General features: G+C 44.8%; 2 protein-coding genes across 2 annotated transcripts; both read right to left on the bottom strand.

Annotated features, from left to right (window-relative positions):
- Window positions 1–22,527: 22,527 nt before the first annotated feature.
- Window positions 22,528–25,232, bottom strand: LOC119172506 (uncharacterized). Its single transcript, XM_037423647.2, has 3 exons — window positions 25,123–25,232; window positions 22,741–23,980; window positions 22,528–22,652 (listed from the first exon to the last, which is right to left on the bottom strand). Coding segments are annotated over exons 1-3 (1,245 nt in total). The 5' UTR covers window positions 25,126–25,232; the 3' UTR covers window positions 22,528–22,650.
- A 13,905-nt stretch (window positions 25,233–39,137) lies between these two features.
- LOC119172515 (uncharacterized) lies at window positions 39,138–60,897 on the bottom strand. The gene is made up of 6 exons (XM_037423658.2): window positions 60,692–60,897; window positions 57,792–59,172; window positions 56,911–56,921; window positions 42,127–42,351; window positions 39,352–40,615; window positions 39,138–39,263 (listed from the first exon to the last, which is right to left on the bottom strand). Coding segments are annotated over exons 1-6 (3,072 nt in total). The 5' UTR covers window positions 60,881–60,897; the 3' UTR covers window positions 39,138–39,261.
- Window positions 60,898–61,212: the final 315 nt, after the last annotated feature.

Genomic DNA, 61,212 nt, shown 5'->3' with positions numbered 1-61,212 from the left:
TGTGGGACGCAGTACACTAATGGTTTAGAGTAAAAGTGAGGGAGAAAAAAAGAGTAAGAAATAACTTTTGAGAAAGAAACCGAAGAGAATTAGAAAGCCAGAAAAAAATTAGACAGAGAGAATATGTGCGACTTCAGAACGGGCCCCTGGTGGACGTCATGCTTATTGGGCTTACCTTAAGAGAAGTGACTAGAAGGTATCTGACTTTTACCGGTTTGGACAGAATTTTTCTGGCCATCAATACAACGAAAGTTTCAATTATGAACGCAGAATTTTTTTTACTACACATGTTGAGAATAATTTAGAGGAAGTGAGTAAGATTCTCCTTTAACATAATTACCATGCAGGGGCAGAAGCTTGGGATTGATCGAACGTTTTGGAGCTCATGTGATGAAGACATGCGGAAGCCATATGTTGAAGCCATAGAATATACTTTTACAGCGCAAACATAAAACGATCCACAAAGAAAGCGACGACACACACCAGCGCTGTGTGTGTGACAGCGCTGGTGTGTGTCGTCGCTTTCTTTGTGGATCGTTTTATGTTTGCGCTGTAAAAGTATATTCTATGGCTATGAACCAACTAGGCCCAAAAGAAGTTTTACATATGTTGAAGAGTTGATATATAGGGCTAGTCGGCATTTCTTTATTATGACAACTTGGCAGCGCAAAAAAAAAGGGTGGGGGGTGACAAAGTAAGAAGGCACACAAAAAGCGCATACCCATTTGATGAGGTGATATTCGCTCTGATATCTTTCGCTGTTTACTTGTACACTCTAAGAGGAAAAAAAGAAAAATTGGAATTACCACTGCAAATTAAGCCCTATAAATCCCGAAAATTCTAAATATTCTATCCACAGGTTGAACATTACAAGACGAACTATTAACGTCAGTAAAACTGCACCCTTAAGTGAAGTAGCATGGACCAGAGAACTTGGATTCTCCGTTTGAGGAGCGTCCAAGTGGATGATGCCACACGTAATGGGTGAAACTTCGCACGAGTCACATTCAGCGGTGCTTTTCACCGATCACATTCTATTGCCCTCAAGCTATGCAGATTTTGTCCCAGGCTGCTGCATACAACCATGGCCCAATAACATCTTTGGCGCACAGTCAAGGTTCCTTGCACCAAAAAGCTCAGCGGGCCTCTCGAAAAGCAAGGCGCATTCCGTGTGCTAAAATTGGAGCTTCACTTTGTACGAGAATTGGCGTTGCGCACAACGCACTGAACACTTATACACTCCGGGCGGATACTCTGAGTAACAAGACAGGTGATACGAAAACATAACTTGCCATTAAGTATGAACGCCCTAATACACGTTGTTCAATGTTTTGAGATCCTTCGTCTTTTTGGGCGCAAGCCAAGTGCTTCACTTTACGGACGTGCAACGCTTTGGTGAGTGGTATAACTGTCGTTCAAGCAAAAAAAAAAAAAAACAAACAAACACGAAATTGCGTCAGCCAGCCTTCGGTATTGCTGCACGATAAAGAGTTTGTTTTTCTAGATGATGTTTCTGGATAATCTTTCTGCTTATTCTCTGTGTTCTCGAGCTGTCACGTTGTACTTTTTGCCTACACACGCATGCGTTGTTTGTGATTCCCTGGTTGTATATTCTTCTTTTTCGAAGAAATCGTTTATTTGTGAGCACAACATCATGGGTGAAGGAAAGTGCTTGTCCCCTGTTTTGTGTTTATTCGTGCGCTTGAATGACAGTTATACCATGCATATTTAACTAGCCCAACTTTCGATTTTGTTGCGATTCTTTCGTGAGATTGCATTGTTATTTGGTCACCGCTGGTAAACAGTAAACATTCCCGCATTGGGTCCTGTTTTAGTTTATTTACACTTCTCGTGAGGCAGACAAATGTCACATAAATTGTCATTGTAAGGTACGGAGTTGACAAGAAATACAAGCCGCATAACTTGCATCGTTGTCGTCTGCTGCCACGTAGTTGACGATGGGGGCGCACTGAGATTGTATCCCCAAGTTCCATGGTGTAAAGTAGCTGCAAGTTAAGTATAGTCGTGCTGGGGATCAATACGAGGTAACCATTCAAAGGCCACAGCACCTAAGTGCAGTTGACAAGGAGTGTTCCTGTCATTGAATGTTCAAGTGGAGAGCTATCTCAAGCAATTCCTTGCGTCTCGTTCACATCCGCACTTTAGAAGTCATTGCTGAGTAAACGTGAATTATGCATTGCAGCTTCAATTTTAGAAGATCTTAACGGTGTCGGCACGCGGTAATGCCTATGCTCATGCTGCTTTAAACACTTACATGTGAGGAATGTCCTCCCGGTAATACCTACACTGTACTGCGTTAATATTTCTAATATGCGTAGAGATGCATGTAGATGTGTCTTGGTGTGAGCATTATCTAGGATGTAAGAATAACCAAACAAGCGGCAACGTGTTTTTTTCGTTTTGGCGTGCCATTAATACCATGACATAAACGCGCAGCCTGCAGCGACCGCAGAGCTGGCTCGCTTGAAGTACATACTTTGTCACAATGATCTGAGCACCCCTGCGGGGCTCTGAGGTTGCTTGAAGAAAACTTATTGGTAAATTTGGCAGTTCTTAATAATGTAAAGAAGAGGAAGTACTCCGGCCCAGAGGCAGCAGACTGGAGCACGCAGCAGAGGCTCGAGCTTGTGAACTGCTGCTGGTGCATCGCCTTACTAGCAACAACCTTTCCGCTCGATATATCTCCTTCATATTTGGCCGAGGTGCTGGGTATCAATCCCAGTACCTCCGGCCCAGAGGCAGCAGCATCGAGCAAGCAGCAGAGGCTCGAGCCTCTGCTGCATGCTCGATGCTGCTGCCTCTGGGCCGGAGTACTTCCTCATGTTTACAGCATACGTAGCAGCCATGATCTTCATTTAACCACTTCGCTTATGGCCGCCCAGTACAGCATGCGGATTACCATGAATACAGGAAGGCGGTGGTGTAGAGGTTAGCGGGTACACAGTGCCCTTATCTCAACCTGAGTTGCAGCATATCCATAACGCCACATTGTTATCGCTACAGTGCAATAATCCGGCCAGTGGGACTGTGGGCGTGTTTAAACATAAAAAATTTGTAGGGCTGCGGCAGTACATTGGATTAACAGTCGGGGTGATGTGCGACAACATCCCATTTTCTTCTTCTGTTGTCTTTTGCTACCCCTTTTGCACCACAGAGGTGTGTGGTGTTAAATGGGGCTCCAAGTGAGACCAAGAGGCCCAATTAATACGCGATTTTGCAGATTGTCTCATGTAACCATGAATGTACAGACAAGTGACAAAATACTCGGCAAGATGTAATAAATTTTGGAGGCTTCTTGGTTACCTAAACATGACAAATGCAACGCGATGAGAAAACCGTACGTTCGGTTCACTAGCTTCTTCTCACATCTGAAGTGAGCTGCACCTAATTGGTCCTACCACGTGAAACTGCGCGAGCGTTACGCCTTGTATGCCAGCCGAGTCCGCCTATATGTTACAGGCGCTTCTTAATTCAAGTGCATGCAATTACTTCGTGTAAAAATGACTTTAAAATACTGTTTGGAAATGCAATAAACAAAATGAATCATTTTTCTTGTGTATGGTAACCCCACAAGGAGCGAAGACCATGCTGTGCTGCGCTTTCAGCAATGTACTCAGGCTGGCACCGAAAGCGGCTGACCGCACTTGCCCAGACCTTATCTGACTCATATGTAAGTACACATATTGTGATTTTTGTTATTTCGTATACCTTAGTGAACAAACAGATGGGACCAGCGCTTTGTATTTGTGCTTTCCTGGGTGTTTTTTTAGATGTAGGATGAATATAACTGAAAATCAGTATACACCGGTACACCCACTGTACTGGCGTATTGTCGTGTGCACGATGACACTTCGCAGTATTGAATATTGTGCGCACGTACTTACCAATCTAATCATTATAAAAAATCTGTACATGTTGATAGAAAGCAAGAGCGAGGTACGACAATTAAAAAATCACTAGTCATAGTCGGCAAACTGTGCCTGCTAGAGGTACACTTGACATTTTTTTAGAGTTAAGTTGAGAATTTTCAAAAAAAAATCAATGCTCTTGCAAATATAGGCATGTCATTCGGTGCCGGCTGATGTTAAATTGTGTCTAATAAAGAGGAAATTGCTATTTGGAAAGGAATATTGCGTCAATCTTGACTGTGCTACAAAAAAATTCGAAGGTGTCCACTTATGTTCCGTGCGACGTCGAAGCATTTTCATCCAGAGCCATGAAAGTTCTCTATTTCGGAGATTTTTTCTCAAAAACGTGGACAAAATTCCCAGCGATATTCCCTCCACAACAATACTAATTTTCATCCCTGTCCACGCACACGCATACTGTAATTACACGTGTTTCACGTACTGGTGACATTTGAAATCATGACTAGCCCCTCTACTGCCACACAACAAAATCAACAATTTATTACTTTATATGCTGTTAGTACACTGCTCATTGTTGGCTTCAAGTCTAACACCACTAGTGAACTAGAAATGACTGCGCACGAATATCAGAAACAAATCTCAAAGGCGAAGCTGCTTGCGTGGTGAATGCGTGAGAATCAATCACAGCAGATAAAGGATTACTGTGACCGCTTTATTATTATCGGTCTTCATAGGAGAATTTAAGCAGTTATGAAATTCCCTGAAATAGCAAAAAGATTCCTTTTTTTCCTTTTTGCTGAAAATGACAGACGAAAATTCCCAAAAAAGGGTAAAATTTCCTTCACGGAACATCACTGACTTAGGTGCCTTCGTATTTGAAATACTCATTTTACAAACAATTCTGTGTCTTCCGGCACGCCGTAGAAAATGCGATAGTCGGTTGATTGATTGATTTGTGGGGTTTAATGTCCCAAAACCACCATTGAATTATGAGAGACGCCGTAGTGGAGGGCTCCGGAAATTTCGACCACCTAGGGTTTTTTAACGTGCACCCAAATCTGAGTACACGGGCCTCCAACATTTCCGCCTCCATCGGAAATGCAGCCGCCGCAGCCGGGATTCGAACCCGCGACCTGCGGGTCAGCAGCCGAGTACCTTAGCCACTAGACCACCGCGGCGGGGCAGATAGTCGGTTTGCAACTAGAGGTTGCGAGTGGCAATCCTCCTTGCTGTCGTTAATGTTTTCCAAATGTTTTTTATTATAGTCTTCATAAATCTACAGGGTGTCCCAAATGTCTTTGGCCAGGGTTTAAAAATATTCCGATGCGCCCGATGACAATGTGAGCAAATGCATGTTTTTTACTATCTTATAGAGTACGTCAGACTATGTTTTGTGTTCCAGTAATTGGTTATTAGGTGAAGAATAAGTAAATAAATTAGCAAGCACCAAATTTAGGTAAGTGCATTTTATGGAAAAGACGTAGATTTATCTGTCAAACAGCCAAATAAATAGTTTCTAACTATTTACGTATTCATAATTGATATATTTAAAATTACTGCGCAGGCTCACTAAGTACCGAAAAAAATTGGCCCCGTATCGGCTTGTTACACTGCAAATTTCATCAAAAGACGATAGTCTTGCGTCTGGAGAAAGTGAACAAAACGATATTTTGATGTTGTGTGCCAGAAAATCCCTGAATGGTATTCCGGAGGCACTGCCTTAGAGTGGCTCGAGCATGCAGCGGAGGCGAACGAGCGCATCAAGTCACGCCACACGTGAGACATGAGCGCTATCTGGCAGTTAGCCTGGAATATGAAGCGTGCGGTGTGCGCGCCCATCTCGGAGGTGATAAGCTGTAGAACACAAGGCGACTTGTAGGTGCCACCACCGTGTCCTCTTAGCAAAGCGTTGGAAACACTTGCCTTTTCTTGCAAGCGTTGCATGGTCAGCGCAGTGTGATAAACAATGCGGTTCTTAGAATTACCTATGTATGTCTTTTCTAGCGAAAAAAAATACAGACACATAATATAGGCATGTTGTTGTGGTGCCTCAGATATGGACAATAATTGCTTTGTAATTGACAATTGTACAAATATGAAAGCTGAATCTTGAGCAATATTGGTTGGCGCTGCGGATGGGGTCGGGCGTTAGGAGTATCATTTGGCCACTTTGGTGCCATTTGGGATGCCGTTAAGGGCAGACAAACAGACATTTGTACAGACAGACCAAAATTTTCGCGTCAGCAGAAGAGCTATTGTTTTTAAAAACACGTGACATACGCGCTTGCACACCGGTATTTGCAGTGCCCTCAAACTTCGCGCGTTTTTTGCTCGTGTCACGGCTAGAGAAGCTTGGTAAGCGGAGACAGCAAGGTCCCGACGCTGGTCCGGGCTCGGCCGCACCGCTTTTTACGGCAGCGAGCCTCGCCCAGGTCTCCAAGGTGAACAGCCTCTAGTCGATAGACCAATGTAGGTAAGGGAAGTCGGCAAAACGGAACCAGCCACAGCTAGAAAGTAAACGGCGTAGTTCGCGGCTGGTCCATTTGAGAGGCGGTGGCCAACACCAAAGCTGGCGAGGCCGGAGTAGCCAATTCCACGGCTGAGTCCATAGCTGGCGAGGCCTACACCCCCACGAGACTCTGGGCCTCGTTGAGGAATCCCGCAAGAGCGCTGGAGACCAGGGCTACGACAACGCAGACGCGAAACTGGAAGAGATATTTTACCTCGGTATCAATGATAACATTGTCGGCGGTGACATACGAACTCCTTTTTCGACAACCTGTTTCGCTGAATGTTACTCACGCAGTCGACATATCGAGTCAGCATATCGTCTTTCAGTTTCTTGCCTGATGTGCTCTGCAATAATTTCTCGCAAAAATGATTCGCCCGAATCTATTGGAGAAGACTGAATTCCAGAAAATGATGAAATATTGCAATTCACAGCGAGTACATGATGGAGCACATCCGATCACTATGCGTTTTTAATAATCATGGATAATTTAGAGTTTGATTTTTTATTGTGAGAATGAAATTTACCTGGGTTTTATTTTAATAAAACACAAAACAACAAATTAGAGAATAATCAGAAAGATTATCTGGATTTAGGGTTGCGAATAGAGGTTCAATGTAACACACGAATCGCGTTATGTAATGAGCATCTCCTTTAAGGCATAAACGTATGACGACTGGATTCTAAGAATGTTCCCTCGTTTTGGAATTTGTATTAGTGATCTGAATTCTTTCATCTGATCCAGGATTCACAGTTTATATTGTGACGAGGCACTGTGCATAAAACCACTGTTGCGGATGAATAGACGAAGAGCAAGCTGACATGCCACTCGAGAAGCTGGCAGGTTTTCGGAGGCACAGCTGCTTGTAAATATTCTAGATATACTCGCATATGTCTCCCGTGTATTCGTGATCCCCCTTCGATTTGGTGGAGGTATGATACCACACAGGGTAAATATCAATGGCAGGTCTTACCCTTATTGGTATATTGCTGCTTTGAACTACGAATTCGCACGTTAGTGCTCTGATCAGACGTGCTGTAAGTGAGCACTTAAATGGATTCGTTTAAATAATTTACGCCAACTGAAGAATAAACTACCGGGATGGCTTGGGCATACCTTAGTTTTTGCCGATGTACCAATAATGAACTGAATAACTACTGAATTTGCCCCGACTCAAACTTATTTGCATATGAAAAGAGTATAGCAGTAAAAGCGAGAAAAAGAAGGATTAGGGGTACTGGGAGAAGCAACGCTAACGTATTACTCACTTAACCAGAATGACAGTCTAAGCTTGGCCTGATTTGGAGCAGGAGATCCGGTTGTTAACCCGCATGACGTTTTACGCAGCAAGAATAATGCAGACCGGTCTGTTTGCTTCTCATTTTCGCTAAGCGTTTTATTTTTTAAGTTTACAGCGGCCTTCGTCGGAGGTCACAGAGCTGCGCAGCTCGCCCTAAGCTGAGAAATGTGTTACTTTAGTCCCCATTCATCCTCGTTACCATAGGTAAGAGCGTTTAGGCTAGAAAATCGAGCAATAGTGAGGGTTAGCATGCAAATGAAGAGATGTGAGAGAGTTCGTACGTGGATGGTGCCATTGTATAAGTGATTTCGACGAGGACATATAATAAAACAATGACGCGTCATCTCCCTTGAGGAAAAGCCCCGCCGCGGTGGTCTAGTGGCTGAGGTGCTTGGCTTCAGGCACGCAGGTCGGGGGATCGAATCCCGGCTGCGGCGGCTGCATTTTCGATGGAGGCGGGAATGTAGTACGCTCGTGTGCTCAGATTTGGGTGCACGTTAAAGAACCACAGGTGGTCGAAATTTCCGGAACCCTTCACTACGGCGTCTCTCACAATCATATCGTCATTTTGGCACGTTAAACCCCACATATCAATCAATCAATCTCTCAGGGAAAAGAGAAGTGAATCTACAGACTTTCATTCTGAAAAAAAAAAACGGCGCCTAATTTTCATAACTTTTCTGCTCTGGAATTTACACACATGGGTACCTGTGCCAACGCGCCTACAAAGGAACAGTACCGACAACTTTTTTATAATAAACTTTTTTCATAACATTGAGTGGTTCGCCCACTCAATACAAGGTGTTACGAAACTGTAGAACACGCAATTTATACTGTAAGCACGTGCTTGGAGTGACAGCAAACTACTGTATACAAGGAATTCAGCGCTTCTTATTTTGTGAATGCATGGATGGAAAAGGGTTTTTGAGTTTTGGATTAGCACGTGCCGATTTTACAGAGTGTCTTAATGACGTTTTACGTAGCAAGAATAATGCAGACCGGTCTGTGTTTGCTTCTCATTTTCTCTAAGTGAAAACGAGAAGCAAACTTTCTTTTTAAAAAGTAAAAGTTGGGGATAGTTTTAGATGCATACTTGGCATGCATCGCGGTCGCCTGCGTATTTGACCATGCGAGACCGGCCACTATGTAGAATGCGCTCGTGTGCTTCGCATTCCCATCGCACTTTTTTGCATGCATTTCCCTAGTGTTATGCCATCACGAGGGTCTTTTAAACGCACGACACTGTCCCTTTGTTGCTGAATACTGAGTTTCTCGTGCTTACGTACGTCTTGTACGCTGCAGCGATGCTTCCCAATGACTATTTGTAGTTGTTAGAAGGACTTGCCTCGTGTGTACCTCGCTTCAATTAATCGCCTACCTTTACCAAATACGCGTGTTTGCTAAAGTCTGTTGCGATGGTCTTTGCTAAAATGTATCGTCATATCACGGATATGACATTGACCATAGCGTTTCACGTTCAGTGACGTTTTAGGAGCTTCCCAGAGTTGTGTACAGGAACTACCTTGGCCAGTTTTAATATAGGTGGATATATACCACAGGCAAATGCATCGTTTAAAATGTGACATAGCGGTGTAAAAAGAAGGCTTGTTATCTTTAATAAGTTCAGCTGGTATTGCGTACACTCGTGTCGCTTTGTTTGCTGGCATACTAGCCACGGCAGATTCGATCTCATCTGTGGTGATTTCCGCAAGGTTGAAATCATTGCCAGTGAGCCTGGAAAAAGAGGGAGCAGATATTGACGAGTGGTACTAACCAGAAAGGTTAGCTCTGATTTTAGTGTAATCTGTATGGAAATCGTCAGCAACTTTTGAAGAGCGGCAATTTAGAAGAACGTGTTTTTGTTTTTTGGCCATGCCTACAACATCTGTGATTACTTTTCATATCCTTTTTTTATTGCTCCCTTCTTGACAAACGATGTTGGTATATTACTCCTTTTTGAATGTCCGTTTTGTTGCAACCAACTTATTTCCATGGAACTTTAAGCTGTCACAGTGATACGCGTTGCTGCTGTTGCTTTTCTACTTATTGTAGTATGAGTACTTTAATTTCGATATTTCTAACTGGCTGCTAGTCATTCACGGACAGACAGCGTAGTCATATTTCGAACACGTACATTCCGGCATTAAGTCTTTAATCAATTTTTTAGCGATTCCAGAAAGCTCTCACACTCAATTCCTAACTAATTATAAAACACTCTCTCCAAGCCCACCTCCTGGAGCAATTGACTCAGCAGAACATGATGCACAAATGTCGCGCGCTGCAATTAGGACGCGCTCATAATTGTTCGGTATTTAAAAGGAATAAACATAAATGTTGGGTTATGATCAGTAATGCTCACATCTTAAACCCCAGCCCTTAATTCCCATTGGGTGGGACATGACGCATGGTGAATAACGGAGTCTGATTAGTTCGTCACAGCAATTGCAGCGAAAATTACATTTTAAAGCTAAGTGACCAGAATAAAAATGAATAATCAGACCTATCTTTCCAGAAATAATACTTAAATCTCCGCATGCCACCGATGGGACTTCAGAGGCTATCAGAGGTGCCATCAGATTTTGCACTGTGCCGATTGAATTATTGACCCCTGAAGAGGGTGGGTGGTAGACGACGCCAAGTGTAATCCCAAGCTCAGTTTAAAAAAATAGAGTCTAGATTGTGGCGATTGAAATGGGGCTTTAAGGAAGAATATTTCAATAAATTTCGTTTACCTCCAGTTAGATGGGTAATAGTGCTCAGATGTACGTGGTTAGATAGAGATACAGATAGAAAGATGCTACAAGTGATTGTAGTTTGCAAAAAAATTTTGCATTTAGAAAGACTACATGTCTCACTTAATTCTGTTATGACTATAAAAGTGCATTGCAGAATTCAATCGCTACTTATCAGTTAATCCTCTTCGTGGTCGTGGGGATATCATTCCGCTATCATTGTTTCAAAAAGACTTATATAACGTATTTTCAACATTTTGAGCTTCAAACTTTCCCATATAGGTCCGAACATTTATATTATCAGTTCATTTTCACGCATATATGGGAAGACTTACACATGTAAGTATTCAGATTTTACAAGAGCTATTGGTCCTTTAGACGACCTGCATAACACCGATGACTTAGAGAGTAACCAAGAAAACTTGAAGTAACCAATACACACACATTCGTTACAAAAATAATAGCGGTAACATACTTGTTATCATGGCATTTAGTGTTATATCTGTGCAATTTTACTTCACACGTTTTTTTTGTATTAGACAAGTAATATTCTGTTTATTCTTTAATTACAATGCTCGTATTTTTATGCAAAATTTTAATGTGTAAGTGAAATACCGCGATTTAAACTGTACTTTTTCTTGCTCTCCTTGTTGCATATCGCATAAGGTAATGTATTATAGATTCCCACTGATGTTAACGCGAGATTTTTCATGTTGTTCTTATTTCTTCATGTATTTAAATTTGTTCCTATTGTACACTGCACACGTTTCAAACACTTCCTTGTATCACACCCTTTGAGAAATACCGCTACACCAAAGAAATTGAGAATTAGGGGAGTGTTCCTGCTACACAACAACAATCGTCAACTACTTCGAGGGCTGTCCTTGTGCTGTACCATAATTCCGATAGTTTGCGGTCGCGAACGGTGCACACATTGTCAGTGTGTTATAGGATTCCTGACAGGAAGGCGGCCAACGCCACGTTTTCAAGAAAAAAAAATTCAGCAAGTCAGATGACGATTAATTACATGTAGCAAAAGAACTACCCGAATAGTTAATTTTTTTTAGAATAGGATCCGTTGAAAAAAGTAAATAAATATAAAGAACTTCAGGCGCTAACAAAAGTGAACAGTGAAACCAATTTACCTCTGAAAAAGTAACAAACTATCTCATTGTTCTACTGCCTAAGGGGACTTGAATACAAAAGCCTTCTGGCGTGACTGTTTCTTGATTATCATTATTGGAGCTTGACAAGTCACATGAATAGTCGAACACTTTTTTATGCTTTGGCTGGTAGAATTACGAGGCTGAATTACGCCTTAATTCTTAGCGTTGAGTCGGCAGCATTGAACCACACATTCGTGTAGATTTCACACGTTCTGACACCTCGTAAGACATTAATACTTGTGTTAACATGACTCTGACTGTAGTGGCAGCTGTAGAGGGTAATTTCGTACATACCGTCACAACTTTGGCTTCGCTCAATGGTAAAACATTTGAATAGAACATCATATTTTCGAGGTGAAACACTAGCATAGAAGCCTAGTTCTAATGGGTGTTTGATATGATCCAGCAAATTTTTTATCACGTATTGCGTATTTCAAGGTGAGTCTCATGGAAGAATTAGGACTTTTGCTTTTATAATGAAAAAAAAAATGGGCAGATACCACGTACAGTGGGAATCGATGATACGCGAAGCCAGAGTCTTGAAGGAAGAACTGTCGCACTGAAGTCATCACAACGTTACGAGGTGAACGTGGATTATGTTGTACATGACCTCCATGTCATGGTTATTATGTTGGCGCCTGCAATTTGTGTTCTGTGGTCATGCACGTCACGTAATACCAAATTTGGTATATGTGAAGCTGAAGAAACTGCCACGAGCACGTTATGAGCGTGGTATGTAGTCACGTTTCACAAGACATGCATGTCATGATTGTGAATTTGCACCAGTCATATACCTTCGTCATCCACTCACGTCACGTAATATTAAAATTGGTATAGGGGAAGCCAGTGAAATGGCCGCGAGTGCAGTATGAGCGTCACATATAGTAATGTCTTACATGACACGCATGCCATGATTATCATGTTTGGACGTTTCATTTACCTTCGTCAGCCTTTCACGTAACGTAATGGCGAATTTGGTATACGTGAAGCTAGAGATACGACCGCCAGCGCATCAGGAGCGTGGCATGTAGTCATGTTCTTACATGACACGCATATCATGATCATCATGTTCGCACCAGTCATATATGTTCGTCATCAATTCACGTCACGTAATACAGAACTTGGTATATGTGAAACTTGCGAAATGACTGCGAGTGCATCATGAGTGGGTCATGTAGTCATGTTCTTACGTGACACGCATGTTATGATTATCATGTTCGCACCAGTCATATACCTTCGGAATCAATTCATGTCACGTAATACCAAACTTGGTATTTGTGAAGCTAGCGAAATGACCGCGAGTGCACCATGAGTGGGTCATGTAGTCATGTTCTTACGTGACACGCATGTTATGATTATCATGTTCGCACCAGTCATATATGTTCGTCATCAATTCACGTCACGTAATACAGAACTTGGTATATGTGAAACTTGCGAAATGACTGCGAGTGCATCATGAGTGGGTCATGTAGTCATGTTCTTACGTGACACGCATGTTATGATTATCATGTTCGCACCAGTCATATACCTTCGGAATCAATTCATGTCACGTAATACCAAACTTGGTATATGTGAAACTTGCGAAATGACTGCGAGTGCATCATGAGTGGGTCATGTAGTCATGTTCTTACGTGACACGCATGTTATGATTATCATGTTCGCACCAGTCATATACCTTCGGAATCAATTCATGTCACGTAATACCAAACTTGGTATTTGTGAAGCTAGCGAAATGACCGCGAGTGCACCATGAGCGTGGCATGTAATCATGTTCTTACATGACACGCTTATCATTATTGTCATGTTTGCACCAGTCATATACCTTCGTCATCCATTCACGTAACGTAATACTAAACATGGTATATGTGAAGATAGCAAAACGATCACGAGCGCATCAGGAGCGTGGTATGTAGTCATGTTTTTACATGGCACGCATGTCATGATTTTAAAGTTTACAGCAGCCATATATCTTCGTCATCAATTCAGGTCCCGTAATACTAAACTTGATACATGTGAAGCTAGCAAAATGACCGCGAGTGCATCATGAGCGTGGCATGTAATCATGTTTTAACACGACACGCATGTCATGATTATCATGTTTGCACCAGCCATATGCTTTCGGAATCCATTCACGTCACGTAATACCAAACTTGGTATATGGGCAGCTAGCGAAACGACCACTAGCACATCAGGAGCGTGGCATGTAGTCATGTTCTTACATGATACGCATGTCATGATTATCATGTTTGCACCAGTCATATACTTTTGGCATCAATTCGCGTCACGTATACCAAACTTGGTATATGTGAATGTAGCGAAACGACAATGAGCGCACCATGAGCGAGGCATGTAGTCATGTTCATACATGAGACGCATGTCATATTTTTTACGTGAGAGCCTGTCACTCATGTTCATTCACCATACAGTCATGTCATTTCATAGCAGTTTTCGAATATGTCATGTGACCAAAGCCACCACAGTAGCAGCAAGACCATGATATATATATATATATATATATATATATATATATATATACATATATATATATATATATATATATATATATATATATATATATATATATATATATATATATATATATATCATGTTTGTGTGTGTGTGTGTGTGTGATAGAGTGCATGAGCAAGTCAGTTTGTAAATAAATAAGTCTAACTGGCTTCTGAAGCCAAGAGAAGTACACGAAATATCAAACACATACACCCTTCACAATTATATCAGGTAGAAAGCAGTATATTAAAATAAGGAGAAATCGTGTATTCACATAATTGTTATTCTACGGGCAGATAGATAAGGTTGTGTAAAAAAGTAAGAGAAAAGCACTGACTTTTCTGTTCACATACGTAGCATCTATTTGTTTTCTCGGAAAGCTCGTGTCCTTCAACCAAGAGTCGCTGCAATGTGTCTATAAGTTATCTTTTATATCGATTCACACTACCCACCGAGACTATGTCCATTGATGGCCTAAGAGAGCCCATGCTCAGTCCCGAACACACATTGATACAAGTGTACAAGGACTCTCAGGCAAACCACACCCGCAGGCTGCATACACTGGCGGGCATTAAAATGCACACACACACTCAGTCATGCATTCCAACACGCACACGCATCCGAGGTCTGAGTCAGGCCAACCCCGTTTCTTTGAGCTGCTGAGCTATAGTACTGATGCTGGTGATTCACGATGGCCCAGAAGTAAGGCCATAAGTTAGGCCAGGCCGCAATTCTACGAATATGAACGTGTCTGTAGTTTCTTGAGACAAGATTAGTCTGAGTGCTTTTTTTTTGGTATTATATAGCTTGTCGTGCTTGACCCTGCTGGATGAACGAGCATTTCATTGGGCCTACATAAAATAGGTGGAGCTCAATCGGTTCTGTGTCACAGTGTGTTTAAAAAAAGCCGTTAGCGATTTAGTTTACTTAACACTCTACTATGGGGAGAGCAAAAAGCCGTTCCTTGTTAAACGACGCAAAGTTGCGAAGGGTGGCCAAGTGAAAGGCAGTACAAATTGTTTAACTTGATTCTTTAAGGGCATATCTTCACAGTTGCTCAAACCCTTTGGCGTGAACATACCCTTATCTGTTGTGATTATCTAAATTTAATCAAGCTGAACTTTTTGATATCTGCTTTAATATGTTTGTTAGCACTCAGGTTTACATACAAATCAATCTAAGCCACTTTTGATTATTCTCAGCACGTTTGCTAGTCAGCCTACGATTTGAAACCCCAATTTTTGCGTTTGATGGTGCTAGACATATTCCTACAACGTACGTATAGTTAGTTTGCATTTTTGTCTTCCAAGTATTATGCTAAAAGTTTGAGTTAGTGTGAAAATTGAGGTTGTATTTTATCTGTCTTTCTGTCATGTGTAAAGAGTTGCCGAATCACCTGACAATGATAAAACATACTTCGCACTGATGAAAGGCAAGTTTATGGATGACTAAATTACACACATGCAGCACAACCAAACGAATATCATGGACGTTTTCAGCGAAAAAAAAAAGCTTAGGAGGCAATATTTGTTGTTTTCAGCTGTATCTGAAAATAAATAGTATAGTAACTACTGCTACGTTTAAAAAGAACAAATACCGCTCTATATGACTTCCTTGCTAAGTGTTTGTTGCATTAAATTGGCTATGTGAAGCAAACCAGCTGCTTAAGCACTTACGTTACTACATATAAATTTGGTGTTGCGAAAAGATATAGGCGTGTTACTGTTACCTTTATACTCTATGTCAACCTCAAGAGTAAGCTACTCAAATGAATTTCATCGCAGTCTACTCTAAAGGCAGGAGGGATGGAAGACTAATGTGCGCAGTTTGCGCCGGGATGACCAACTACCGATCATGCGCAGGTCTGTAGTGGCTGCTAGATCTCCACCACTCTTGGCCAGCTAGAGTGATCTGAGAGTTCACCATATTCCTCATGCATTAACCTTTATGTAACCAGCTGCACAAGTGTTTGGCGTCAACGAAGCCATATGTATTTTTTATTTACCTCAGAACGTTGTGGGTGCTGTTGTACTTGTTGGATTTTTGAAATAAAGTGGAATTATTAGTGGTCACAAAAATATTTATCAGGTTCTTAGGTTCTGCAATGAGCCGTCTCAGACATAGACTACTATGTAAAGTACACTCGGAAAAGATTATGCTGACTGCTTGGATTGAAAACAGTGAATAAGTAAGATGTTTTGCTGTGCAAACTTTTTCGGTCACATGGCAGCCTTTAGAAATTAGCATATTAGCTGAATAGTACTTGCTAACCATATGGTTTACGCAGCCCCACCACTTAAAAGGCCAACAAAAAATGTTCAACCGAAAATCATCGGGTCACTTGTACTTTCAGCCGAGACGAGTCGAAGAGAACACGTATCTTATTTTTCTTCTCAGTTAATGTATAAAGAAGCGGGGGAACACGACCTGTGACTTCACGCGCCACTGCCAAGCGTTGTCATTATTTAATTCACTGGAGGATATGAGCTCTCCGGTTTCGTTCGCCGCCCAAAAGGAGGGCGCTATACAACGACATCCTGAGGGGTACGTAATATCAGGTCCCCTCAAAAAAATCTTATGTTTTAATGCCATCGCAACCTTTTTCCTATTGTTACGTGTGATGTCATATGGTGATGCCATGAAGTGAAGGTGACTTCTATCCTTCGCTCATTCCCAACACTACGGGACGGTCGCCGTGATGGTCAGATTTCCCATTTGATGAGACATCCAAGATTTTCGCCTTGAAAGAGCAGTTATAGAAGATATCTGAAAGACATGGAAAACAGAAAGGCTTTAGCCTGATTACTGGAAGGCCACCGGCTTCACTGTTTCTACGGGGTCAGCGAAACGGAGCTGCTTGAATTTTCGTAGGAGGGGTTTTGTCAAGGTGCGCGTGTCTTGTGATGATAGGATACTCATAGGTACAGTTGTGGCTTGAAGAATTTGTATATTTCAATATACTGCTTGCGTCCAAATTAGAGGCATCATATTTTATGGAGTGTTACATGAGTAAATTAAAATTTTTTGGCTGGCACCACGTATAGTGGGAATCTATTTCATGTGAAGCATGAGAGTATGGGCGTGGCCAGAAACTTCTTTTGGGGGGATACCTATCTAATTACAGAGGGAACCCTGTTGATATGCTCATTTATCACTGTATGCCATGGCCGAAAAAAATCTGGGGGGGGGGGGGGAGTGCACGGGCATGGTGTGCGACCTCCTGGTGGTGAGCAAGTAGATGCCCACGTGACATGTTCCTTGATTTTTGTATAGGTCTCAAGTGGTCGACTGTAATTTTCATTTTTTGGCCATGCTGGTGAATTGACCTCGAGAACATTATCTGAGTTAGTGAGCTGGGGCATAAGGGGGTCGACAACACAGCGCGCAAACTTTCAACATATTCTAGTCGAGAATCATTTAGACTCTGATAATGTGCTTGGAACGGCATCAGAGTCCTAAACATTTTGAGAAGTGAGTGACAGAGGTCAGCTCGGCTATTGAACGATTCACTTTGGATTTTTTAGGAAAATTCAGAAAGGTTATAAAACGCCTAAAGGGAATGGAGATGCTTCTTACCAATCATCTGCGGTGGCTCGGAATTCCTGTGGCAAAAGACTCGGCCAGATTTACGTTCCAGCATCCCTAGGTGGACATGAACAGCGACGTGCGGCGTCAGAAACACCGGTTAGGTCAATCGATCAGACTACGTTGAAAGTCAGCGCATTCTGTCGTCGCCTTCCTTAAGTCGCTGTTCGCTAGGGCTCAATATGTTTGAGAGTCGTTAATTGTCATTTGCGTGAAAATTCAATAGCTGGTAGGTTATTGCTGACATACTAGGCACCTCGACTACACTAGCGAATAAGGGGTGGCTTATTGTTCAAGTAACCTCGCCAATCAAGTTACACCACAGGCATCACTTTTATAAAAATGTTGAGTAAGCAGTGACTATTTGGGCATTTATAGGAAGACGAGCAACTCTGAGTAACAAAATAGTAATCTTAGAAAGGGGCACTGCCAGAACAAACCAGTGGAAGAGGCAAAAAAACGCTGAGGACTTGAAGACGCTGCTCACTAAAAAAAGGCTGCTTTAGTCGAAGAAACCTAATAAATATTTCTACCTAAGTAGTAGTATTAGCAGTAAAAAAGCTTTATTCTGTACACAGATCATACCATTTGGAATCTCATTGCCCCTTAGGTAATAGAAAGGTGAAACCTTTGTCTGTCCAGTTGGGTGGTGCTCCCAGTCTAAGGCCCCACTGGCACCAGCTATCCGTTCAGCTTTTCCGATGAGTCATCGCTGATCTTCTAAGGTCGAGCTAAACAGCGGCGCCTCCCATTCCTCCCATATGCCATCTGTGTATTCGTGCTCAGCACACTTCCACGTTATCTAAAAGAGTGTCAATTTGGATCCACACCTCGGACAGATGTCTTTGTACGCCGTGTTGTCGATCAGGTGGAGAGCGTGCAGATTTATCTAAGCTTTTATCTGTAACCTTCGTAAGAAGATAGATCTGTCTATTCTCCTTATATTATTTAAGGATCGTTGCGTAGCAAGTGTAGAGGGAACAGGGTCTTCTACTGCAGTATCCGGGGTGACTTGGTTGTTAGTAAATCCTTGAGCCGCCTCTTCCCCACGCCAGTTCCCAGTCAGGCCTTCGGGCCCGATGCCCATCTCGCCGTCTGGACGTATTTCACTTTGATGTTCCATCTAGTGACGACCAATACCCGGGGTGCTTGTGCTCCGATTTCGCCCTTTAAATAATTTTTACAAGCTTTTTGTGAACCTGTAACAACTGTTGATGAAGCATTTCAAATCTATCTTTTATTGCAAGTGCTATAGGAACCTCTTCTGCTTCTCATGTCCAGGCTTGATTTATTGAATCGCAGGCTGTAATTTTCGTTTTACGGTCTGTGACTACACACAGAGCATTTTTTGCATTGGTCTGCTAAGGCGCGGCGTCAGCCAAACGCCCCGTGTTCATATAATTTGTCCCTTTATCAGTGGGGTCGGCCCTTGCCTTTCTTTTTCCAGCATGCAGAGCAGAATTCGCTTTTTTTAGGGTTGGCAATACGGTGTACTATTCTCTAAGTTCACTTGGTACCTCTTTCGTTTTTGTTGTTTTGTATCAGGCTGCGGCGGCTGCATTTCCGATGGAGGCAGAAATGTTGTAGGCCCGTGTGCTCAGATTTGTGTGCACGTTAAAGAACCCCAGGTGGTCGAAATTTCCGGAGCCCTCCACTACGGCGTCTCTCATAATCATATGGTGGTTTTGGGACGTTAAACCCCACATATCTATCTTGTTTTGTATCAATTTTTTACCACCCCGATTTTGTTAGGACTCATCTGCCGGATGGATTCTGGAGAAGTCAATTTTCTTTGCTAGTAGCTGGGCCTCACATAAAATTTCAGTGATGTTGTGAATATGAAGAGGGTTTTTTCAATACATCTTTTGTTTAAATGAGAAACTATAGTGACACATTCGGGTTCTTCCGGCAGCGGTGCTAGCATTGCAAAAGTTACGCAGTAGTCTCGAACAAGTTATGCTTTTTATTAATAATTAGGTTCGAGCATTGGAGGTATCGTTCCACTGCAATGAATTCCTTTAATTTATCTGCGGGAAGGCTGCCCACAGCATACCTCTCTTGTAGCGGCTGCTTTGCTTTTTATCTGCTACAATTGAAACCTATTCAGCCACAATGTTTTGGTATGAAGCGCTGGCATCAAGGAACGCTGCTCGCGTTTGCTCTTTCTCGCCTGTTGCCTTTGGAGCCGCAATGATCCTGGTACCACCGACCTTAAAATAGCGAAACGCAGGAAGTCTTTTCTGACATAACTTTAAATAACACGAAACCTCCCATTACCATGAAGCTGGACCTTTCGGAGTACTTTTTAAGGATGAAATGTGGCTTTTGTATGCAGAAAAATACGTTGGCAAACCTCGTTGTTTTACGGGAAGTATTCCGCCAAATGACGACGAGCGATCCCAGAGCTTCCAGAATTTACCAGTAGCATACCTTCTGTGAGACCCAAGAAGGTCATCGGGACCCAGGTCACGTTCATAGGGATATTCTTACAAGAGATAGTTATGACGAACCAATAGGCGGATACGTAGCATGACTGCAATAAAAAATGTGTACTTAAGAAGTTTATACTCTTCTCGGTGAGCGTCTGCAATAAAAACAATTGGGATATAACGTTTTACATTGCCTGCACATTCCTTTTTTTATGCCCTTTACGCATCGTATTGACACCTTTAGATATACGCGCATATAAAAAATAGGCTGTGGCACTCAGTAAGATGGTAATTCACATTGAAAATCTATAGGAATCACAATGATTTGTTACTTTATTACTTCTGTCGTGTTACCTTGAAAAAACTTTTTAACTGATATAGTGACGTAAAGCTGTCTATGAACAACGCCTTTGCACTTTTCACTCGAGGTATACGCATTTTCACTTTTAAAATGAGTGGACTGCGATAGAGGAAAACGACGAGTGCTTCATTGGTAACGGGTTGTAACTTTGGCGCCACCAAACCAATCTGACAGCCAGATGGAAAACCGGGTGCATCAGGCTCTCCCTTAGTGAATCGGGCAATCTGACTACCACTGAGAAACGTGAGCATACTTTAACGGTTACAGATGCTACTGTATTCCATGGGAGTGCACATATTTTGTAATTTTTATTACTAGGCGTGCGACATAAATTCATTGTGGCGACTTTTCAGACGTAACTTGAAGAAGAATGGCGAATTTCGTCTTCTGTCTGCTAGTCATTTGGCGACACTGACTCGAAAGCCAGCGGCAACCCTACCCTGAAAAAAATCTAAAACAGTCCTTGCAGCAGTTTTTTTCACATTGTCTGGTCGGACAGTGCTGACAAAATGAAACTTTCACTAACTCTTTCTACTCCGATGCCCGGTAGCGTTGAAGCTGGCGTCTTTCGTTGTGTTACGTAAACTGGGCAGTCGTGAAACAGATGAGCTATTGTTTCGTGCACTTGGCAGCATTCACATTTCAGGCAGTTTGAACGGCAGCTTATGGGTGCGTAATGCTGAGTGTGGACAACCCCTAGGTGAGTCGGCTGAAGGAGATCGCACAGGAGTACATTCGGTTGATTTTAGCTGGGAAACGAAAAGTTATATCAAGGTATGTTTTTCGCACACGCTTGTTCCGGTGACTTTGTTAAAACCATCACGTTGCTGTGCACTTGGCGCATCAGTGATCGGAACGATGAGTTTGTGGTTCCTTGAATACCGCAATTTAATGTTAACGTGTTTTAAGCCGGGGGTACACCACGGCTCGGCTGACGTATTTCTGCAACGAATATCATGTTGTATAGTGTATTCAACACATTAAAAAAACGATATACAAACGCTCTGTCGCGGGGCGTCGAACCAGCGACCTCGCGGGCTAAACACTACGCCACAGGGAGCATGCCTTCAGAAGCGCTAACGCCAAGTCATCTATATACACCTTATACCATTCAGCAGTCGTCTGAGCTCTGTACATTCAGCACGTTTTCGTCATCAGTAGCGAAATGACGTGACGAGCGCGCGTGGCGCCCACTCGTCGTCGCCTCTTCTGTTTCGGAGGGCACCGCCTCTACGAAGCATGGTATATACTGCGCACACGCTTATCAGACTAGTGTTTTTAGAGCGCACAAAAGTGTCAATGCTAGCTGCCATGGCTTAAATTACAAAAGGAGCACGCTGCTCACACACGAAGAAATCAGAATTGTGACAGGTGTTTGTGCTAGACTTGTGTGTACTTGTGTGCTTGTTTTGTGCACATTTCTTACACAGCGCTCTGAAGAGTCTAGCGATGACAGCTGATAGTTCGCGCTCGTACTGTAAATGTTAATTTCGTGCATGCTTTCTTCTTGAGGTACGCCCAGGAAGCTCTGAGCTGCTGCCGCTTACCGTTCTTCGTTTGACTTTGCAATTTGTTCTGTAGCATTTATTCCTCAAGCCTTGTGGCAAAAGAATCCGATATAAACACTCAACTACACATGTGAAGACAATTTTCACTTTCGTGTTTTACCGATTTCTACAAAAAGGCATCAGCCACATTTTTTTCCGTCAATGAAGTCACTGTATGCAGTGTGTATTGCTTTACTATCGGCTCGCTCATTTCCCAGAAAGCAACAATATCCGGAAACCTACTGAACTCTAGTGGAGTGGCCACTTTTTGTACTCGGACAAATTCGGCGGTGATTTTCAAAGCTATTGCACAATATTGAGCAATAGCTTCAGCAAGAAAAAATGTCTTGTGTGGCTGATTTTGCATCAGGCAGAATCTTCCACTCACGTTGTACTTGGCTAATATAACTTCCCGAATATCAATAAGTTTCTAGACTGTAGGCCACGGTGTACTAGTAGGTCATTTTTTTGAACGAAAGAAACATCACTAACACAACAATAATCGTATCACAGGGACCATTTATTGGGAAATAATTTTTAACAATGTGGACTGCAGAGAATAAGCTCACGGCCATCTTCGTCTTACTTTCGATGCGCCATGTCCTCTGAAGATGACGACGATTTCTGAAAAGAGAAAATAATACACATAAGAAGGCAACTTTGGGGCCAATAATTGTTACACTCATAATTTTATCCAGTTCCCTGAACTTACACTTCTTCCTGCGAAGCAGGGTGGTGTAGTCGAATGGAGTGCCAAGACCGTAGCCATAGTTCAGGCCGTAGACACCAATGCCGTGGCCGAGACCATAGTGGCCAGCACCGTAGCCGAGGCTTCCAATACCATAGCCGTAGACTGGGGCAGCATTGTAGGCAGCGAAAGATGGGGAAGCGTGAGCTATGGTGGCCACAGCTGGAGCATGGTGAAGGGTAGAAGTGGCAACAGCTGGGGCGGCGTGAATGGTAGCTACAGCTGGAGCAGCAGCGTAGGTGGCCACTGGAGCGGCAACAGCGGTGGCGACTGGGGCAGCGTGGGCGACGGTGGCCACAGCTGGGGCAGCAGAAACAACTGGGGCGGACTGGTAAGTGGTCACGTGGGACACAGCTGGAGCAGCAGCGTAGCTAGTGACGGCTGGGGCGGCAGCGGCGACTGGAGCGGACTGGAAGACCTTGGTGACAGCTGGAGCACTGTAGGTAGTGACAGCTGGGGCAGCCTGGTAGGCGACGCGGGAAACGGCTGGGGCAGCGTGGTAGGTGGTAGACACAGCTGGGGCAGCCTGATAGGTGACGCGGGAGACGGCTGGGGCAGCATAGGTAGCGACCGCTGGAGCCGACTGGTAGGTGGTGATGCGGGAGACGGCTGGAGCAGCAGCGACGGTGGCGACAGCTGGGGCAGCATGGTAGGTGGTGGAAACAGCTGGGGCAGCAGCCACAACTGGGGCGGACTGGTAAACCTTAGTCACAGCAGGGGCAGCCTGGTATGTGACGCGAGAAACAGCTGGGGCAGCATAGGTAGCGACTGCTGGAGCTGACTGGTAGGTAACGCGGGAAACAGCTGGGGCAGCATAGGTAGTGACAGCTGGAGCTGACTGGTAGGTCACGCGAGACACGGCGGGTGCAGCGGCAACCGTGGCGACTGGGGCCGCGGCGTAAGTAGCGACAGACGGAGCCGCGTGAACAGCGGTGACAGCTGGGGCAGCTTGAACAGCGGTCACGGCTGGAGCAGCCTGGTAAGTGGAGATGGCACCGGAAACAGCAGGAGAGGCAACAGAGTAGCTGGCGGCTGGTCCATAGGCAAGTCCGTGGCCGAGACCAAAGCCGGTGAGGCCAGAGTAGCCGATTCCGTGGCTAAGACCATAGCTGCTCAGACCAACACTACCGGCGAGGCTGTGGCCACCGTTGAGGAACCCAGCAAGAGCACTGGAGGCCAAGGCCAGGACGACGCAGACACGGAACTACCAGAAATGTATGGAATTACAATATAGAGCCATTTTATACTGTGATCTATATCGATCTTTTAGCATTTTTACGGGCTGCACCAAACAGATTGGTGCTGCTATATCGATCTTTTAGCATTTTTTTCTGCAGCACCAAACAGATTGGTGCTGCAGAAATTCGTAGCCTTTTTAATCACGGAACCCCTTTCCCCCTATATTCTGGTGAAGTTGTCCTGTAGGAGTGTGGAAGAAGTTGGCAGAATTGGAAATTTCTCGCAAAACAATTTGCAGTGTTTGAACATTGCTGTTGATAATTAAAACTTTATACACTTTATGCTTGTTTTCTATTATTCTTTTAGTCAGAAAAAAATTACAAGTAGCTTTGCTCAATTAGAATAATGAAGTAGAAAAGAAAATGCCGAAATCGGGTGCTATGAAGGTTTAGCATTGCCTTCTCAAAGCGCTTTCACTTGATAATTAGACCTACTGCAACTTTCGAGGTGTTGTGTATCACAGCTATTAAAACTTTTTCGCCACTGTATGGATGAAAATACTTCAAAAGGGTGTCTCGCTAAAGTGAACTTTTCGACAAAGAGACCTTTTCTTCGAGGATTTTTCCACTCATCCAGCGTCTGATTTCATCTGATCAACTGTCGCGGGTTCGAAACACGGCCGTGGCGGCTGCATATCTGTTGGAGGCGGAAATGTTTTAAGGCCCGTGTGGTCAGATTTGGGTGCACGTTGAAAAACCCCAGGTGGTCGAAATTTCCGGAGCCCTCCACTAAAGCGTCTCTCATAATCATACGGGAGTTTTGGGACGTTAAACCCTACATATCAATCAATCAATCATCTGATCAACTGCGGCAATTAATTGGTTGGATGGTCACATAATCATTTAAATATATAGTTTTACATTCGAATTCGTAGTGTTTCGGAAATTCGTTAGGCCATAAATCATTCATTCTTAGTAGACGTAACGATACAACGTATAATTTTTGGTCACTCAAAGATCGAAACAGAAATGCAGCTTTCCTCGTTGAATCGACAATGAAAAGTACGACTTAGGACACTGCGCAAGCTACAAGTGAGCCCTAAAATGAAGCTGTCTAAATCCTCTAAAACCAACGGCGGGCCGAATAATGTGAACGAAATGGGCTTACCATGGCTGTTGCAGTAGTACCACTGGCAAACCAAGGACTGCTGAAGTTGCATCGGCTCCCACCATTTTTATACCCAGCGTCCACAGTAGTGAAAGCGAAAAGGGAAGGAATGTGTGAAAGGGGGTGACGCAAGGAGAAGGAACGCTAACATAATACTAATTGAACCAGAATATCATTTTAACGTCACGCAGAGTGTGAGCCAGGTATCCGGTTAAGGGCTCGCTTCACGTCTTATGCAGACAAAACTGTGCAAATCAGCGTGTCTTCTTTGTTTTTGCTTTTATCTTTAGAACTAGTTTAGCTATAAGTAATAGCAGCAAAGCTCAGACATATGTTAATTTTGTTCGTTCACCTCCTCGCTAACATAGACAAAAATGACTGAACAACAACAAAAAAAAAACTAGGCCGCAAATACGAGCTAAGGAGCGATTGCAAAGGTGTGAGGGGGTTCGTGCTCAGAGAGTTGCAATGATGTAGGCACTTCGACGGAGACATATATTGAAACCGTCAGGAGCCGTCTACCTTAAGAAAAAAAAGACAGAAGTTCCACTTCGATTCGTTGTGGACGTAAGTCACTATGCTTTTTTTTCCTGCTTCAAACATGCGCGTGAATCAGTGCGAAAAAGCAAATGAAGGGGCTGCGAGAACGTTGTCACATAAATTTGTTACACCACTTTCTATGTTTCTTGGACTACGAATTATATGCTACAAAATGGTAGCTTACTCAAAATAGACCATGCAACAGTGTTTGGCAGGACCGTAGACTGTTCTATTCAGAAAAGTAAGCAGCGCGGAAAGTACTCTTACTTTGTTCACTATATCTATTCAGGGTATTTTTTTTATTTTTGCAGGATCTGTTCACTCGTAGCACCCAGTGTCTAAACTACACCATTGATCTTGAGCTTTTTGTATATGGCTTGAGAATTAGGAAAAAAATCGTCAATGTTTTAAATGCCAGAACAGACCACCTCAAGAGGTGTGAAAAAATAATCGGGTTTTCCAAACTCCACGTTTTGTACCGCGCATCAGACACTTATTTAACATATAAAGAAAGCAAGTGTTAATCAAAGAGATTGGTGAACTCTTCACACAATCAGAATTAGATAAATAGCATCTATAGTACTGCAACAAAGGGGCATTAGAAAAGGAAATGGGACATTGATAGTTTGTTGCTCTAACTTATTGCTGAAAAAATTGGCATAGCACCTTATTTATACACGTAAGTCAAATAAAGCCGAACATGTTCGGGTTTGTAGTTTATAATCGTCATTATTTTCTTCATCTTCATCACGTTTGAGCGCCCACGCTTGTAGCAGCACTCGTTGTTAATGCTATTGCTCACGTTTTGACATTGTTTTTTTTAGCTCAGCCATTTATGATGAGTGGGCCGCTTTGTTACGCAATTTATATGATTTCACACGAGGTGCGATGCTATGTTTTTGCCACGCAACATTGCAATGTCTATTAACCGGACTCCAAGGAGTCATATTAATAGAATAAGAGTCACGTGTCGGAAGTCACAACAGGCAGGAGTGACGTGTTAACGCGACTCTTAACGAAACGACTTTATAGGCTCCTGTTCGAAAGTGATTTCGGCCATCGACGCTACTGTGTGATTGAATACAGGCCTACCTATGTTCGAATGCCGGACCCAAATGGTGATATTTATCTTGGTGTTTTAATATCACGTGGGCTTTGTTACTGCACTGCGTGCATTTCAATGAGACAATCCGTAGAGACACTGGGGACTTTCCTCTTAGTATTGCATAAACACCGAGCCTAAAAGCTGCTTATGCTACAGTTACACAGTTCGGACAATAAGAGCCAGAGCTGTGCATATTGCAGTTATTTAAACATAGAAAAAACTCGCCGGGTCTGTCATGCATTTGTCTCAGAGGACTCAAAAGTAAACGCATTTTTTAGTGCAGAGCACTTTAGGAGTCCTGGCTGTCATGTGCTGCCGTGGGCGGGGATCGTTTATTGTCGTCGTTTGGCACAATGAAAAGCACAAACGGCAAATCAAGCTGTAGCATATTGAGCGCATCGCGCGAAGAAGAGGTCTTCTTGCTGCTGATATTAAATGCAGATAGTAATACGCCTTGAAGATGATATTACGTACGGATATTAACACTAGGCGGAGGGAACCGCAACTCGAAGCGCGGAAGCACGTATAAAAAAACTGAAAGAAGAACCGATTCCGAAGTTCAAAGAGAGAAGTAAAAAGCACGAATAAAAATTAAAATAAATGAAATAAATGTCGATTGTGTTTATCTGACTCCTTTCTCTTGCAAAAACTTTCTACAAAATTGTGTTTAATGCATCTATTTTATCGTTATGCCATTGTACCATGATATCGCATTGAGTGCTTGTTTATATGTATGCCAACATTGTCATGGATATTAGAGCAAATGTCTTCACTGCAACGTAGAGATGTTCGTCGTGATACATAGACGTGCCGAAGTGTATGTGCCCTGTTAAAAAAATGTTACGAAGCTTTTGTGTTCTGTACTTACTGTAAATAAATTTTTCCTAAACACAAAACTTTCTGCACCTAAAGTCAAGAATTCGAGGCATTGTAAGTTTTCTCCTTCATCTCATAGTTTTGCACAACGTCGGCAATCAACCCATCCAACGATGATGTCAGCTGATGACGCCATCTAATGGCGTCACAAATTTGGCGATCGGTGACGTCATGCAGCAGTATCACAACGTGATGTGCTTTTGCATCACTCGAGTGGACGCTGCCGATGCCAATGGTCGATTTTCGTGTTTGATGAGGTATTTTATGGCTTTCTTGTTAATAGGTTAGTAGACGACAGACACAGACGATCTTTCGAGCACATACGTTCTTATACGATAATTTACCGTCGCTAACCCTTAGAGTGACCCTCACAAATTTTTAGAGATACACACGCTCACTCTCAGACACACCCCTGAATAAACAACCCTGTTACAGACTCATGCATTAATATACATACAGCCGGATACACTCAGGCACGCATTCCAACGTGCACACATATCTAAAGTCTGAGTTCGGTGAATGCCTTTACCTTTAGCTGGAGAATATTAGTACACATCTGACATTAGATCGCACTGGTGACTCACGGTGACATAGAATAAAGATAGTGGCTTTAAGTCCGCACTTCTTACTGCCCCGCCGCTTTGGTCTACTGGCTAAGGCACTCGTCTTCTTACCCGCAGTTCGCGGGATCGAATCGCGGCGGTGGCGGCTGCATTTTTGGAGGAGGCGAAAGTGCTGTAGGTCCGTGTGCTCAAATTCGGGTGCACGGTAAAGAACCTAACGTCGTCGCAATTTCCGGACGCCTTCACTGCGGTGTCTCTCTTACTCATGTGGTGGTTCTGGGATGTTAAACCCCATATATAAATCAATCATTGAATCAGCACTTAGTACTCCAATGTGTTCGTACCTGTGGTTTCTTAGGGTAAGGATATTGGAGGTGCGCGATTCGATAATCTTGGTTAGTCTGCTATGCTACAAATCTTAATAATTTTCACGCAGTGCGGGTTCACGCAACACTGCCTCAGGAGGAGGAAGATATTTTATTGTGAGAATCTGACGGCCTTTGTGGCGCGATTCCCACGTTTAGGCGTCAGCTAGGAGTGCTTGGTATGACACGAAGGACTTTATTAGGTCTCTAGGATCAGTCCAAGAGTGATGCTGGATGCTTCCACGTCAGGGCAGAAAAGACAAGCCCTTCTGTCACCACATGGGCCCTCTAAACAGCCTTTGGCTCAGGTGAATATTGAACTCGGAAGAGCATTCTTTCTCGCTTAGGTCCCTATCTAGTTTTGCTGATTGCCTCGCATGCTTTCTTGGCGGCGGCTGCCTTAGTAGTAGGTTTTCCTCTATAAGTAATTTTAATTTTAGTTCTTATAAATGTTGTCTTTATTTATTTCTGGTATATTTCTCCGCCTCTCTTTCAGTCTCTCTTTTGGCTTGACGAGAATTCATTTCATTGAACGGTCGTTATTCATGTAGTCAAGAGGCCATCTTTTTTGTATTTGTACTCCATGTATGAATATTAATATCCGTTCCTGGTCGTTATAAATGAAACACACCACAGCAAGTGATACTATACGAGGCGTTCTGAAATTAAGCTTTATGACTTTATTAATAAAGTTTAGCACTGAGAGGTTCTTGAAAACGAGCTTTGAAGATAGCATATGTATCCAGTGGACAAAGAGTGCGTCAATAATTAACATCGCAACACGGCTCCTTTAGGCGCTACTATGTCCGATCCGCATTCGGGTTAGTGCGAAACAGCGTTTGCTAACCGGTCACTTTAAATTGCGATCAGGCTCGATAGCGATCTGCGCATCGATATTTAACTCCCTGACGTCGATTTGACCAACGTCTGCAATATACTTGATCAGGATTATTTTGGACCATGTAGCAGCAATCATGGTTGATCGCAATTCGAAATACAATCTGGATCGACCCCGAGTGCGATAAAGAGTACCCGTGTATTAACGGTGTACCTATCGTTTTCAGCCGCCCAATAGAAAATAGCGAATAATTAACTCTTTGGGGACTGCAGTAAGCGAGCATGCATGCTAATACTGAAAAGCTGGAGGCAGTCACGTTCTGCATAATTTCATGTGGAAGAACTCTTCTAGCAATTACATGCAGTAAGAGAGCTGCCTAAAAATTTCAATTGCGGTTTGGACGATTACGCATGCAAGCCACGGGGCACTCTCGCAAAGCTCGTCCCTGCTGTCCCGCAGCTGTTGCGTGAGTCGTTCAGTCCTACAGCAGGTCAAATGCATGAGCAAATTTTATAATGGTTACTCTGCGAACAGCGGAGATGTTTGAGTCGATAGATTGTTTATCCAGAGCAACATAGACGTTTGCTTGCTTGCTTGCTTGATTCTTTTTTCGTGGCTCTCACCCACTAAGGTGGATTGGCCAAGACGCCGGTGGTTAATATAACTCAATATCTTAAGATCATCTAGGCAACGGAAATAGGATTACTCTGTTTTGACTTGGGGGGGATTATTTTGACACAATGTAAAAAAATTGTGAAAAAAAGAAATAATAAAATCTTTTGAATAGCTTGGGAGTAATCGTTATATGAAATTTTTCTGAAGGTTACTGCATTACGTTGTAATGGGTAAATATAAATGTCAGATTGGCTAGTAAACGTTTTTAGAGCTGACCAATGGCTCAGCGAGGTTATCTTCTTGTGTTACACAGGAATTCGCAGAGAGGCCCGCAGACGTTCCTGTCGCTGAGTCGTAACGAGGCAGCCCCAAAGGACAAAGTATTAGGAGCAGTAACTGATATTCCTAGTTTTTTTATTAAATTTTGAGAAAATTTTTTATTTGATTTTTAAAACAGTGGCATGGGAGAAGTAAATGGTCCATATTTTCCGGTTCATTACAGCTTGAGCACAGAAGTGATAGAACCAGACTAGACCTGTTAAGGTAGAAATTAAGAGGTGGTACATGAAAGTTATGCTCATCATGAAGGAGCACGCGCTCGTCGCGTCCTCTTCTCCATTTTCGTCCTCTTCGTCTTGGGCTTCACTCCCAGAATAAGTGCGGCGATTTTTGTCGCATGAGTTTCAATAACCATGATGGGTAAGATCACTAGTAGAGAGAGATTATTAATGAAAAAACAGTGAAAGAAATAAATTTTTAGTAACAGTAGTTTTTTATAGAGACAAAATTCGAATACGAGCATGCATGATCCGAAGCCTATCGCCGTAACCATTCTCAAACTTTTTAATAGGAATGTGCACGCATATTATAGTCACTCAAGAGTTATTCATCTTAACCTAGAATATTGGGTAGCTGATTGGGATAATCATTGTCTTACTTTGTGCCCCCCTGGATCATTTCTGCAAATATTTCTTTCACGTATTTCTGTTTACTGAATTATAGGAAACCACAAAACTTAATTTTCGACACCAAGTACGTAAGTAGCTTGACTATGTTTAGCTACTTCATGGGTAAAAATTAGATGAGAGCATATGTTTTCGTTTAGAGCACTTCGTAAAAAATGTTTCTTTATGTGAAGCATGAGCAACTTTAAACTTCATCCTTGGAGGAAAAAAACCTCGAATGTTGTGCAGACCATTTTCTGCAAATTTACGATTTTTCTTCATTTATTCCCCTAAAAAATTTGGTACTCTCTAATGACGACTATGACTTTACGACCTGCATACCCTTAACCAAATAAATGCATTCAGACATATTCTCATTATCATCAGCTGCACCATCACTAATGTGTATACACTATAAGGCCGCACAGATGTGTCGCGGGTAACTCACTTGGAGACAGAATAACCAATATAGGCATATCGTATTTAGACAAAAAAATGGCAGCATGTCCACGGAGTGAATAATGCATAGTGGGGCGAAGCATCCGTCCGTCCATTCGTTCTTGCTTCCGTCCGTCCATGCGTGCGTCTGTATGGCCGCCCGTGCGTCCATCCGCCTATTTGTGCGTCTGTTCGTGCGTCGAGACGTTCATCTATGCCTCCGTCCCTGCTTTAGTCCATGCATCCGCTCCTGCATCCGTTCATGCGTCCATACATCCGTGCAGCGTTCCGTCGTCCGTCCATGCATCTCTCTGTGTGTCCGTTCGTCCACCTTTTTAACACTCCAAGTACCACCATCTCGCATCTTTTCATCATATATTCCTCATACAGAAGCATCGCCATCCAGCGGACATTCCAAGAACTTAACGAGAGGAGGCACACGCACACTTTCTTACGGCTTGCACCTCGCGTCTACTTCCCACCTTTAATCACCACGAGTTCATGGTATATACTAGTTCACTGTATTCATGGCACTGCGGCCCAACGCTCGCTAAAACCGTTTTAAAACCCAGGAGGTTACGCCCAGCGAGTATAACGTAGCAACCTTTTCTTGTCTTCTGTGCGTTGTTGAACAACAATATTTCGCAGCGTACGCGTTAACTAAAAGCCGAATTCTTCTGTCTCTCATTCCCCCTTAGCAGCCAATGGCATGTTCAGTCAGCGCTATCTTTTATTGTTCAACAACGCACAGAAGAAATCTCTCTCCGGCACCACCTTGGAGGTCAATATGTAATATTTGTTACACACTACTACTATGGCTACGAGGAACGAACGGGTGCCGCTATAAGCAGCTTCACGTCGGCTGCTGACTTCGGTTTGCATGTGCTAAGGACGTCCCTGATCGTTCTACGTCAGGGGCATCCGTCAGTACGAGTCATGGTGCCCGTCGCGTCTTGGACGCCTTCGAAGGCGCTTGTCTTCGACGTTGTTGTCCCTACGGGGACTAGTGCCGAGACCGTCGTTGATGCGACGGCCTCAATAGTCGGCGTCTCAGAGGTATACTGCGTGCAGCATCAGGGAGCTCGAAACTTCCAAGTCACCGTGAAGGGCATGGCCTCCATGTCTATAATCATCAATGCTGGCTGCCTGGTGATTGGCGGCGAGCGTGTTCAAGTCGTTCCCGTTGGCCCACAAGTGACCAACGTCACCTGCCTGTTCCTGCCATCATTCGTCTCAAACGAAGCTCTCGTCCAAGCGTTATCCCCATATGGCAATGTACTCACTGTCACCAGTGGTTCGATGAGCGGGCGACGCGGCGTACTCGCTGGAATACGGTATGTTCGAATGGAGATGAACGCCGCTAATTCTGTGCTGAACTACCTGCGCATCTTCAGTCACCGTGCTACGTTTGACTACCGTGGTCTCCAGCGTGTATGTCGAAGATGCGGCTCGGGGGACCATCTACGAGCCCAGTGCACAACACCGCATTGTGGTCGCTGCGGTGTGCACGGTCACATTAGTGAAGGATGTGACCGCCCATGTTCACGCTGCGGGGATGGCCACCCAACTGTGGTTTGCCCTGTCCGCCGCTCTTACTCAGACGCTGCCGCTGGTGCTTTTCCACCACTGACACCGGCAACAGAACCAACTACCGACTCGTGGGACGCAGAGGAGGTCACCGACGCTGTGCTCGCCTCACCCCTACAAGTTCCTTCAAACGAAGCGCACAACGAAAGCGCGATTGTTGATGCGACGCTTGGCGCGTCGGCCTCCCCGCTGGTGCTGGAACCGTGCGCTTCGAAAGACGCAACGCACTGCCCTGAAAAAGGCATTGGCGTCTCTTCTCTGACGCCACTTGATGTTCAGTGCGCAAATGACCCCAGTTCTCAGGCTGCTGCTGTTGGAGTTGACCCTACGAGCCCTGTCATTTCGGAAAACAGTGGCAAAAATACCACAGACTCTTCTGTTGCGGCCGCTCCGACCATTTCGACATCGCGTCGTACACTTAAAAAATCGCCCACACAAAGGGTGCCTACACCGGCCGGCCGAGACGCGGACAGTGCTGCCAGCATCAAGAATGTGGATCCAAGCTTGCCGGCGGCTCAGTCCCTACCTCCTCAGGACACGTCTTCGGAAGACGGCTTCAGTCTGGGACTGGATAGTAGCATCGGACTGTCTAGCCTTGCCGATTTTGACGTCGAAATGGGAGCTCCACGTGAAACAAAGCGAGGGCACACTTCCAGCTCTTGCTCCGATGAACGCAGTGATGGCCGTGGTAAATCCCAGCGGCCCAAAAAACCTCGGCCCTTTTCTGGAGGGTCGAACAGTGCGTTGTAATTTGGTTGAACAAGTGTCCCCTGGACACTTTTCAGGACACCGTCAAGAACTATGCGTCCAGGTTAGCCTTTACTTTTCATTATGGCTACTACACTGCATATTATTTCATTGAACGTTCAGGGTTTTCGCAGTCCGGCAAAGCAGGCTGAAGTGATTAGTGTCGCCCGCGCTGCAAATTGTGATGCTTTGTGCCTCCAAGAAACAAATTTCTTCTCGCTATCCGACGTGCTTGCTTTTAAACGAAAGTTCAACCTAGATTGTTATTTCTCTTTCGCTACATCTCGTTTTACGGGAGTAGGTATTATTATTTTTAATCGACCTCTATTACGGGATCATCATGCTTTTTACGATGGCGTGGGCAGAGTTTCGGCTTTAGACTGTAGCTACTTTTCTTTCAGATTAAGGAAGCTGTGTGTGTATGGGCCAGCGCAAGCTGGACAGTCTAATGACTTTTTTAGAGACCTGGTTGTGTTTTTTCTTGACGGTCGTGATGTCATTCTAGTTGGCGACTTCAACTGCGTTATAAATACGCAAACCGATGTACAAGGTCTTGGCTGGGGCCGGTCTGCTTGGAATTTACGCGAACTGCTTCGCCTTGTCCACCACTTTTGATTACTAGACGCGCACACTGTAGTGCACGGAAATACCTTTGTTTGGACATGGCGACGTGGACGATCCTCCAGCAGGCTCGACCGGGCTTATATCCCACGAGCCTTAGAGGCGTTTGTCTCCGATTTATGCGTTCCGTCCTTCCCACCTTCTCCTGTGTACGTATCTGATCATCGACCTATTGTCTTGAAGCTCGAAGTTCCGTTTTCTTTTTCGGAAAAGCCATGGCGTCTTGATGTTCGCGTCCTGCAGGACGCGCGCTGAAGATCAGATTTGTCACGCGCAATACCTGTGTCACTCACGGCGTCTGGTCCTGAAGATTGGGATGCGCTTAAAGCACAGTGGCGCCTGCGCTGCGCAGTAGAGGGGCGTTCGCTTCGTCGATGCGTTTCTGAAGAGCTTGCTGATACTGCGATGAAGTTACGCATTGCTTTGCGCGCCGAGACGCCTTCTCCTCTGATGCGAGCGTGGCAGCGTGAACTGCGTGAACGCTTTGAACGCTTGACTGCTGCTTTGTTCCTGGCGGCAGCAGCATGGCGCTGTAGACACAACTCATGTGCACATCCCGAGGTGCTGCGTTACGCGACACATTCGTTTTTTGGGCAATCAGAGCCGTTTGTCTCTATGACAGCACAAATACCACCTGCGCAGTGGCTTCCTACGCGTGATCGATCTGTTTTCATGGCAAAGCAAATTTTGAAGCAATGTCGTGTTCGGCCATGCGGACTGTGATGAAACACCGCCAGTGCTTAGAAGTTTGCCCCGTATTTCTCAAGAAGCTGCGGATTGCCTGCACATCCCTCCGTCGGCTGAAGAGGTAAAGGCGGCACTGAAATCTATGAAACGTGGAACGGCCCCAGGGCCAGATGGTTTTCCTGTTGAGTTTTACTTGACATTTTGGGGTGAGATTGGTGCTACCTTTACCGCAGAAATCCGGCGATGCTACGAGGACGGTGCCTTTCCATCAAGTTTTCGAGATGAACGCATTGTGCTTATTCCAAAGGGTGATGCTTCCTCTGTTAATCCCGAAGATTGGAGACCTATCATGCTCCTCAACGTTGACTATAAGATATTCGCGGCGGTAGCCATTCAACGTTTGAGGGGTCTGTTGAACACCCTGGTAGGTCATCACCAGACTTCAACAGTGCTTGGACGAGAAATACACAGCTTGTCATTTACCACACGGGATATCATAGCCTATACTCTGTCGCGATCTGCGCGCGGTATCCTTGTGTCTTTGGACCAGGAGAAAGCGTTTGACCGACTAGAGCACGCATATATCCTTAATGTGCTCACAGCCTTCGGCTTTTCTCATTCGTTTGTGGAAATGATTAAAAATACGTACACTGGTCTGAAAAGCACACTAGTTCTGGATGGCTAGGAAAGTGCCGCCTTTTCCATAACACGTGGGGTCCGTCGGGGATGTCCGTTGTCTCCTGTGCTATTTGTCCTCAGCCTTGAGCCATACTTGCGTGCTCTTGACGCGGATTCACGTGTCCGGGGTCTTGCGCTTCTTGGTAGCGGCGTTGTGAAAGTCACAGCTTTCGCTGATGATATAACCTTGTACCTTTCAGATGAAGATAACCTTTCACGCAGCCTGCGTGTATTTTCCCAGTATGGCGACATTTCAGGTGCAGCGTTGAACATCTCCAAATCCCGGTATTTCTTCATTGGCTCTCCAAACTCCAGGCTTAGCGCCGGTTTTCCCATTCAGCCGGCCACCTCCCCTCCTATTTTAGGTATTTTATACAACCACTACGGCATTTGCGAATCTGTTTGGTTAAACGCTCTCGAAGAAGTAAGACTGAAAATTCAGGATGCACGGGATTTTGACTTCCCACTTCTTGAGCGGAGGTACCTAGCGCAGACTGTATTTTGCGGTCGCAATTGCTACCTTTCTCACGTCGTGCAACCATCTTTACGTATCGTGCGATCACTGCAGTCTGCTTTGTGTTCCTTTTTTTTTGGTCAGGCGGCACTGAGTTGGTCTCTCGCGCGGCACTGGGACAGCAGCGTTCTCAAGGAGGCTTTGCTTTCCCTTCAGTGTCCATACGCTGTCGGCTGCTGGCACTGCGCTTCCTTTTGCGCCTAGTGCAAGGGGAGGAATCTCCCGCATGAACGCTTGCATATCACTTTCTGGGTACTTACCTTCGGCATTTGATGCCTAATGTGCAACTTAACAGGGGGCCGCAGTCAATAACACTTCCTGCGTTTTATGCAACAACTGCTGCAATTTTTCACCATGTCAAGTCGAGCTGTCCTGGCATAGATGTTTTGGACAACCACATAGTTGAGACAACTGCTGCTCTGTTGCTTCCGTTGGTCCCGCCAGCCCGCCGTGCTCGCTCTAGACGGGTGTGTTGGAGCACCTTAACGGCTTCTTTTCTGCCTGGACACCTCCGGAATTCATGTGGCGCCTGGGATGGGGTGTGCTTCCCACTCTCGACCCCCTCGAAAGGTGGAGAATATTCGAGTCAGCAACATGTCCGAACTGCTCCCTTCGGGAAACAAATCAGCATTTTCGGAGGCATTGTGTCATTGCTCGCGTTTTTTGGAGAGCCGTACATGCCGGATTTCACTGCCTCAGAGTAAATCGCTTCGTTTCTTCTGGGCGTTGTTTGCGAGGCCGCTTCGCTTGTCTTCTTATTGCTGCCGACTTTTTCTGCCTCTGGCGCAACCGCTGCGAGGCGGTTGCAGCGGGCCGCCGCCGCCGCGCGCTCTACCAGATCCTAGAATGATTGTACTCGGAGCTGCTGTCTCCTTTGTCGGAGGAGCTCTTCTTCCTCGGTGAAGAGGAATCTCTGCGGCACTGGTCTTGCCCTTTTGTGTCGGTCTATGACGGACGATTGAAACTTGTCTTTCGGCCGGCCTGGTATTGGTAGGCTGATCTGCCGATGCGCCGGCAAAAATGGCATGCCAACATGTAAATATGCAAAATTTATATATTTATGTTTTATTTGTGTCTCTTGTTTACCTTGACGTATTTTTTGTGGTTGTGTTTGTGTGAACCATCGAATGTACATGTTCTTTCAACGTCATCTCATAACCATGTTCATGTAAATGATGTCTGTTTTGTCATCATCGTTAGAGTATGTCTAAGGAGGAAATGTTCTGTTGAGTGTTATTGACGTTTGTGGCAATAAATTTTTCTAAACAAAAAATGGGATAATTCATGACGTTGTGGCAGCCATGTAACTGCACTTGTTAGCTGCTCCAAGAGAGTTCACAAAGGGCTCTCGAAAAGACGATCTTCCAGCTCAGTAGGGCACATGCCCTGCATGTTTCGCGTGGGTCTTTCGTTTTCAGTGCGGAACGCATTAAATGAATGCGCTGTCGTATGCTCTCGTACACTGTCATCGTTGTATGCTACTGCAGCTTGGCGTGGCGCAGGCAAAGTATTATACAGCATAGCCAATTCAGGATTCGCCCATGCCAAAGATAACTTTTCTTCATCTTGTTCTTCGAATGTCATGATGAGTGAGGCCGGCGAAACTACATACAGCATAGCCATTTCAGCGTGCACACTTGCCAACGAGAAGTTTTGTTATGGGTGGTAACAGCACACAAACTCATTGCACGAAGAGAAGGCACACAAACAAGCGCTGACTCTCAGCAGAAGATTTATTGAAATATGCAAATTATCTGAGGACATAAGATAAACATACAGAACATGCGCCGAGGGGCCAGCGAGGGACCGTACCGACGTCAATAACAATTTTCGCCGCTGGTAACTGCTCAGGCGCGACAAAAAATCAATTCAAACAAACATGCTTGTTCTTTATGTTTATCCTATGTGTTCAGATAATTTGTAAATTCCTAGTAAATCCTCAGTCAAGAGTCAGGGCTTGTTTGTATCGCTCTTCTTCGTGCCGTGAAAATATATACCACCCATAATATATCACCAACTAGCCCAACTATCAGTCTTGCTGCAGAAGTCTTGGTTCCCTTGTTCTTCAACCATTTTGATATGAATAGATGTAAAAAGAAATCTTCAAATAAAAAAATGGGGAAAACAAGGAAGACTTGTGATAAGGAAAAGAAAACGTATAATTATCGTAACAGCGAACTTACAAGCCATTGGGAAAAAACTATTACAAAGTGAAGTCTCACCTACCCCTTTAATGCCCGCGGGGCTGAGAATTCACCAGGTGCCTTTTCTTTCTAGTGACTCATTGTGTTTAGCAAAGAACGAGGAACCCTTATATTCTCTTTTACTTTAGTTCACTCTAGTATACGCCCCTATAGAGCGAAAGTAATATGCAAAAGAATCTTCCAGTCGTTGATAGCAAGACTTAGAGGGCACAGAAGGACATCTTACAAGAAACTGGAAAAAACCGATCCTGCACCATATTTATATATTAAAACAATTAGCAGCGAGCCACGCAGTAAGTGAAGGATTTAATAAGATGATTATATTTCAACATATATAAATTTACAACTGTTTTCTTGGTTCTTGGTTCGGCAGAAGAAGGTGTGTCCTAGATATATGTTCCCTGTTTGACACAACTTCCACATTTACGTTACTGTTCGCACATTTGAGTGCCACCGAAGGAAGTTTTACAAGTCTGCCAATTCAATGTAGCCTTCTGTCTTGAAGTTCATATTATAATTTAGCGTAACATTTTTGTTCAATTTATGCACTGGTTTTGTACGAGTATGTTCACAAAATTACCATGAAGCTGCCAGGCGTAGACATTCATTCTGTTTGCTTTGGAACAGCGGTGCCCAGCAGAGTGATAATTCAGGAAGAACACTGACTCAAAAGACGTTATCATAACAACTACCTTCTTTGTACAACTGAAACCATTTATTTGGAAACAGTATTTCACACTATTCACAACTGAGCACAAGCTCAGAAAAATCTTCTTCGTGGTTTCGACGTACGATGTCCTCAGAAGAAATGAACAATTTCTGCAAAGAGAAATGAACACACATGAGTGATCATGTTTTCTGCCAGTAAATAGAGCAGTCATAATTGTTGCCAAATTCATATACTTACACTTCTTCCTGCGGAGGAGAGCGGTGTAGTCGAAGGGAGTGCCGAGACCATAGCCGTAGTTCAGGCCGTAGACACCAATGCCGTGGCCGAGACCGTAGTGGCCAGCGCCGTAGCCAAGGCCTCCAACACCATATCCGTAGACTGGAGTGGCATGGTAGGCAGCGAAGGCTGGGGCAGCATGGGCGACAGTAGCGACCGCTGGGGCGTGGTGGACAGTGGTGGTGGCAACAGCTGGTGCGGCGTGAACAGTAGCGACAGCTGGGGCAGCGTGAACAGTAGTAACAGCTGGGGCAGCGGCGAAGGTGGCGACTGGAGCAGCGTGGGCGACGGTTGCGACAGCTGGGGCAGCAGCCACGACTGGAGCAGACTGGACGACCTTAGTGACGGCTGGGGCGGCGTAGGTGGCGATAGCTGGAGCAGACTGGATGGTAGCAACGCGGGTGATAGCTGGAGCAGCGGCAACAGTAGCAACAGCTGGGGCGGCTTGGTAGGTCACGCGGGAGACAGCTGGAGCAGCAGCAACAACTGGGGCGGACTGGTACACCTTAGTCACGGCTGGAGCAGCAAAGGTAGCGACCGCTGGAGCAGACTGGTAGGTGACACGGGACACAGCAGGGGCAGCAGCGACCACTGGAGCGGCCTGGTAGACCTTAGCCACAGCTGGGGCAGCTTGGTAGGTGACCTGAGAAACAGCCTGGGCAGCAGCAACAACTGGAGCGGCCTGGTAGGTGGTCACGCGGGAGACAGCTGGAGCAGCAGCAACGACTGGAGCGGACTGGTAGGTGGTCACGCGGGAGACAGCTGGAGCAGCAGCAACGGTGGCGACGGCTGGGGCGGCGGCAACAAGTGGGGCGGACTGGTAGGTGGTCACGCGGGAGACGGCTGGAGCAGCGGCGTAGGTAGCGACAGCTGGAGCAGCGTGGACAGTAGCGACAGCTGGGGCAGCGTGGACAGCAGCGACAGCTGGGGCGGCGTGGACCGCGGTCACGGCTGGAGCAGCATGGTAAGTAGATACGACGCCAGAAACAGCTGGAGCGGCAACGGAATAGCTGGCGGCTGGTCCATAGGCAAGTCCGTGACCGAGACCAAAGCCGGTGAGGCCGGAGTAGCCGATTCCGTGGCTAAGACCATAGCTGGCGAGACCAACGCCACTGCCGAGACCAACGCCACTGCCGAGACCAACGCCACCAGCGAGGCTGTGGCCGCCGTTGATGAATCCAGCAAGAGCGCTGGAGGCCAGGGCGAGGACGACGCAGAGGCGGAACTGCGTGGAGCAAATAATGTACAAAGAGCACTGTAAATATTAAATAATTGTGTTGATAACAATCGAACAGAGCGTTGTTGAAAAGAATGTATGTCTGCATTGTTTACTAGTCGCTGATTTTTCGTTACCTCTTTCAATGTTATAGGCCTCTAGTGGAGTCGTGATCACTCCCAAAAATAAATGTTAGACTTTCACACATGCAGTTAACCTATTGCACTTGATACGTGTATGGTCTATGATGGCGTGGACATTGCGTGTCGGTCATCGAAAATTTCGAGCTTATTTGTTGAGTATATGATCATTGTTATGCTCTTCAATAAAATATGATAACAAAAAAGAGAAAGTGAGTAATTTGGTTCGAACAGTTTGCATTTCGGGTTCCCAATACACGCACAAGATAGATAATGTGTCACCCGGGCCGCAATATTATAACGGTATTTTTTTCATGCTGGCACAAGATGATTAAAAGCCAATCAGTTGTTCTTGTATAGAAATGCCTACTCCATGCTTTAAAAGACTGCGCAGGCACTGCTTGGTAGAATGTTATTGTGATAATCTGGTGAACTTTTAGATATTCAAGAATATATAAGTAAACATAACAAATGGGAGTGCAGGTATTCATGTACATAGTTCTAATTACGGAGTAGGAACAACACAACTAATATGAAAAATGACCTATCTTTACTATATTGCTTAACAGCGCCACCATGTGGCAGCATACATTGAACAAATCGACAAAAGCAACGCTCTGTAAAGAAGCAAAAAAACGACAAATAAGTGTTGGTAAATTAGTACATCTCTCATGACGTTCAAAGACCGGCACTAGGATGTGCACAAACATTTTGATTCATTAGGCTGAACATAAGCATTTACGCAAAATTGATTTCCTATTTTATTATGAAATATCTTTGATTCAGAGAAAAAACATTGAAGAGAAGTAACTTATCCTTTTGTTATATCTCGACGAAGAAGGTTATTTGCCTGAAAGTTAGTGCGTGCAATAATAGGTTGCACTTTCAGAGGATGATGAATCTGCGTGAACACGTGACTAGAGAGGTGGGAGGGAGATTGCCTGGCGTAGCCATCTGCTACGTGGTGACCCACTTTGAAATATTCATGAAAGTGGGAAAGAATAAGTGCTTCTCTTTTTTCTAGGGAGGTCAGAGTAGCATTGCTTTATACTTAACTATCATAGACGTTTGCAATATATTTTCCGCACTGAAGATGGCTGCTCTATTTCGTATTGCAATGTATGTTTGTCTGACGATCAAAACCCTTTCAGGAATTCCCAGGCTTGGCGATGTAGCCGATAAACCAGAGCGTCAGTGAGTCATACAAGGTCGATATCGGAACACAACCCAGATATTTGCATTTTAAAGATTCCGGTAAGTACAACTTTTGGTGTTGGCGGTAAGACTATAGACGGGCTCCAAGGAAGCACTGAAATTATCGTGCTTAAATCTTCAAGGTGACTGTAGGCCGGCTCAAGGCTGAGGGCGGTTCGGGCTTACCATGGTTGCTGCGGTAGTACCGTTGGCAATCCAAGGGCTGCTGAAGTGATGCAGGCTGCAATCCGCTTTTATACCCAATAGTGGAAAGAGTGAAAGCGGAAACGGAAATGGTGCGGTGGTGGTGAAGGAAGAAAGTGTGACATAAATTACTCTTTTAACCGGAATTTCATTGTAATGTTGGGAAGACATAGCGAAACAGATCCGGTTAAGGGTTCGCTTTGCGTTCTATGCAGCAAGAATAACAAAGATCGGGCGCTTTGTTAAGAAATGTTTTTTTTACATTTCGGGAAACACCTTCTTCAGAGGTGAGAGTGCATTCGCGGTGACGCTGAGTAATCTTTTTATCCTCTCCCGTTCCTCTCCCCGCCAAACTAGACAAAAGCGATAGCGCAAGAAACGCTCGCCAAAGGGGAGGGTGGGGCCGTAACTGGAGAGAGGTGAAAGCATTTTTATGCGGATGGTCGCAGCGTGGATGTCGGCTCTATGGAGACATATATGCAAACCCTCAGGCATCATGGATCTCGAGAAAAAAAAAGAGGGCACCGACTGGCTTGAGTTACGGACAGAGAACGTTCAGTTTCCCTCTCTGGAATTTACATCCGTGCTAGTCTGTGCCAAAGGATGAATGAAGGAGCAATGAGAGCGTTATCATCAGTTTGTTGTAACGCTCTGAATATTTGGCTCTCCGGCATTCGCTGTTCCGAAATTTGGAATAAATCAATTTTGGAATGCCGTAATGGGCTTGGAGTTACTTTAAGTGGTATATAAATGTTGATAATGAGAAGCGGAAAGCGCTATTGTTTTGTTCATGTAATCTATAAAAAATGGAGAGCAGTTGAACGTTTATTAGACAGGACTCCGCTGACGCGTACAGTATTGCGATATGAAACGCGAGAAAGTGTACAAGGTACTTTTTTTGTGTGTCATTTGGTACTTTCCATTCAGAGCAATTTGTTCAACGAACATTCTGCCGCGTTAAATCTTTTTAAGCTGTTAATTTGATGTGAATCATCATTCTTCTTTTATGGCTTAGTTTGAATGAAAACGTTTTATATCTTGAAATGTTACTACTCAATAAATTTCCGCTAACTTTCTGTAATGCTGAATACAATATTTATAGTTTCATAACTACTCCACATATATACAAAATAGTTGAGGCTGAGTGCATCAAAATAATTGGTGCCTCTTCTTATCGAAACTTTTCTGTAGGCATGCACTGTTTGCCACTCTAGAAAGCTCTCCGTGTGCTCGCAGCAGTGGTCGAAACAAAAACAAAACAAAAGAAAAGAAACTTGGCTGCGACCTAAAAAGGTCAACGCGGCACTTTCGCTATAGTTTTGCTTGGCGCTCTGCTGAAGTTTCTTTGTTGTGGTATCGGATTGCCTTGCTTTGTCGAACGCGAAAAAATGCTGGCCGCGTACCGGCTCATTCTCTTCGGCCTAGAATATTTGACTCGCGAAACAGCAGAAATACTTGTGCTGTGCGCGGAAACGCTGAGCCTCTTCGGAGAAGGGGGGCCACGGAGTGCGGCTGCACTTTGCATGGGCTCCTGCTTTTCATGCTGGCTTTTGTGGTTCAACGCTGTGACACTTCTGCGTTTTTGCGCTGGCCAATAGACCTCTCCCTGTTTGTAAATAGTGGGACGCCACTGCGGGCACCCCGCCCACCATATCCTCTCTCAGAGCAGCTGCTGGTTGGCAAGAAAGTTCTTCCGGCGGCATCTTTCTGCATAGCAGAGCTGCGTGTCTGCATTCCTTCGACAGAAATTGATACATTGCTGTGTTCTAAAGTCACAGCTTTTGAAGAAAGGGGGTCACGGAAAGATCACTTCTCATAGTGTGGAAATTTTCTCGTCGATGTTGGATGGATGGAGAAACTTTATTTAGAATAATGAGAGACGCAACTTTAGCACGCAGTGAGCTACACCCACGTAGATGGCTGTCATAAACAAGTCTGATCTTTGTCGAAAGCGAATATTTTGAATGAGCACGGTGAGCGGCACTTTGAGAATTATTTGCATGGCACGGATGTAAACTTATTCTATTTCCATCGTGGCATGTGCAATGCAGTATAAACGACGTACATCATTGGCCGCAGCATGGTATAGAGCTGCTGTGCGCGATATCATGGATAGGATTCTCACTTATTGCGCAAAAACCTGATCGGAGATGAATAAAAAAAGAAAGAAACACTTCTTGCCGTGGGTTAGGGTGAGGTTAACATATCCTCGAGAAAATCAAAGCGACATTCTGCCGCTGCGTTTTTCAATAACCCAGTGAAAATTCATGTGATGTAAAACCTGACATCCTAATGATAAATAATATAATCTGGCACACTTACCTTGTTGAATTTAACACATATAACGTGCTTTCGTACATACATATTGCTCCTTTAGGTCTGATACACACTTCTAATGTGCATTGTCACTTCATAAGGATCGAGCCGTAAAAGTACAAAGTAGATAAGAAATAAAAATTACCGCTGCTTCTATTAACCCGTGTCAGGTATTCAATAATACCAGTTATAGCCGTAGTGAAGCATATATGCTGATTCGGCAGCGCTACAACATGCTTATAGCTCATGCGTAGTCGTATATACCACCCGGAGATCATGAACGTTTATTTTTCTGCACGCCGCGCATACGCTGTGATGTACCTAATCCCAGATGATCGCGTCAAATGTACTTTTATATTAACTACAATGTCAGATTGTAAAGTTCCAATCCTGTAGAGACTGAAACTGTGCCACAACGAATATCAGTGTTTTCGCAAACAGGACGCATTGCGTTATTCACACTGCACACACCACGCACAATATTCCAGTTTCCCCGTACGTAAAGGTGAACCAATATTATCGATGCCTTTCAGCGCACACTACACGCCACAGTCAACACTGAACATTTTCGAAGGCGATGCCACTGTTCCTCGCACAGGCCGCCACGTGTGTTCTCCGAGATAAACAGCCAGCCAGCGTGGCGAATATTTCATCATGCACTTTATCACACAGCTACATTTTTTCTGACACATACCACAGCTAATGTTGCCACTGTGATATGAAGATTAAGCCTTCAAAAAAAAAATTGGCAGCATCGGTTTGCGTCGGTTTGCGACTCTCCTTACGAGCTGCGTGAGCTGGAAGACTGTGCGTTGAAGTCTACTAAGCGTGGCGGCCCCTGATCCGTCGTGATGCGGATGCAAGCCGAGCATGCGAAGCGAGGTGACCTTCGGTATTTGGACCCCGTGAAGGATTATGCATGGGTCTGGTGCTTCGCAGGTTGCAGGTCTTCCTCGCGTGCGGGCCGTGAGTACAAGTAATTCCAATTTTTTAGGTGCAAAATGGAGGCCGCAGCTTTCGAGGTAGTTCTTTATGACATTGAGTGCCTCCTGAAGGCAGCTTTCTTGCTCTCCAGGGCCTCGAGTCCAAAGCGTAATATCGTCCACGTAAATGGCGTGACGTAGGCCCTGTATTTTTTCGAGAAGCCGTGGGAGCTTAAGGAGTGCTACGTTGACAAGGAGTGGTGACACAACAGAGCCTGAAGGACAACAGGCCTGAAGGAAAACGATACCCTGAGAGTTGTGCAGGCACTTCTAACTTGCCGAATCACATATGGAACTGTGTACCTCGCTCTCAAGACATCTGAAGTCGACAAGCTGAATGTGCTCATCCGCAAAGCTACCAAGCTCGCCATAGGGCTACCTCCAATGGCGTCGACCACCAGACTCCTAAGAATGGGTATACGCAACATCTGGCAAGAGCTGGCAGAAGCCCAACGGACCAGCCAACTCGAGAGACTTATGATTACGATGACGGGCAGATCGGTCCTTGAGCGCTTGGGCTACAGCGAGAGCTACATCTGCGAGGCAGAGCGCAAAAAGAAGATGCCGCCATACATGCGAGAATCATTTGCCATCGCCCAAGTACCGCGTAACATGCATCCCGAGTACCATCGGGAAAGACAAATCGTTCGAGTCAGCGCCATCCGCAGAAGACAACAACACGATCCAGGCGTTCGCTACATCGACACGGCAAAATACCCGGGCGAAAATGCCTACGCTTTAAGTGTGGTCGACGCGGTTGACTCGCTTGCTGGATTTCGGGCCGACCGGTCGTGCGCTCGCGCGCTCCGCGCGCTTGCGACCTCCGGCGTCAGCGTGGCTCTGGCCGACTGCGCTCGCCCTACGTCACCTCCTGCCGCCGACGACCTTCCACCTCCGACGACAGTGCAGCTCTGACTTACTGGACTTGCTCTACGCCATCCACCGACGCCAAAGGAGCTCTCGCAGGTGCGCCCCGTCCTCGGACTCCAGTGACCGTGCTCCCATCTTTCCTATCTCTTCTATCCCCTCACTTTGTCGTCGCTCGCTCTGGCTTACCACCTCACGTCTCTCCCTCTCTTCTCCTTCTTCGGCTTTCCTACATCTTTACTCCTATCCTGTTTATCCCTCCTCACCCCCATCCCTCGTGAGCTACTGTGGCGGTGTCGCTCACTGAAGCAGACAGTAACGGGGCTCACTTTTCTCTTCTTTTCTCTTTTTAAGAATCACTTCTCTGTGGTCGACGCAGAAGGACAAGAGCTGGCATCCGCCACCCTCCGGATGCGGAGCTCCGAGTCTGCCAAGGAAGCAGCGATCGCCCTTGCCACTACGACTGGGAAGGACGCGGTCGTAGTTTTCACAGATTGCCAATCCACTGTCCGCAATTACACGCGAGGCCGAATCTCCGCCGAAGCTCTCAAAAGTCTGAGAAACAGCTGAACTCCGCTTCCTTACACCTGTGTGGTATGGGTGCCGGGGCACGAGAGCTCGATGGAAATGAAGCGCCTCACGCCGTGCCCGTGGTCACGCCAACCAGGCCTGCCTCAGCGCCTCGCTTGACCCGCGGAACGAAACGGCCGTGAGTGCGTCATGAGCGTGGCATGTAGCCATGTTCTTACACGACACGCAAGTCATGATTTTCCATGATTTTCATGTTAGGGCTGTCACTTGTGTTCGCCATGCAATTATGCCATACCATACCAGTTTTGCAACACGCCTTGTAAACGAAACCACCACAGGAGCGGCAGGACCATGAAACGTTAATCATAAGATTATTGACATACATATCATAGTTTTTATGTTATGACTAGTCAAATATGTTATTCATGCATTCATGTTATGCCACACCAAGTTTTGTATCGATACTATTATTTAAACAGCCAGGAGAGCTAACAGTCGTAGGCGGATAGATAGATAGATAGATAGATAGATAGGTAGATAAATAGATAGATAGATAGATAGATAGATAGATAGATGGATGGATAGATGCGCTCAAAGTAGCCAAAGTTCGCTAAGAAATGCTTCGCATTCAATATGGCAACTGCTTATGTGTTTGGGTCTCTCTGAAAGATAGTGCACTTTTGTGCTGCGTTGCTACACTGCTAATCAAGGTCTTGTCATCAGCTTGACGGCTTCAACGAGGATGCTTTCATCGAAGGCCTTGTTTAGATTACGATCGCCGAGAACTCTGGAATTAGATGGTGTAGCAGCAGCAATTTGGCATGGCCCAACGTGTCTTGCGCATAAGGACAGTATAGAGCCGGTTGAATAAACCACCACCACTGCCGGTGCGTTAGCTCGTCATTTCTGCCGGCTTATCTTCCCAAACAACGTTTGAAAAGAAGCAAACTGTTTCTTTTCAGTAGTTTGCGTATAAACTAAATAACTACAATTTGATACGAAATTGAAAGCCCAGAAAGCAGGCGAAATTGAATTATTCTCAAGGTGGCGGCGGCAGTGGTGGCGTGAGGGACAAAACGAGTGTCAACGAGCGATTTCATTAAGGCTTCACTTTTCAAGCGGGAATGCGCTATAAATTCTGTCTCACATGCTGCGATCGCAGCAAAAAAGTCGTTCCGTTTGCTGCATTCACAACCAACGCTAATGGTGGTTTCATTTCACATGAACTTCAAATGCTCTGAGACTGAAGTGGCAGGCAACGTTTTCTCGCCACGGTTGTATGGTGGGAGACGCTGGAGCATTTTTCAAATGTAAAGGAATGATCGGTGCGTTGTGATATTATTAAGTTTTCACGAACGACAACGAAACACACGTGTGTTCCGTCATTCTAGAACACCTTCCAATCTGAATGCAGCTTAAAATGCGCAACACCGGTCATTACGAAAACTGACACGTACGCGCGATTTCAACGTCTTGGCAGGCCCGGTCTTATTTCGATGGGCCCTGACCGAAAATCGCGGCGCCGCTGCGATCAGGGCGGGACATTTCCAACATGCTGGTAGCTCACCGCTAACCACTGCGGGGGGAGCGAACTGCCTTTTTTTTCGATGCGAGCGAATTCGCAGCCTGGACAATTGCTACTTTTTGTGTGATATAAAACAGCCTTAACGCGGATGCTGCGAAAGCACTGGAAGATTCATTTCTAGCGATGGCTTGAAATGAATCTTCGCAATTATATAAAATGAATCTTACGCAATTTATGTGCTTTCAGAAGTGGTGTGATTCTACGTTTTTGCCTCGCGACATTGCAATAGCCATTAACCGGACTCCAAGGAGTCTTGTTAATAAATAAGGAGCCACTTGTTGGAAGTAAAAACAGGTAGGAGTGATCCGTTCACGCGACTCTTAACGACATGACTTTATGGGCTACTGTTCGAAAGCAATTTCGGCCATCGACGCTACTGTGGGATTGAATACAGGCCTACCTATGTTCGTATACCGGGCCCAAATCCTGATATTTATCTCGGTCTTTAAATAATACATCGGCTTTGTTACTGCACTTCATGCATTTAGATGAGAAAATCTGTGGAGAGTCTGAAGACCTTCACCTTAGTATTGCAAAACCACCGAGCCTAAAAGCTGCTTTTGCTACAGTTACGCAGTTTGGACAATCAGAGCCAGAGCTATGCATATTGCAGTTAAGAAAACATAAAAAAAAAACACTCGCCGGGTCTGTCATGCATTTGTCTCAGAGGACTCGAAAGCAAACGCATTTCTTAGTACAGAGTACTTTAGGAGTCCTGGCTGCCATGCGCTATCGTGGGCGGGGATTGTTCACTGTCGTCGATTTGTGCAGTCAACAGCACAAACGACAAAGCAAGCTGTAGCATATTGAGCGCATCGCGCCAAGGAGAGGTCTTGATGCTGATAATAAATGCAGATAATAACACGCCTTGATGATGATTTTACGTACGAAAATTAACACTAGGTGGAGGGAACCGCAACTCGAAGCACAGAAGCACGTATAAAAACATTGAAAGAAGAACGGAGTCCGAAGTTCAAAGATAAATGTAAAGAATAGAAAGAAAAACAAAAAGAAATAAAAATTAAGGAAAATGTACAAAAAAACGGGAGAAAATTTAAGGAACGTGAAAAAGATAGAATATACCAAAGAGAAACAACGAAGGTTGCCCTGCTGCTTTCATGCTTCAGGCTTGTTACCCCTACAAGCCGAATCCATCTTAATGGCTTTATTCCTAGTCGTTTGTGTTTATCCGCCTCCTTCCTCTTGCAAAAACGTTCTGCATCTAAATTGCTTTTCTCTGTCTAGAATCGGAGGCATTTAAGCTTTCTCCTTCATCTCATGGTTTTGCACAACGTCGGTGATCACCCCAGCCAACCATGATTTCAGCTGATGACGTCATCTAACGACGTCACAAATTTGGTGATCGGTGATGTCATGCAGCAGTATCACAACGTGATGTGCTTTTGCATCACTCGCGTGGACGCCACCGATGCGGATGGTCGATTTCGTGTTTGATGAGGTATTTCATGGCTTTCTTGTTAATAAGTTTAGTAGACAACCGACACAGATGATCTTTCGAGCACATACGTTCCTATACGGTCATTTACCATCGCTCACTCACAGAGTCACCCTCACAAATTCTTAGAAGTACACACGCTCACTCTCAGACACCTGAATACACAAGCCCGTTACAGACTCATGCATTACTATGCATACAGCCGGATACACTCAGGCACGCATATCTAAACACGCACACATATCTAAAGTCTGAGTTCGGTAAATGCCTTTTCCTTGAGCTGGAGATTATTAGTACACATCTGTCATGAGATCGCACTGGTGATTCACGGTGACCTAGAAGAACGAAAATGGCTTTGACTCGGCACTTCTTGCTGCCCCGCCGCGGTTGTCTACTTGCTAAGGCACTCGGCTGTTTACCCGCTGTTCGCGGGATCGAATCGCGGCTGCGACGGCTGCATTTTCGAAGGAGGCGAAAATGCTGTAGGTCCATGTGCTCAAATTCGGGTGCACGGTAAAGAACCTCAGGTGATCGTAATTTCCGGCGGCACCCACTGCGGTGTCTCTCTTAATCATATGGTGGCTTTGGCATGCTAAACCCCACATATAAATCAATCATTCAATCAGCGCTTAGTACTCCAATGTGTCCGTACCTGTGGTTTCTTAAGGTAAGGCTATTGTAGGTGCGAAGTTCGATAATCTTGGTTAGTCTGCTATGCTACAAATCTTCATAATTTTCACACAGTGCAGGATCACGCAACACTGCCTCAGGAGGAGGAAGAGTCTTTATTGTGAGAATCCGACGGCCTTTGTGGTGCGGATCCCATGCCTAGGCGTCAGCTAGGAGCCCTTGCTATGGCACAAAGAACTTTATTAAGGTCCCGAGGAGCAGTCCAAGACTTATGCTGGATGCTTCCACGTCAGGGCAGAAAAGACAAGCCCTTCTGTCACCACACGGGCCCTATAGACGGCCTCTGGCTCAGGTAAATATTGAACTCGGAAGAGCATTTTTTTCACTCAGGTCCCTAACTAGTTTTGCTGGTTGCCTCGTATGCCTTCTTGGCGGTGGCGGCCTTAGTAGTAGGTTTTTTCTCCATAAGTAATTTTATTTTAGTTCCTATAATTGTTGCCTTTATTCATTTGTGGTATATTTTTTTCGGTCTCTCTTTTTCATTCTCTCTTTTGGCTTACCAAGAATTCATTTCGTTGAACGGTCGTTATTCATGTAGTCCAGAGGCCATCTTCGTTGTATTTGTACTCCTTGTATAAATTTTACTATCTGTTCCTGGTCGGTATGAATGAAATACACCCCAACAAGTGATACTATACGAGGTGTCCAGAAATAAGCTTTATGACTTTATTATTGAATACCACTGGGAGGTACTTGAAGACGAGCTTTGCAGATAGCTTATGTACCGGGTGGGGCAAAGAGTGCGTCAATAATCAACATCTTAACACTGGTACTTTAGGCGCTATTAAGTCCGAACCTTATTCGGATCAATGCAGATCAGGTGTTGCTACGCGGTCACTTTGAATTGCGATCAGGCTCGATTGCGATCTGCGCATCGAGATCTCATTCCCTGATAACAATTTCACTGACGTCTGCAAAACACTCGATCAGGATTATTTGAACCATGTAGCGGCAATGATTGCTTATCACAGTTAAGAAATACAATCTGGACCAATCTTGAGTGCGATAAGGGGTGGCCGTGTATTAACGGTGTAGCAATCGTTGTGAGCCACCAACTAAAAAAAATAGCGATTAGTGAACTCTTTGGGGACTACAGTAAGCGAGCATGCATGCTAATCTTGAAAAACTGGAGGCAGTCACGTTCTGCATAATTTAATGTGGAAGGACTTTTCTAGCAATTAAATGCAGTAAGAGATCTGTCTGAAAATTTTAATGGCTGTTTGGACGATTACGCACGCAAGTCACGGGGCACTTTCACAAAGCTGATCCCTGCCACCCCGCAGCTGTCGTGTGAGTCGTTCAGTCCTACAGCGGGTTAAATGCATAAGCAAAAATTATAATGCCTGCACTTCGATCAGCGGAGATGTTAGTTTATTTATCCAGAGCAACATGGAAGTTATGCTCATCATGGACGAGCGCGCGCTCGTTGCGCCCTCTTCTCCATCTGCGTCCTCGTCGTCTTGTGCTTCACTCCCAGAACATGTGCGCCAATTCTTCTCGCATGGATTGCAATAACCTTGATGGGTAAGATAACTAGTAGAGAGAAAGATTATTAATGAAAGAAAACGAAAAACAGTGAGAGAAATAACTTGATAAGACAGATGCTTGGGCTATAGTTGATGACAGGGAATAAACATATTTGCACAAGGAAATAAATCTTTTGTAAAAATAATTTTTTTCTAGACACTAAGTTTGAACCCGAGCATGCATGATCCGAAGTCTATTGCCGTAACCATTCTCAAACTCTTCAATAGGAATGTGCACACCTATTGTAGTCACTCAACACTTATTCATCTTATCTTTGAATACTGGGTAGCTGATTGCGATAAGAATTGTCTTACTTTTTGCTCCCCTGGATCAGTTCTGCCAGAATTGTTTTCACGTATCTCTCTTCACTGAATTTTAGGAAATCCACAAAACCTAATTTTCGATACCCAGTACATAATAAGCTGGACTATGTTTAGCTACTGCATTGGTAAACATTAGATGAGAGCATATAGTGTGACTAAGAGCACTTCGTAAAAAATGTTTTTCTATGCGAAGCATGAGCAACTTTTAAACTTGATCCTTGGAGGAACAAACCTCGGTAGTGGTGCAGACCATTTTATGCAAGTTTATGATTTTTCTTTGTTTATTCCCCACCACAAAATACTCATTTGGTGCTGCCTGATGATGGCTATGACTTTATGAGCTGTATAGCCTCAGAAAATTGCAAAGAACGCCGTTTCTTAGTGTTTAAAATAATTTATAGAGCTAATATAGTTTAGTCACTGCTCACGTATCACCTGCAAAAACTAGATAATTCTACGAGAGACACCGCAGTTGACCACATCAAAAATTTATGCCTACTCCCTTTTTTTGCATTTGCGTCATAATAAGTACATGGACATCCAGCATATGTTTCCATTGAAATGCAGTTGCCATGACCGGGACTGAATCTGACGACCTTGAGCTCACCACGGGAGCAGCGTAATGACTACACCACGGCCGAGGGTAATATCTGCATGATGAATTATGGACTAAAGTATTGATTCTGTCAATCAGAGCAGCTATAAATCGTAGCAAGCCGTACAGAATGGTATTCATAAGTTCGCATGTGGACCTCTGAAATCTGCAGAGTGAATGAATGAGTCTTTGTCAATCTTTCCGGGTCTGTGTGGTATTTTAGTAATGATACCTTGTCACACACAACTGTTGCGGCAAAAAAGGTTTTAACATGAAATTTATTTCAATCTTCACGTAGGTAAGTTGATTAACACAGGCATCGTGCATTTGTGACTTATTGTGAGAAGGTATATGCACGTCATCATGAGCTTCTGCGACGAACTCAAAAGAAAAGTATACATCAATGAATCTCATCGAAGCCTGGTATCATGGCAGAAGCGAAAGAAGACTTTCGTAGGCATATGGCGGCTAGAAAACCAAGTCTTCATTCTGTACTAGGCCATTAGAGTCGCTGAGGCAGGAAAGCTTGCAGCCAGCTCAAGCGGCTTCTCGACTGACCATCTTCTATAACCTTTGATGCCTTCTCCCCTTACCTCATCCATTTCTCGGTGTAGATAAGGTCGTTTCTTCCTCCTCAGAGCCGGATAGCTGCCGTTCAACTTGCTGAGTACATAATGAGAGCAGACATACAATCATCTGTGTTTAACAAAAAAAAGGACATGATGAATTGCACCATGTAATATTTAATGCGAGAAATATAGGTTCTGTCTAGAATCACACAAATAAAACAGGGCGAGCTCTCACCAAAATGCCAAGACCTCAAAATATTCCAAGGTGTCCACAGCTATTAAAGTAAGGAGACAATTCTCTTTTCGCCAAGGCTCTGCTCCAGATGCGCCTCATTATGATTACGCTATTTCGGTGTAACGCCAATGTTCATACCAATTGTGGCAGCCTGAACAATTTCGATGCGGGAAGGAAAGTTACGCGCACAAACAAGTGGTATTTCCTTCATTCCTTGATACAAAAAATTAGAAAAAAAAGCATTCCGTGGATCGCATGCTTCATGAGAATATATTTCATGCATAGCAGTTAACGAGTAGCTGCCTATATGGCAATTCATGGTGCTTTAGGGAAAGCCTACGCAGTCGACACCTGTGTTTGTGCATATTCAGTAGCTGCGCGCTTATCCTGGCCTCAACATCGACCACCGCTACACTTGCCCGCAAAAAGTTGCTAGTGGCCCAACGTAAGGCCACCCTTGGCGTTACGCCATACGTGTCTGTTAGGTTGAAATGTATAGTGAGCAGTGTTTGCTGTTCTATTCGAGTCGGCACGATCAATCCATGATTACAGCTTGCTGTGATTTAAGAGTACATGCAGTTTGTGTCGCATTGTTACAAGGGCGATGGAATGCACTGCAAGCAAAGTTGACATTATCACCCCCACCAGAGTCGATCTTAGGCAAACATCACCACATACTGATGAAGCACGTTTAACTTATACTCTCTTCTCGCTTTAGGTCCTCTAATTTATGCCTGGAAAGCCCAATCATGCGCAGCCGAAATGAGCTGTGAAGGAAGTCACTCAAACCTCTGAGCTGCGACTGATTATACCAATTATCTCGAGAACACTGGCAGCAACTTTCTGGGTGAATCACTTAGGCGTCTGGGCTTGTCTGTTGTCAGTTGACCGTACTCATGGTGACGATGACGCTGATCACGCCGCAAGGTAGCCACCATTTATAAACACGATGACGCTGATGACGATGAAGAATAAGCGCGTTACACGTTAGACATTGTCTTTCTGCCGGATGAAAAGGAACGTGAACATGCTATCTCCCGTGAAAGGTAACGCCGACGCGGACAACAAGCTAACCGTATTGGCCGCCAATTCCATTGAAAGACGACAGCCTTTTGTCTGGAGGCGCTGCGTGAGATATGGTTACCATCTCGTAGTAATGCCGGGAAACAGGAGCCTGTACAGAACCCACGTTCACTGGCAAGTTGCAGCCCCATGTCATCGACGGAGAATTTCTTCAAGCATAGTGATGCATTTAGAGCGAAACGTAAGAAACACAAGGGTCTTTGTAATTACGTATTTATGTATTTTAATAATTGAACACACCAACTAATACGTATTGATGTTGCGCCTCAGATATGCGTAATACTTGCTGTTTGATTGGCAATATTCACAAGTATCAACGCTTCCACCAGATTAAGATGACTGGCCAGCCAAGAAGAGCTCAAATTCTCACTGGTGGGCTGAATCATGTGACAGACAGAAAGAAAAAAAAAGGAGAACAAAATTTCTGCTTTGAGTTTCCCAAGCAGAGTTATCGTTTGTAGAAAAACGTTTTGAAACAGGCCTCTCACCATGACCAAGCAACGGTGGTGCTTGAAACTGCTTTGCAAAAAGGCTCTATGCAGGCTCATTACTGGAGAAGCAATCATGTTACCATGTGCAATATAGGCTTGTGAGAGAGTAGATTAACAACCAGGCGTCACACAATGCTAACTGTGCAACGAGTGAGTACAACGTTACAAAAGGCCGTCATTATTATCCATCACCATCAGCAACATCGCGAAAGGGCACACTTGACCTAGATTACGTGCCTGTATCCCAAACAGGGTGATAATAGGCAGCGTAGTGGGTATCTCGCCAGAGTACTTGCGTCAGTTGCCAAATAATCGCATAATAATTATAATATAGTAGGAGGAAATTAAAGTAGTGATGTGGTGTTACAAAGTGCAATTATCATTACTAGTGCGTTGTTGAAAACATGCAATCAACTAAATGCCTTATGACATATTCTCATTATCATCAGCCGCACCATCACCAATGTGTACATTATAAGGCCGCACATATGTGTCGCTGGTAACTCACTTGGACACAGAATAACCAATAATGGCATATCTTATTTAGAAAAAAATGGGATGATTTATGACGTTGTGGGAGCCATGTTACCTGCACTTGTTAGCTGCTCAAAGAGAGTTCACAAAGGGCTCTTGAAAAGACGATCTTCCAGCTCTGTCGGGTGCATGGGCTGCATGTTCCGCGCGCATCTGTCGTTTCCAGTGCGAAACACATTAAATGAATGCGCTATCGCATGCACTCATACACTGTCATTGTTTTATGCTACCGTAGCTTGGCGTGGCGCAGGCAAAGTCGTATATATGGCACAGCCAATTGAGGATTGGCCCGCGCCAAAGAAAACGTCTGTTCATAATGTTCTTGGAGTGTCATGATGATTGACGCCGGCGAAACTACAAACAGCATAGCCAGTTCAGCGTGCACACTTGCCGAAGAGAGGTATTGTTATGGGTGGTAACAGCACACAAAATCATGGGACGAAGAGAAGGGACACAAAGAAGCGCTGACTCTCAACTGAAGATTTATTGAAATACACAAAATATATGAGCACATAAGATAAACATACAAAACATGCGCAGAGGGGCCAGCGAGAGACTGTGTCGACGTCATTAACAATTTTACGCTGCCGGTAACTGCTCAGGCGTGACACAAAATCAATTTAAACAAACATGCTTGTTCTGTATGTTTGTCTTATGTGTTCAGTAAATTTGTATTATTATAAATCTTCAGTTAGGAGTCAGCACTTGTTTGTGCCCTTTCTCTTCGTCCCGTGAGTTTCTGTGCTGTTACCGCCCATAATGTGTCACCAACTAGCCCAACTATCAGTCTTGCTGCAGAAGTCTTGTTTCCCCTGTTCTTCTACCATTTCGATGTGGATAGATATAAGTAGAAATGAAGAAAAAACAGAAAATTGGAAAAAAAAGGAAAACTGTGATAAGGAAAAGAAAACGTATAACCATCGAAACAGCAAGCATACAAGCCATCGGGAAGAAACTTTTACCCGGTCAAGTTAGGCCTACCACTTTAGTACCTGCATGGGTGAGAATTCACAGGTGCCTCTACTTTCTAGTAAATCAATGTGTTTAGCAAAGGACGAGAAACCTTTATATTGAACCTTTCTTTAGTTCACTCTAGCATACGCATGTATACAGCGAAAGTGATAGGCAGAAGAATCCCCCAGTCTTTGATAGCAAGACTTAAAAGACACAGAAACACATCTTACAAGAAACAGGAAGAAACTGATCCTGCACCATATTTATATAATATAACAATTAGGAGCGAGCCACGCAATAAGTGAAGGGTGTCATGAATGGATTATATTAAAACATATATAAATTTACAACTGTTTTCTTTATTCACTCGGCAGAAGAAGGTGTGTCCAAGACAAATGTTCCCTGTTTGACACAACTTGCATGATTACGTTACTGGTGGCACATTTACGTGCCACCGAAGGAAGTGTTACACGTATGTCTATTCATTGTAGCCTTCTGTTTTGAAGTTCATACCATAAATTAGCTTAACATTTTTGTTAAATTTGTGTACTCCTTTTGTGCGAGTATTTTCCCAAAATGACCATGAAGCTGCCAGGCGTAGACATTCATTCTGTTTGCTTTGGAACAGCGGTGCCCAGTAGAGTGATAATTCAGGAAGAACACTGACTCAAAAGACGTTATCATGACAACTACCTTCTTTGTACAACTGAAACCATTTATTTGGAAACGGTATTTCACACTATTCACAACTGAGCACAAGCTCAGAAAAATCTTTTTCGTGGTTTCGACGTACGATGTCCTCAGAAGAAATGAACAATTTCTGCAAAGAGAAATGAACACACATGAGTGATCATGTTTTCTGCCAGTAAATAGAGCAGTCAGAATTGTTGCCAAATTTATATACTTACACTTCTTCCTGCGGAGGAGAGCGGTGTAGTCGAAGGGAGTGCCGAGACCATAGCCGTAGTTCAGGCCGTAGACACCAATGCCGTGGCCGAGACCGTAGTGGCCAGCGCCGTAGCCGAGGCCTCCAACACCATATCCGTAGACTGGAGTGGCATGGTAGGCAGCGAAGGCTGGGGCAGCATGGGCGACAGTAGCGACCGCTGGGGCGTGGTGGACAGTGGTGGTGGCAACAGCTGGTGCAGCGTGAACAGTAGCGACAGCTGGGGCAGCGTGAACTGTAGCGACAGCTGGGGCAGCGGCGAAGGTGGCGACTGGAGCAGCGTGGGCGACGGTTGCGACAGCTGGGGCAGCAGCCACGACTGGAGCAGACTGGACGACCTTAGTGACGGCTGGGGCGGCGTAGGTGGCGATAGCTGGAGCAGACTGGATGGTAGCAACGCGGGTGATAGCTGGAGCAGCGGCAACAGTAGCAACAGCTGGGGTGGCCTGGTAGGTCACGCGGGAGACAGCTGGAGCAGCGGCAACAACTGGGGCGGACTGGTAGACCTTAGTCACGGCTGGAGCAGCAAAGGTAGCGACGGCTGGAGCAGACTGGTAGGTGACACGGGACACAGCAGGGGCAGCAGCGACCACTGGAGCGGCCTGGTAGACCTTAGTCACAGCTGGGGCAGCCTGATAGGTGACCTGGGAAACAGCTGGGGCAGCAGCAACAACTGGAGCGGCCTGGTAGGTGGTCACGCGGGAGACAGCTGGAGCAGCAGCAACGACTGGAGCGGACTGGTAGGTGGTCACGCGGGAGACAGCTGGAGCAGCAGCAACGGTGGCAACGGCTGGGGCGGCGGCAACAATTGGAGCGGCCTGGTAGGTGGTCACGCGGGAGACAGCTGGAGCAGCAGCAACGACTGGAGCGGACTGGTAGGTGGTCACGCGGGAGACAGCTGGAGCAGCAGCAACGGTGGCAACGGCTGGGGCGGCGGCAACAATTGGGGCGGACTGGTAGGTGGTCACGCGGGAGACGGCTGGAGCAGCGGCGTAGGTAGCGACAGCTGGAGCAGCGTGGACAGTAGCGACAGCTGGGGCAGCGTGGACAGCAGCGACAGCTGGGGCGGCGTGGACCGCGGTCACGGCGGGAGCAGCTTGGTAAGTAGATACGACGCCAGAAACAGCTGGAGCGGCGACGGAATAGCTGGCGGCTGGTCCATAGGCAAGTCCGTGACCGAGACCAAAGCCGGTGAGGCCGGAGTAGCCGATTCCGTGGCTAAGACCATAGCTGGCGAGACCAACGCCACTGCCGAGACCAACACCACCAGAGAGGCCGTGGCCACCGTTGATGAATCCAGCAAGAGCGCTGGAGGCCAGTGCGAGGACGACGCAGACGCGGAACTGCGTGGAGCAAATGATGTACAAAGAGCACTGTAAATTTTAAGTGATTGTGTTGATATCAATCGAATAGAGCGTTGTTGAAAGGGATGTATGTCTGCATTGTTTACCAGTCGCTGATCTTCCATTACCTCTTACAGTGCTTTAGGGCTCTGGTTAAGTGGTGATTACTCCAAAAAATAAATGTTGGCTTTCAAAAATGCAGTTAACTTACTGCACTTGATACGTGTATGGTCTATTATGGCATGGACATTGTGTGTCGGTCACCAAAGTTTTCGAGCTTATTTGTTGAGTATATGTTTATTACGCTCTTCAATAAATATATCATAAGAATTAAAAGAGAAAGTGCGTAATTTGGTTCGAACAGTATGCATTTTGTGTTCCCAATACACGCAGAAGACAGATAATGTGGTTCTCGAGCTGCAATATACTATCGATATTGATTTTTTCATGCTGACACACGATGATTAGAATACAATCACTTGTTCTTGTATAGAAATGCCTGCTCCGTGCTATAATAGACTGAGCAGGCACTGCTTGGTAGAATTTCATTGCGATAACGCAGTCAACTTGTAGATATTCAAGAATACTTAAGTGAACATAACAAATGGGAGTGGAGGTATTCATGTACATAGTTCCAACAATGGAGTACAACAGTACAACTAATATGAAAAAAGACCTATCTTTACTAAATTGCTTAAAGCCTCACCGCGTTGCAGCGTACATAGCACGAATCGACAAAAGCAGCGCTATAAAAAGAAGCAAAAAAGGACCGAGAAGCGTTGCTAAATTAGTACGTCTCTGAAGACGTTTAAAGACCAACACTAGGATGTGCACAAATATTTTGATTCATTAAGGTGAACATAAGCATTTACGCTAAATTGACTTCACATAATATTCTGAAATATTTTTGATTTAGAGTGGAAATACTTAAGATAAGTAAGTTATTCTTCTGTTATATCATGACAAAAAAAGTGGATTTACTTGAAAGTTAGTACGTGCAATAATAGGTTGCACTTTCAGAGGATGATGAATCCGCGTGAACACGTGATTGGCTAGGGGAGGAGGGGAGGTTGCGTGACGTAGCCATCTGCCGAGTGGTTACCGACACTGAAATATTCATGAAAGGGGGAAAGAATAAGTGCCTCTATTTTTTCTACACATGTTAGATTAGCATTGCTTTATACTTAACTATCATAGACGTTTACAATAAGTTTTCTGCAGTTAATATGGCTGCTTCATTTTTAATTGGAATGTATGTTTGCCTGACGTTAGTGATCTAAACCCTCTCAGGAATTCGCAGGCTTGGCGATGTAGCCGATAAACCAGAGCGTCAGTGAATCATACAATGTCGATAACGTAACACAGCCCTGATATTTGCATTTTAAAGATTCTGATAAGTACGACTCTTGGTATTCGCGGTGAGACTATAGATGGGCTCCAAGGAAGCACTGAAATTATCGTGCTTAAATCTTCAAGGTGACTGTAGGCCGGCTCAAGGCTGAGGGCAGTTCGGGCTTACCATGGTTGCTGCGATAGTACCGTTGGCAATCCAAGGGCTGCTGAAGTGATGCAGGCTGCAGTCCGCTTTTATACCCAATAGTGGAAAGAGAGAAAGCGAAAAAGGAAAGGGTGCGGTGGTGGTGAAGGAAGAAAGTGTGACATAAATTACTCTTTTAACCGGAATTTCATTGTAACGTCGGGAAGTCATAGCGATACAGATCCGGTTGAGGGTTCTCTTAGCGTTTTATGCAGCAAAAATAACAAGGATTGGGTGCTTTGTTAAGTATTGTTTTTTTTTTAGATCTCGGGAAACACCTTCTTCGGAGATGAGAGTGCATTCGCGGTGAAGCTGAGTAATCTTGTTATCCTTTCCCGTTCCTCTCCCCGCCAAACTAGACAAAAGCGATAGCGCAAGAAACGCCCGCCAAAGGGGAGGGCGGGGCCGTAACTGGAGAGAGGTGAGAGCATTTTTATTCAGATGGTCGTAGCGTGGATGTCAGCTCTATGGAGACATATATGCGAACCCTCAGGCGTCATGGA

This window comes from Rhipicephalus microplus, chromosome 3 (assembly GCF_043290135.1).
Source record: "Rhipicephalus microplus isolate Deutch F79 chromosome 3, USDA_Rmic, whole genome shotgun sequence".
Taxonomy (NCBI): domain Eukaryota; kingdom Metazoa; phylum Arthropoda; class Arachnida; order Ixodida; family Ixodidae; genus Rhipicephalus; species Rhipicephalus microplus.
This window is presented reverse-complemented; position numbering and strand designations above follow the sequence as displayed.

Bases quoted from the DNA above. Each gene is read 5' to 3' on its own strand.
- LOC119172515 (XM_037423658.2), bottom strand. From the start codon at position 60,880: ATGACTTCCCGACGTTACAATGAAATTCCGGTTAAAAGAGTAATTTAT. The intron at 59,173-60,691 runs GTAAGCCCGAAC...TGCTCCACGCAG, and splicing joins GTACTATCGCAGCAACCATG to TTCCGCGTCTGCGTCGTCCT. The intron at 40,616-42,126 runs GTAAGCCCGAAC...TGCTCCACGCAG, and splicing joins GTACTACCGCAGCAACCATG to TTCCGCCTCTGCGTCGTCCT.